At 36.0% G+C, this 72,089-nt stretch overlaps 3 protein-coding genes and 1 long non-coding RNA gene across 7 annotated transcripts in view; 1 reads left to right on the forward strand and 3 right to left on the reverse strand.

Moving 5' to 3' along the window:
* Positions 1–10,589: 10,589 nt before the first annotated feature.
* On the reverse strand, positions 10,590–12,139 carry LOC130590262 (uncharacterized). The gene is made up of 2 exons (XR_008967848.1): positions 11,963–12,139; positions 10,590–11,148 (listed from the first exon to the last, which is right to left on the reverse strand). It is a non-coding gene; the product is annotated as an uncharacterized LOC130590262 (long non-coding RNA).
* A 53-nt stretch (positions 12,140–12,192) lies between these two features.
* On the reverse strand, positions 12,193–14,042 carry LOC104908054 (ACT domain-containing protein ACR4). Its single transcript, XM_057392326.1, has 5 exons — positions 13,902–14,042; positions 13,210–13,260; positions 12,910–13,021; positions 12,697–12,791; positions 12,193–12,620 (listed from the first exon to the last, which is right to left on the reverse strand). The coding sequence occupies exons 1-4, from the start codon at positions 13,908–13,910 to the stop codon at positions 12,715–12,717; spliced, it is 249 nt and encodes an 82-aa protein (XP_057248309.1). The 5' UTR covers positions 13,911–14,042; the 3' UTR covers positions 12,193–12,620; positions 12,697–12,714.
* Positions 14,043–14,150: 108 nt separating this feature from the next.
* LOC130590261 (transcription factor TCP20-like) lies at positions 14,151–15,331 on the reverse strand. The gene has a single exon (XM_057392325.1). The coding sequence runs from the start codon at positions 15,147–15,149 to the stop codon at positions 14,265–14,267; it is 885 nt and encodes a 294-aa protein (XP_057248308.1). The 5' UTR covers positions 15,150–15,331; the 3' UTR covers positions 14,151–14,264.
* Positions 15,332–59,803: 44,472 nt separating this feature from the next.
* LOC104908057 (recQ-mediated genome instability protein 1) overlaps positions 59,804–72,089 on the forward strand; it is a 15,249-nt gene continuing 2,963 nt past the window's right edge. For 3 of the 4 annotated variants that reach the window (XM_010697111.3, XM_010697110.3, XM_010697112.3), the window contains exons 1-5: positions 59,804–60,475; positions 66,674–66,844; positions 67,909–68,054; positions 68,787–68,956; positions 69,785–70,290. In XM_010697111.3, the coding sequence (XP_010695413.1) occupies positions 59,909–60,475; positions 66,674–66,844; positions 67,909–68,054; positions 68,787–68,956; positions 69,785–70,290 (1,560 nt within the window). In that variant the 5' untranslated portion in view covers positions 59,804–59,908. The remainder of the gene's footprint in view (positions 60,476–66,673; positions 66,845–67,908; positions 68,055–68,786; positions 68,957–69,784; positions 70,291–72,089) is intronic. The other variant, XM_010697113.3, reaches the window with a different exon arrangement.

The following is a 72,089-nucleotide window of genomic DNA, read 5'->3' on the forward strand; positions in this document are numbered from 1 at the left end:
ACTGATCCAATTAATTATGAATGCCGATGATGTCAGGCCACACCAGGCTCTGCTTTTTTGAGCGAGGGAGAGGTCTATCAGTAAGGAATTATATACCACATATGTCTTTGGTGAACTTACACATCCTAGGAAACGTAAGGGATAGCACTAATGCTCTATTCCCACCATCGCTCTTCTAAAAGCATCGACAAGATGGATCAATTATTCTACTAGTTAGTGAAAGGTTTCAGAAAGCTTGAAGTTCTCTATTGATGATTGACTGTATTTATACATCTTAGTAGCTAAGACCACGTACATGAAAATAGATAGAAGTTACAGAAGATAAGTACAGAGAGAATAAAGGAAGATTACAGATTATAGAGGGAATAAAGGAACGATAAACGTTGACTAACAACATGTATAACAAACTTATCATATAGGATAGCTATTATACAATATATGAGATAATGAGATAATGTTAGACCAAGTCTAACTCTTATCTCTAATATTCCCCCGCAAGACGGGCATTCGTTCGACAAGTCCGATCTTGGACAAGAGGATATCGAGCCGTGGTCAAGACAATGGTTTGGTTAGAAAGTCTACAAGTTGATCCCCAGTTGGCACGTGTGTCACTCTTCCGGTGTCATTTTGTAAATGCTTATGAATAAAGTGATAAGAAATAGCTAGGTGTTCCATCTTTGAGTGAAAGATAGGATTAGCACTTAGATGTGTGGCACTCAAGTTATCAAAATACACCACGGGACAGTGAGACGGAACGAACCCAAGTTCACCCATCAAAATTTGAATGTCAAGTAGTTCACCAGTGGTGGAGGCAACAACTCGATACTCGGCTTTGGTGGATGATTGAGCGATGGATTTTTGTTTCTTTGAGCACTAAGTGATAGCTATTTGACCAAGGAACAATATGTGGCCCATACTTGACATATAGTCATCCTTGTCACCGGCCCAATCCGAGTCGGAAAAGGCATGGAGTCGAAGAGGAGAGTCACGGTATATGGCAATTCCTTTGTCGAGCGTACCACACAAATAACGCATGAGACTTTTCAATGCGGACCAATGATCAGATGTAGGGGCTGCACATATTGAGACAATTGGTTGACGGAGTATGCGACATCTGGGTGAGTGAGTGTGAGGTACTGGAGACCCCCAACAACAGCTCTATAGTCTTTAGAAACTAGTAGAGGGGTGCCCGAAGAAGCCACAAGAGGGGAAGCAACACTCATGGGTGTTTGGGCAGGCTTTGCATCCGACATACTCATGCGGTCTAGCAAGTCTAAAATGTACTTGCCTTGAGTCAGAAATAGACCAATGGAGTTGGGTACAACTTCAACGCCTACAAAAATAAGATAATGTGCCGAGGTCTTTGAGAGTAAACCAGGTGGCCAAGTTATGAATAAATGAGTTGAGTGTGGGCGAATGAGGGCCGGTGATGATGATGTCGTCCACGTACACAACCAGATAAATGGGGTGAGCTTTGTTGGGAAGCATAAACAATGAAGTGTTTGAGATAGCACGTTTGAAACCTAACCCGAGTAAGAAATTGGTTAGTGCAGTATACCATGCCCCCCGGTGCCTATTTAAGGCAATAGATTGCTTTGCTTAGCTTGCAAATATGTTTGGGAAGAGTTGAATTAATAAAACCCGATGATTGAGACATATAGACTTCATCATGTAACGTTCCTTGCAGAAAAGCGTTGTTAATATCCAGTTGACGGAGATGCCAACCATGGGTAACAACAATACTTAATAAAGTTCGAATGGTTGTCGGCCGAACCACAGGACTTAAAGTGTCCGTGTAATCAATGTCGAGACGTTGTTGAAATCCTTTTGCCGCTAGTCGAGCTTTGTACCTTTCAATAGGACCATCAGGATTATCTTTAATGTGAAAAATCCACTTGCAAGTGATAAGGTTATGACTTATGAGAGTGATCAGGGGAGGATAAGTTCCAAGTGCCAAGATTACATAACGTTGTGATTTCGACCTCCATGGCCCTTTCCCGAAGTGGATCTTTGAGGGCCTGTTTGATAGTTTTAGGTTTAAAGTGTTGGGGTTGAGTGTTGGTGAGGTTGACGTATCTGGGGTTGGGTTTACGTATGTTGTTCATGGATCGAGTGGGGGATGTGGGGGTGGGGTGGGGGGGGTGGGGTGGGGTTGGTAGATGGCGGGGGAGAGGAGGGGGGTGAGTGTCGACTCGTGGAGGGGAAAGGATGTAGTAGGTAAGTTTGGAGGGGTGAGGATAAGCTCGGGAATGGGGGGCAGGGAGACGGGAGTGTGCGGGAGAGGTAAGGGGCTAGGAGAAGGGACAACAGCATGTGATACGTGAGGAGTGGGGGAGGGGGTGAATGCAAGAGTGATGCGGGGGGGCAGTAGGCGTGAGGTGGGTTGGGATGCTGGGTAGGAGGAATATTATGCGGGGATGAGGGAGTGTGAGACATGAGTAAGGAGAGAGAGACGGGACACCAGTGGTCGAGTGAGGGAGTGGGCGGAAGCATGGATAGTTGGATGAGTCGAGTGTATGGATAATCATGTTCGACAGAACGAATGTGTCGCGGTGACCAGCAATGGGATTTAAGCAATGATATGCACTTTGAGATTTTGAATATCCAATGAACACGCATGGAGTGGAATTGGAGTCTAGTATATGATATGTGTATGGTTTAAGCCATGGGTAACATAGACACTTAAAAGTGCGGAGTTTGAGATAATTTGGGAAATAGCCAAATAGACAGTGAAATGGGGACTTTCCTTGGAGAGTGGGGGTGGGTAGGCGATTTATGAGATATGTGGCGGTGGTGAAAGCATATGGCCCTAGTTACGAAGGAAGGTGAGCATGAGAGAGAAGAGAGAGACTGTTTCAACTATGTGACGATGACAATGTTCTGGAAAACCGTTATGTTCTGGAGTGTGGGGAGGAGAAGTGAGATGAGAAACTCCATTGATGGTGAGAAAGGTGAAGAGAGCATCATATTCTCCCCCATTATCAGGATATAATATTTTAAGAGATTTGTCAAAATATTTTTCAACAAGTGCTTTGTGTCTAATGAAGACATCTTTAGTGTCGGATTTCTTTTTGAGAGGATAGAACCATATGTATTTTGTAAAATGATCAACAAAGATGACATAATATTTGAACCCATCTTTAGAGTAAAGACATGATATCCATAAATCAGTGTAGACAAATTCAAGTGGAGAATTAGATACTAGAGTAGATTGACTAAAAGGAAGTTTGTGTCTCTTATGACATTGACAAGCATTGCAAATTAAAAGAAAAGAACTAGAGACATTAAGTTCAAACTGAGGCACTAATTGTTTTAAAATAGCTAATGAAGGATGACCAACCCGATGGTGCCAGTCAATGGCTTGGGATTTGATGGAGGAGTGAGCCACAATATGAGTGATATTTATGAGTTCATAGATCATGCGTTTAGCTTGACCCTGGAAGAGAGGATTCCCCAGACGATCCTTCATAACAAAAGAATCAAAAGAAAATTCAATTAGGATATTATTGTCACTGGCATAATTGAGACATAAAAATAAGATTGCGGTGCATGTTAGAGGCACATAAAACATTAGAAAGAGTTAACATAGTAGAGTGAGTGGATAGAGTGGTAGTGCCTATATGCGAACTGGAATACCCATACCATGGCCTATTATAATCTCTTCGAATCTGCGTCAATGACAGGGGTGAAGGCGGGGTCTTGTAAGCCATCACAGACCCACTCAATAAGGTCTTTCGGGATTATAGGTTCACCAATAATGCCTAGGTGATATGCACATATGCTAATATCATTCCTGTATTCGGGAATCGTGGGAGCCCTTGGTGATATTCCGGAACTTGGCTTTGAGTAACTTGGCATGCCTGTGAGAGTTACGAGCGAAGGTATGGGCTAGAACGTCCCACGCTTCTTTGGCCATGGAAGCACGAGAAACGAGAGGGACAATGGTGGGGCCGAGCGTCCCAATGAGGGCTCCAAACAAGAGGTTGTCTTGACGCACCCAAGTGGTGTGCACTGGGTTCGGGGTAGGTTAGTCCGAGGAGTCAGATTTGGGTGGGATGTGAGTGGGTGTCGGGGAGTGAGATCCATCAAGGAATCGAAAAAGGCCATTGCCTAGGACAGTGGCTTGAAGTTGAAGCCTCCGAGAGAGATACTTGGTGTTGGTGAGTGATAATATTGGTTAAGGTAACAATGACTAGAGGTTTCTAAGGTTCAACATCATTAGGAATGGTGTTGGTTGCCATGAGGGAAGATGGGGGCGCCAGAAAAAAAATTGTAGGTCTAGGATATTATTCCTGCTCTAATAACATGAAAGGTTTCCCTCAAAAAAAAAAAAAATAACATGCATGAAAGGTTTGAGGAAGCTTGAGTTCGCTATTGATGATTGAATGTATTTATACATCTTAGTAGCTAAGATTACGTACATGAAAATAGATAGAAGTTACAAAAGATAAGTACAGAGAGAATAAAGGAAGATTACAGAATGAGTAAAGGAAAAGATAAACGTTGACTAACAACATGTATAACAAACTTATCATATAGGATAGCTACTGTACAACAGTATAATGTATGAGATGATGAGATAATGTTAGACCAAGTCTAACTCTTAGATCTCTAATAGTTAGTCTATAACTGCGAGCAAATATCCTCAGCTTCATCATGTAATTATTCAGTGATTGCTTTACTAAAGGCCGATTTGCGAAAATTTTAAAGATAGCTTATACTTCACAAAAGCCCTTTTTCAGAAACTCTCTATAGAAAAATTATGGAAAATGATTTGTTACCATATATTACAGGTATTTTTTTTTATATTATGACGGTTTCTACGCAAAAAAAAATACTTCCTCCTTTTTTTTTAATTATTACAATTTCCTAAAACGGAATAGTGCAAAATACATGTTACACTTTTTTTCTTTCCCAAATTGGTAAGTTTTGCCCTATAAAATGACCAACTTACCCTTACTTACTACAATTAACAAAAACAAAACCCACTTAATCTATCCTATTTAAACAAAACCTAATATAATCAGATGTTAACTATTCCCACCAAATTATAAACCCCTCAACCTTTCATCCAACACATCAGTAAATGAAACCCCCCACCCCCAACTATATTTCACTCATTCAACCCCCCATCATTAATGTTCTTCAATTTCCAGAACCCTAAAACTACGGAATCATCTCCCCTCCCTTCAAACATTCATCTTCTCTATCCTCACCTTCATTTTCTCTCTTCTCACTTCCACTTTCTCTCTCCTGACCTCAATTTTCTCTCTCTTAATTTCATCTATTTCTCCTGAAATTGCCTCTACAAAGTTCGCTTTCTCCATTCATCACTTGAATTCATCACTTCTGCCTTCGAGATCATCTTCAATATCTCAAAAAACCCTAGATCTGGTTTTATTTGTCCCTAAAAACCCTAATTTCGCTAGAAAATGTATGTTCCAAATCTTCAACCCCTTGTTGATGTGCTCTTTCAAACCAACGATGATGATGAGTAGGATACCATCAGAGAGTTGATGCATGCATTTGAAGCTAATTCCCCTTGGCCCAAAGGCATTACGACAGCGGATATGCGAAAAATTTGCTTTGCCTTTATGCCTTGAAGGCTTTGGGTGTTGTAGTTGATGAATTTTACAAGAAAACTAGTATTCGAAGGGAGTTCCTTCCCTGCTCTTCCATTCCACAACTTAGGAGTTCCCCCAAATAGAAGATCTTGGGCAACCAACCAATTGCAAAGAGGTTGAGGCCTAGATCCAGTAAGGTTGAGGTTGTGATTGATGTGAAGGAAGGTGGGGAAATGGGTGATGGGAAAAAAAAGGTAAGGGTGTTTTGAGGTCTGCCCATGAGATAGTTTGCGCACTTAGGGCTCCTAAATTTTATTATTTCTCGAAGAAAGGTAAGGTTATTGAGGTGAAAAGGAATGAGATAGAAGTCAGGGGGGCTAAGAAAGCGGTGAAGGTGGCTGAGGATGAGGTGCAGGGGAAGGGGAAAGAGGTTAAGGGGAATTGTAGTTGTTTGGGATGCACCACTACTGCCTTCAACGTGTATCATGATGAGAGGAACACATATGCGATGTATGATGAGAGTCAAAATATTTGATGTGGTTGAAGACATTATAAGCTTGATGTCCCTATGAGCCCATATACTAGCTCAAAACTGGACCCAAATTTGCATTGCTTCCTACTAAGGCGTAAAGCCAAAAACTTGAGTCCCTGAGGTTCTATCATCCTAAGTCAGTTTAATTTCCTTTTACTTTTAATGTGCATGTTTATGCCTTTGCATATGAGTCCCCTTGAATGTCCCTATGAGCCCATATACTAGCTCAAAACTGGACCCAAATTCGCATTGCTTCCTACTAAGGCATAAAGCCAAAAACTTGAGTCCCTGAGATTCTATCATCCTAAGTCAGTTTAATTTCCTTTTACTTTTAATGTGCATGTTTATGCCTTTGCATATGAGTCCCCTTGAATGTTGTTGTTGCCTAATTGGTTTTTGTTGCATCATTGGTTTGGTTGCCTTATTGGTTTTGGTTGCCTATTCTGTTTTATTTCCTATGGTTGCCTTATTGATTTTGGTTGCCCTATTGGTTTTGGTTGCCTATTCTATTTTATTTCCTGTGGTTGCCTTATTGGTTTCGGTTGCCCTACTGGTTTTGGTTGCCTATTCTGGTTGTATTTGTTGTGGTTGCCTTATTGGTTTTGGTTGCCTATTCTAGTTTTATTTGGATTGGAGGTTGTATTAAATTGGTTTGATGTTGATTGGAGGTTGGATTAGGATTGGAGGTTGGATTTGGATTGGAGGTTGTATAAATGGCTAATGATGTCACTATGGTTTAATGTAACCAAATGGTGTGCTTGGTTTGCTGAGTTATTTGAGTCTGTCTTTGCTAAGTTAATTCAGTCCCTTGTATGAATAACTTGAGTCCCTTTTTTATGATGCTTACATATAATTTAGATGATGAAGGGACTCATGCTTGTGGCTTGAGGAGCAATAGATGATTTACTCGTTATTGGTGTAAAACCAGGATTTAAATCATCCATTGTTTCCTTAATGAGCTATGCAATTATCCCTAGTTGATTTATATAAACACAACTCCCATCAACTTGTTGACATGCAGAATTTTAACATAAAGATAAATTATTTTCATCATTAATTATTGCATCATTGCTTATACAAACCAATACTTGACCATGTAGATTACACATAAAAAACAAAACATAAAACCTACCCCCAAAAACTTTCTAGTTTGATTAGAAGTGTTGGTGCATCTTCTCCATAAGCTTATACAGAAGTGTTGTAACTTCTATACCTGTGTATATGTCTTCTTATATACTTCTTATATACCAATAAGTTGCCCTTGTTTCTTCTCCTTCATACACATCATAAATTTGTGCAAAAAAGTAGCCTCATCTTCTCCCCATTAAAGGGTTGTGGTGCATCTAAGTAGTCAAAAGATTCACCTATATTTATGAACCTTTCATTTAGATAAGCACTCGCCTCATATATTACTGATTGCTCAACTTCCGCAATGTCAAGAAGTAATCCTTGTCTCTCTACCTTTCTTTTGCCATGGTGTAGGTTCATGTAATTGTTCCATCCTTTGTAATTAAGTATCTCTACCATGACATATTGCAATTGCAACCAAGTGTACTTCAATACTTCTTGGTCAAAGAAATCATAATAGTCCTGCACTTTTAAAATCTTATCATCTAGATTCTTAGGAAAAGATTGATATTATAGTGCTTGATTGCTCTAAAATATCCCAAGTCCAGCACATTTAAGTCAGGTGCTGAGGTGGTTGATTGATTAGTTGAATAATGAAGCCATTTTGGGTTGCTGCTACCCTAAATGCTGGGTCATCTGCATGAAAGTGAGGTCTTGCATTGTCTTGCTGTATGTAAATATCCTTTGTCACACCCTCTGTCCAATTCCTCATGATGGCAGGGATGACAGTGTTAATTATCATGTCTCTCATAACTCCTAGGTTCACTCTTTCAATTGCCTTTGTCGACCAAGTTCCTGCGCTTTTGTTCTTAGTTGAATATTTGGCTCTCCCATACTCAACAAAAGGATGCATACCAAATTTTACATCATGTATCATCTTCCCTTCATTGTCCTTAATAGGTCTAGGTGTTGCTCACATGAAAATAGCTTTAATCTTATACCTCTTAGATTGACAATTATAAGGGTCATCTTTAGCAGGGAGCAAGTAGAATCTCCTCATGTCTGGACTCAAATAAAACCACTTTTCATCTATGTGAACAACATTATGCATGTCAACAAATGTTGTTGGTTGTATCCTTGTTGCTGGTAATATGTGCTGCAACACCCACTTCATTCTTTGAAACGTGTGATCATTTGTCATTTTTGGGTGAGTGTTGCTTGTGTGACTTCTAAGCTTCCCCTATTTCAGCAGTCTATACACAGTGGATGAGGGGACTTTAAGATAACCAGCAAATGTCCTAATATTTGTCCTTAGATGAAGTGGGACTAACTGAAGCTATTTTTCATCATAAACTCTAAGTTTCCTACCACATTTGCCTATTTTTTGCTTCTCACATCTATGGACTACCCACTTTCTCTCTGTTTTTTTTGCATCTTTCCATATTCCATCTAATGTCATCCTACTTATGCCATATTTTCTTGCTAATTGTCTTTTTAAACCCCATGTAAGTTTACCTTATGTTTCTGAGGTAAGAAGTTCATCAACCAGCATTCTCTTTTTTTTTCTAAACTTAACAATGGTTTTTTTTCTTGTTGAACTTACGTTGTTTTCTGTTTGTGTATGTGGTTGGTGGTGGTCAACTTGTTGTTGTTGTAGCTCTGCTTCATTTTGGTGCTCCTTCATCATCATCCGTGTATTTGTCATCATCATCATCGTCATCATCATCCGTGTATTTGTCATCATCACTATCATAATGCTCTCCCACTTTTTCTGACCTGACCGATGTGAATGGCGGCGCCGGTTCCCCTAACAACTAATCCATGGCCTTACGGGAAACTTTTGGCTGGATCGAATCTGCCTCGTTATTTCGTATGAGCTTTCGAGAGCCCGGTCCGGATCTAAACGATTTGTTATCTATGTCTCATGTCTTTCTTGCAGCAGCAACTCATCCTCCATGCCTTCAATTTCCAGTAACTCTTAAAGGCCAAAGAACCCTGCATCTCCCTGATCTGCTGACCCCATTTTGGTTGATTGCAAGAGAAGTAGAGGACTGAAGTTTGATGTTTTTTTTTTGTGAGAAACTTCAGTCTGCAATTTTTTGGATGATTAATTTAAATATTAATGTGCAGTGTGTGCAGTGAACCAGTAGCTTAAATTAATTAACTCGTAATGATACTAAACCACGGTAGTTGATGACATTTTCTCTCTCTCTCTCTCTCTCTCTCTCTCTCTCTCTCTCTCTCTCTCCATTTTGTGAAAAAAAAATCATCATTTATTGTTGGGGGTTTATATAGAAAAGAAAGGTTGTAGAGGATAGCCTTCAACTTATTTGAAGAAGGCGAAAATTTGAATTTTATGAAAATTTGAAGTTTATGAAAATGTTAGAGGGAAATGAACTTGGTGCCAAAAAAATTGGCTTTGCTAATTTTTTCCCACTTGGGCGTGCAAAATAAGGAGGGAAATTTGGATGTGGTCCCTCTTTTCTCTCTCCTCCCTTCCCTTCCCTTTAACCCCCATGTGCAATGACACCCATTACTTTAATCCCCCACCCTTAATTTTACTTAATTCTCTATTAAATTTTTGCCTAGGTAACCGCAATTTTCAAAAGTGTAACATATAAAAAAAACAGAGGAAGTAGTATAAATTTAGAGAAATTTGTTTCATAATTACTTATGGAAAAATAACGAAATATTTTTGTTCAAGTGAGCTATATAATTGTTACTTTATTGTTTAAATACATTGAAAAAAATACAAAATTTTAATAATTAATCAACTTATGCAACTAATTCTGCCAAACAATAAAACTAATCAGCTACCTTATCAATTTCAGCACCTTCTCAGTTTCAGATATACTTCATCAATTTCAACTAGCTTATCAATTTCAACTAAACTTCATGTGGTATTGTCAAACAGAGTCAGTATAATCCATTACAATCACTTAATACTCCCTCCGTCCCATAATATAGTGCCTATTTCATTTTTGATGGGTCAAACTTTAAAATCTTTGACCAAATATTCTCATTTGTATATATAAAAAAAACATATTCATGTGGGATCTTGTTAGATTCGTCTTAATGTGTAGTTTAATAATATCAACTTTTTATATTTTTTTATTAATACGGAATTGAAGATATTAAAGGTCAAAGTTACGTCTTGAAGACCGTGTAAAAAAGAAACAAGCACTATATTATGGGACGGAGGGAGTAGATAGTAGACAGTTTCAAGAATAATAAGAAGCAAATAATTGAATTAAAGACTTTTTGTTTAAGGGCATGTTTGGCAAAACTAGCGGTTCTAGTAGCTGTTAGCGGTAGCTGTTGGGGTAGCTGCTAGCGGTCTACTAGTAGCTGTCAGCGGTCAGCGATTGAATTAGGTGTTTAATTAGAAGTGTTTGGCAAAAGTAGCTGTTGGAATTGTAAAAGATAAAAAAAATTAGTTAATAATTCTACCTTATGCTAATATATAGAGTTTATTTGCTAGACCGCTACCTCTAAATCTCAAACGTTACTTGTAGTAACGTTCCACAACCGCTACTCATAATCTACTCCAACTGCTACTCGCTATTACAACCACTACCTTACCAAATACTCATAATTTTCTTAAGTAGCGTTTCAATCTTATCCAACCGCTAACCGCTACCTCAAACGCTAGTGCCAAACAGGGCCTAAGTGACACATGGTAACACCACATTGCTGATGCTACTGATACAAATAAAAAATTGGAACAAATCTGTCACCCCCCAAAATAGTTAGATGGGAATAATAATAATTTGTAGATTAGCTTTAGTTGGAACGCCATTGGTCAGCAATCCAGCTTTTTCTTCAGTGGTGGCATCTTTTCTCTAATTTCTTCTTGTATCGAATCCATGATCCTCTAATCAACAGCTTTATCATTTATTTTTGTCATCCAATCGTATGTTTATCCTTCAGTTTAACAGTACACATATATACTTTTGCACTACGTCTCTAACAATCATATTTCCCCTGGCAAATGGGTAGACATGTTAGAATGTTTAAAGATGTAGAGGTGACTTGTCTGTTGAGAAATGGTTTTAGTACCCCAATTTCTAGTCTTCTACTTGTGAAACAAGCATTGATAAAATCATTAGTCTAAGGGCATGCTTGAATAGTGTCCCTCATGAATATGCCAGATGTATTCCTGCCTTGAAGGAATAAAACTATAAAAGTATCTTTCTAATGACCTTTCTATGATGGTAGAAATTTGCAAACGACAATTATTTGGTCCAAACTACTTCTTGACATGACTCATGAGCCGGTGTTACCCAACGTAAGAGTATTTAGTTTGGCAGATGACATTCTTTAAGAAAAGTGGTTTCTCATATACATTTGTTCGGTTTGTAAAGGATGAGAAATCATGACTAAATAATTTTTTATGGAAAAAACGATTCCTAGGGGAAAATTTAATGTAGATTAAAATTTGCTTCATCTGTTTTTTTTTTTTTTTTTTTAATGAGAAGTTAGATAGAAGAAAGAATGAAATGGAAAGGAGAGGTTGGATGGTTGGAAAGTAAGACATTAGGGGAAGGGGGATGATGAATTGGATATGTTTTCCCTTGGAAAATGTTATTTAATGGACAAATTATCAGCTGAACTTGAATATGTTTCCCATCCAACCAAACAGATCCCTACCGAAAGACGGAAAGAAGCTAGATATCATGAGACTGGGAGGACTAACAGAGTACAAACACCTTAGAATAGACGTCATGGAAATTGAATTTGGCAAGATTGCAATACAAGACTAGTAGTATAAAGTGTATAGTTTAAATTATACATGTACCTGCCTCCTGGTAAGTACCCATCTTTCCCATTGTCGGCCTCCATGAAACATACATATCGCATAGCGATCAGAGCACTTATAGTATCGAGCAGGAGATTTACTTCGTCATTAGACCATACTTCTATGAGCATATAGTATAAAATCGTACAGTCCGACACAGTAGCATGGGCCATTGAAATCCTCCCTTCAACCTTTACAATCTCCACAATTTCGTCATCAAGTAGTTTCATATGATCGAGTTTACCAGTTTTGGGTTTTAGTCTTGGTAAACGGGGCCTTGATGGTCTAGTTACATAGACCAGAACTTTCTTGATACTGGATATCTCTTAGTATCTTTAAATCCCAACCCAGTAAATTCATCTTTCATATAATTGATGCAGCATGATGCCTTACGAGTCCATCTAGAAAAATCAATTGCAGAAGTGGCGGATCCATGATACTAGGGCCATGGTGTTTCAAAACTGATAATTTGGAATTCCAGAATCAACATTGAACAGTCAACACAACTTCTACTTGTATTCCTTAATGGCCCAATGGAGCCATGGAGGGTATTGAATAATGCTTCTTCCATATTTGGGGTGTCAATGGACACCCTTCACCTCAATGTAGGTCCTCCATTTGTTTTGCAAAGTTTGAAAGATCTTTTAGCTGCAAGACGCTGTAGATATTGATTCAAATGCCATAATAGAAAGCATTGATCTAGAGGAATGAGCTCGTAGATAGTTTAAATTTACCCTGAGAATTGCAATAGGTTAGCAGAACTTCAATGATAAGAAGCTTGCCTTGTATAGATGGTCAAAAATACCGTCTTTATCTTCTGCCCTACAGCCTATAGGCCCATGATTTGAAAGACTTATAGTTTATAAACCAATAAGTAGGATCAAAAGACCACCATAAACCTCGAAAAATGAAGTAAATTTTTAGTTACGCAAGTAAGATTTACTTACCACACATGAACCATCCGCCCTTACAAGAAACATAAGCTTTAGTTACAATGAGACTTAAATGGGTGAGGGCTCGAATTCTTTCAAAAAGAATCTCATGCCTAGCACTGCTAATCTGAATATAAGTGAAACACAAACATCAGATACGAGTATAACAAATTCTCAAACTACACCAAACTACATATTTTGATCAAGTGTGGATTTTTGGCATGTGCTAATAAGGAGATGTTAAAGTACTAAGCTAACCCTACAAATCAAGCCCTATAAAGATGAAATAAATTAAGGAAAAGTCATCATATTCACCTGTATTATAGTGGCTCTCTCAGAAGTATCATCGTCAATTATTAGATTACCCTGCATAGAAACCACAAGGCAAATCATGTGAGTATAGCATAAAACAACTGCAGGTTAAGTAGGAAAGACAAAACCCAGAAGATTTAAACACTTTTTTTATACAAAAGATTCCCATGAAGACAGCATAAGGCCAACAACCTATATTTAATAAAAGGAATGGGAATCCAAAAGGATCAAATACCAAAAACATATCAGACAGAATTCTAATCAAAGAGGGGATGGGAGATTTCATGGAATAAGCAAAAAAGAAAAGAAAACACTAGTGTTATTTGAATAAGAACAGATGCACACCATTTTCTTTAATCTTGTGAATTTTGCATTTTTAGTCTTCCAAAATTCATAAGATTTTAGTGAATTACTTAGCTAGATTTGGTATTACCCACAAATCCAGCTTAATGTCATTTTCTGTGCAAGATAAGAAAATAGCTGACCTTGAAGAATGTTTTCATACTTATCAACATTTCCATAATCAATTACTATTATAACCACATTATATCAAACCTTGAAAATGAAGTCAGTGCAAGTTTTTGTTGCTTTGCAGGATAAGTTTAAATAGACAATTTAAAAAATAGAAACTTGATTAGTAAAAACAATAAAATAAAAAAGAGAAGGTAAGATGACGAAAAAAAAAAAAACAGTACCTTAAGCATATAAGTTAGGACAGTCTGATGATCCCCATGAAGCTGTAAAAGGGGGCAAACACAACATCCAAGAAACAAAAACCCAAGAAAAATAAATGAAATATTTTTTTAAAAAATATATATATATACAAGAATTAAATGCAACCTTTTTTTCCCCACTTTTTTCTTTTTTTTCCTTTTCCAAATATGATGTTCTTAAGTTTTAACCAAATTCAGAAACATTCCTCAACAATCCCTCAATTTCCACAATTCTGAAAATACTTACAAATATGTATATAAAAACCAAAAATGGGAAGAAAAGTAAATCAAAACCCAAAGAAACAGTAGTAGTTGACAGGATATAAAAGAAAGCAATATCTGAATTCATTGCTCTCTTGAATTGTCATTAGAATGAGACTGCAAGTGTTGCTGATGTTGGTGCACAGGCTCAACATTAGCAGCACCTGAATCACTTTGTTCATGGGATTGATGTGGATGATGTTGTTGTTGCTGCTGCTGCTGCTGATATATTTGGCCAATAACACCGCCATGGCCGTCTTGCGAAAGGCCGAGTTGCAGGCCTGGAAGCTGAGCACCCCTGGCTAAAATCGGCGTAAAACTAAGAAGACCCATGTTAGCAGTGGGTAATCCAACTCCTTGGAGCTGAAAATTGGTGACATAACCTGAACTTTGACTAACCAAATTGGAGGCAGTATCAAAAACTTGAGCATACCCACTTCCAATTGAAGGCCAAATTGATTGAGATCTTCCCAAATTATCCCCAAAATTACCCCAAGTAGCTCGATTAGCCACCTCTACACCTGCTCTCAAGTCGTTAATCTTAGAATGTAATCCTAAGGAAACTGATGCCCCCTGCTGCGAAACAGAGGAAGCCCCGGAAGCGGAGGCGGCGAGAAATGATGCTGGAATTGTTCCACTTCCGGTTGCGGCTAAAATCGCTGGTTCAGCTTGTTGGAGGAGCCACTGGATGGTTTCTCCATCAGTTTTATGGCCTAATTCTCTGGTTAGTTGGAAAACTCTTGCAGCACAAAGTGCAGGCATTCTAATTCTTCTGCTTCTTCCATCAACTTTTGTGTGTCTATCTTTGTTGGAACTTCTTTTTGGTGCTAATTGTTGCTGTATTTGCTGCTTTTTTTGGAGGTCTTCTTTGCTGCATGATGAATTGCTGGTTGGTGTGCTTGTGCTGGTGGTAGTGGTGGTGGTGATGCTAACTAGGTGTTTTTCTTCTGGGTTTCTGTTGTCATTCATGTTTGCTTGTGTGGATGTGGGGGTGAGTGTGTGTATAGAGAGATGAGAGAGAGTGATAGAAAACAATTTTGTTGTGGTTGCTATGTTTGGGTGAAGGTTTTTGGTGTACTTTTGGAAAAGATAGAGGACCCTTCTAGAGTTTAGAGAGGCTACTTGACAAAATTTTGCCTTTACTACATTTTCTAACTTTTATCCAAAAAAAAAATGGAGAATGAAAAAACAAACATTACAAGAATAAATGAATGATCCTGGTGTTGGATATTATTGGATGTATAAGATCTTCAACCAAAATAATCCTTGTGATTTGAAAAATTTAAAAAAATTAAAAATTGAAACGAGAAAATGATAACAAATATATCGTCATTATTGATTTTTGTTTTCTCCTTCCTTCACTTACTTTAACTTATCATACCCTAATACCTCATCATTTGATATTCTAAACAAGTCTATGTAGTTGGTATTATGGTATAGTAACTCATAGTTATAATTATTAGTACTATTAGATTATTATTTGTAGGCGAAGTTTTTTCATTAATTGTCATTTTTTTCTAGTTAGATATACAAAAAACTCTATAAGCATGGGAGCCTACAAAACATCAACCTTTTTTAACAAAACATGGTACTTTCTTGTAATTGATAGATTTTAGAGTTGATTTGATCTTTTAGTGTAAAGTTTTGGTGAATAATGTTATCAAATTTATATATAATAATATAAGATATTAACGTTTGTTCACTATTTCATATGTTCTTGTTTGGATCCTCTAAAGTTCTAAATGAACTGTACAAGGTAGAATTTGAACAATATCATCAATTGAATAAAAAAGAACATCAAAGGCTCATATATTATAATTTCACAATCTCCTCTACTCTTTATCATCAAATCCACCCTCAATTTTCTCCTTACTAATATGAGCCCTTGATTTGAAAATGTGTGGTTCAAATACAACTCTACCTTGTAGAGTTTTATTAAAACTCTAGAAGATCTGGGTAGTGATCTTGTTGGTTAAGCTCGATAATATTTTTCTTCATTAATTGACATTTTTTAATAAGTTATCATCATCAACACTCAATTTTTTGTGGTTTCCCTTAATAAAGTTTGGAGGATGTCACAAAGTGAGTTTGTTAATGTGTGAAAACTTGATATTTTAAAGATGCAAAATAAAATAAATCTATCAACTTGATAATTTTTTCCTCTACATGTTTGCAAAAATGTCCACAAATCTGAGACATATAGTTAATTTGTTATTATTGTTGAATATTGACATTCTAACAGCAAATTGATCAACATATACGATTTGAGACATAGGAAATTTTGTCAGTATTGTTGAACTTTTGTCATATATCCACTGAAGGTGTTTTTTTCCCCCATTGTGCTAGAGTTTTCCCTTGATTGGTAAAGGTAAGATTGGGGGCTAATGAGATGTTTAGAGTCATTTTGGAGGTTTGACTTGTTAAATTCCTAGTGTGAGTGTTTGATGGATAGAGCCATAGAGGTTCATAAGAGAAGACTAATACGGTAAGATTCTATTCTTATGGACTGAATAAGTATAAACTAAAATGAATTGATCTGAACTGAACTGAATTGAAATATATTAGGCTGAATCGGATTTGTCCGAACTGATCTGAATTGAACTGAACTGAAATGAATTTGTTGTATTATCACCTTCGTTTCCAATAAATTTACATGGTATACTGTGGGGAAGAACTAAAAAAATTTGCAAGAAAATGAGAGATGGTGTTCAAAAGTATGAAAGAGAGTGTCTAAAAGTTGGAAACTGTAAAAATACATAAAATATTAGAGAATATTGAGTAAATGAGTGTAGAGATGCGTGTTGAAAAGGTGGAGAAAAATGGTAGATTTACCATTTTTAGATAAAGTGAAAGTGTGTAAAAAAAAAAGTGTGTAGATAAAGAAAACGGAGGTAATAACAATTTTCCAAAGAATTTTCATACTTAGTGAAATATGCTACTTGATCATTTGTCCTCTAAAACGCTTGTATCATTCTTGAGTCGGACTCCGCCAATGCAGTGACATGGTGCACAAGTGAAAGCGGAGGGCCATGGAATATGAACTTCTATCTGAACTTCATTCGAGGAGCCAGAAAAAGGGGGCTGAATATCTCAATAATTCACAAAGGAAGAGCATCCAACCATGTTGCCGACGCGCTTGCAAAGCAGGGATTACATCGTCATTCAGAGTTTATAGCATGGATGTAGAAAGCAAGTCTCATGGTTCTGATACTATTTTATGCTGCATTGAGAATAAGAAGAAGATGGATGTGCGTAGGGTCTATATATGTCAGAAGGAATTTATTGTAATGGTCTGTAAGTGAAGCACCAAAGTGCTGTACACTCCTATGAATGGGTCTCAGTAGGTTTTTGTTCTTTCTTTATGGTAGTTCCTTTGTAATGCGCATGGCTCGTGTGGAGGAAACATTGTAATGTGGCATATGTGTAATTGATCAAGGATGGAAGCCTCCTCTCCTCTGGGTGTGAGTAATCACTATAAAAGTTTTCTCCTTCTGAGGAGGAATACCTAGGTTGAGTTTTGAGGCTTCTTATCCTTTATATGATGGAATAAAAGTCTATCCCAAATTATCAAAAAAAAAAAACAATTCAATAACATTCATATTTGAAACTTTTAATAGAATCGATTTTTTTGTGTAAAATATGGTTTTGATTATTCAATAATTGTAAGTCATATTTCCAGCACACTCACCACACTCCACACTATTAACAAAGTTACGACTAATAAATTGCGGTAGTATTCTTAATAGTCATTTTACAAATTAGCTTCAACTATCTTTGGAATACTTTTACACAAACAACTACAATAATGATTTTAATACATCAACCCAACCAATGCAATTGATTAATAAATATCAACTAAATGCAACAAATTATCAATTATCTACTAATTGTTAAAAAGGGTATTTGTAATTTCACCTTAAGACTTCTTCTATTTCCTTTTATTTGCTCACAACTTTTTTAAAGATGTCCGACATGTCCCTAAATGATCTTCCTATATATCTCTATATAACTTTCCTATATCTCTAGATAATTTTCCCACATCTCTAAATGATTCATAATTGTAGGGCTCCCCACATTACATTATCATTCATAATTAACAAATTAAAAAATAGCAATACTCAACTTGGACAAACAAATAGGAGTAGATACGTGCAGTAATCCGTAACATCATGGCCTCATGGGTTACAGAGGCGGACCGAGAATGGGACATGGGGGTACAAGTGTATCCCCATTTTTAAGAAAAGCTTTGATAAAAAAAAATGAGGAGGGAAGCAGCAAGGTAAGAGAAAGCGAGTGAAAGTGTCAAACCATGGTGGTACTGATGGAGATTTGTTGCTCCAGTAGAGTATAATAGAGGTATTAGATGAATTCATGAAAGAACAACCACTTCCAATTTTCTTTCTCTTCAATCTCACCTAAAATTTGTGTTTTTTTTTTTCTTCTATCATTGGATGAGAAGGATAGAACATATATTCCAAACATTTCATTCAGTAGTGAAGAGGGTTTATATTTTATATGTTTTCTCCCGACCTTTTAATTTCATCCGGTTCTATTTTCACCTTGTGTGTGTTCGGATGCATGTCTGTTGCTTGTCTTGAATCTGCTTGATATGTTGTTGAAAGTGGATCTCAATGCAAACCTTATCTCTACCATCTTCACCCACCGTTATTCCATCTGAGTCCATCACAAATTTGTCTCTCCAAACCACCTCTGTTTTGGGGAAAATACAACTAATTGCAAGACAACTTTCATTACCAAAATTCTTCAAAAGTTTAAAGTTTGAACCTCAATTTGTTGTAAATGGTGGAAATCTCAAGTAATATCATGAAATCTTTGTTTTTTCTCTCTCCTCTGCTTCTGCATTTGTTTTCAGCTTTGCATGGAAAATGCTACTTTCTCTTTCTGATTCACTGTTGTACAATAAGTTATAAGTTTCTTGTTTTATTGTTTTAAATTTTGTTTTTCATTTTTAATGATTATTTTGCTTAATTAATTGATTGTTTTACACTTTTATACTTAAATATGTTAGTTATATCTATATCTATATAAATATATTAAAAGACGTTCTTAAACACAAAACCTAAACCTTAAACGGTTAAACCATAAACCCTGAGGACTCGTAGGATGCAAATCTAATCTAAACCATATGATTATTTTTATTTTGGATTGTATAAATATACATATTTTGGTTATGTTAACACTTAGTATTAAACAATTTATGCACTTTTTTCCCTACTATTAGCGTTTGTTTTACGTCCGTATCCCCAAATTAAAATTTCTGGGTCCGCCACTGATGGGTTATATGGGTTGTAGAATGCAGAGTAAGTGAGAACTAAAGTCTTGTTTGATCTTTTAACACATGATTTTTCACTTCCAACAAAAAATTTAACGAGATACCATACACCCATTTTTCCATGATTGTAGCAGCAATGATTGGCTCTCCAATAAAGACCCAACTGTGAATTAGAGAGACACACATGTCAGATGTCACCCTTATCATTGATTCTGTTTGGTGGTGTACTACTCATGGACCATCCTTTCCAACTCTAGCATGGAGTATAAGGTAGGACGTTTTTTAAAAACTTTTTTTTTTTTTTTTTTTGTGAAGAGAGGAGTTCATTTATAAGACTTATTGCTTGCAAAGCCTAATAGAATCCATATCCATAATGTTATCACTTTCTCCGTTCTAAATTAGATGTGACACTTTTCTTACTAGCTGGCGCGTGATACGCGTCGTCCCCCAAGCTGGCAAATTTCGAAAATCAAAAAATGTGTTGTGATATTCAGAGTAAACTTTGGCAAATCGAGTAATGATAAACAAAAGCATCTAAACTTGATATTGGATGGTGCATACAAGGACATAGTTATATCAAGATGCGTATTAGTGGTTGTTCGATATTAACAATACCTTTTAAATGTATACACGTCATGTGGCACATCTGTTACTTCACTAGAATTGTCCAATGTGTACACAAGTGACAAGTCATGTCAATGACAAAAGTAAAATTATCTTGCAACAAGATTCGAACCCATTATCTCTTGCAATTATATATGATATAATTACCATCCAACCAACTTTTAATCATGTTTTAAGTGTCCACATTATTATATTTGTACCTTTTAAATGTTGAGTTTTCCTTAATAAATTTTAATTGGAATAAGAAAAAATGTATATCAAGTTTGTAAAACAGTACCAACCCGGAGCAAAGCCCGGTCCCAAATACTAGTTGCGCCTATAAAAAGATGAGAACTTGCTAGCAATGCAAGTTGAAGGGGTGTCCCATAAGAACAATGTATTCTATCAATACTACAAAAAGGTTGGTGTTACCACAAGCCCACTAGTTTTCCGAATAAGGGTGGTTTACAACCGGATGCATCGAGCCAACCAAATTGACTTTTGAACCCAACTGAGAACTTTGTTTCTTGCAAGGGAAAGGTGCGGGACAAATCTACATCATAAAATGGTTTCAAGGTCTTCAAAGTCAAATGTTCCCTACAATGAAGTAATAGGGATTCAGATGGATCGAAGTTAAGGTCATGGCTTGGGCATGGAGAACGCCATGTCGTTGTACAATTATCTTTAGAGATCTTAAAAATCTAGGTGCACCAGAACAACCTATATAACCTTACAAATTACAAACTTGATGTATAAACAAAACATGTTCCTTGAGTATGCCATCGTCATTTATGCAGCGAGAGATTGCTTGAGTAGATGTTTGTAATTTTAATTACCAAAAAGAGGTAGAATACCATATAATTAAAGAAAGTAAATCTTACAAGTCAAAATACCATCATCAGAAAAGACTTTTACAACCTTTATAGATTAATTACATATTGAAGTTTGTACAAAGGTTATACAAATAAGCATTATTGAACCAAAAATACTGTGAATTTTACTAGTGGAAAAAAGTCCATCCGATGCGGTCAAAATCAGACTTAGTGATTCGGTTTTGGTCCGCATCGAGCGGACTCGCAGCAGATCACAAATTTACTGATTCGATCCAAAATTGGATCAGTAAATTACCTATTGATCCGGTCCAAAATCAGACCGGTAAATTATTTACTGATTCGGTCCAAAATCGAATAAGTAAATTATTTGTTGATCCATATCTAAGCTAAGATCACATCAGTTTGTTGAAATTTATGTCAAAAAAGGGTGCAGACCTGCAGGTTGCAGGTCTACACTATCTTTCAAATCTCACTCTCACCTTTAACAATAAAGGTACATATATATACAAAAAAACAGATTTCATCATAAGAACGAAAAATTACAACAATACAAAATTAAAAAATATACGACTTACAAGATTACAAAATTCAGCCAAATTCAACTGTAAACGTTGAAAGTGCAAAAGAAACTAAAACTTATACCCAACGAAACCAATGAAATTCAACTAAAAATCCTAATTAGAACACGAAATTTATCCAAAACTACAACCAAAGAAACCAACAAAATTTAAAATCATAATAACCCAATCCAATGAAATTAAAAAAATATATTAAACGGAATCCAAAATTACGACAAACGAAATAAAAAATTACAACAAACGAAATCAAAAATTACAACAAATGAAATTAGAACACTTGAATTACAAAATACGAAATAGAAATGAAAGAAAAAAATTGCAGCCAAAAAGTGATAATAAAATCAAACAAAACCCTAATAACACAAAAAATTCGAATAGCAAAAATGAAACTGAATCGAAACCCTAAATACAAAAATGAAAATAAAATAACCTAATTACAAAACGAACTTGATGTGGGGTTTTGGTTTCACCTTCCTCGATAAATATGACGCCAGTGAGTTGACGTTTCTCCTTGTTTGACGAACGCAAAGACGAGAGCGAAAACGACGACGAAGGCAATGAGTTCAGATCTGGAAAGTTGAGTTAGCGTTGTTGGTAGGGTTCTCTTCAACTGTCGTTGCGGTTCGTGGTTGGTGCACTTAGTCTTCGATTCAGATTTGAAATGTTCGTTGTTGTTGTGTTACAAGTGTTAAACAATGGAGTGTCTTCGAGCCAGAGTGGGAGAGTTGAGAAAAAGGTGCTTGGTTCGTTGCAAGTGTTCGTCGCTGAGTTTGGAGGAGGGAGGAGGGAGGAGGAAGAGAGGTGGGGGTGTTGTAATAGCCCACACTTTTCAGCAGCATTAATTAAGGATTAATTATATTTTAATTGATTCTAATTATGTGATAATGTTATTATGAAAATACTTTGAGAATTTTGAATTTCTTATGAAATCATTTTTCCAAGTACAAATTTGAAATTAGTTAGTTCCATTGAAGTAAGATAACTTGAATTGAGTATTTTAAAATAAGTCATTCCTTCCTCCCTTCCTCGTGTCAATTGTTGTCACAGACAACACATCCTCATCTTTTCTCATCGTGTCAAAAGGAGCAAAGCTTCCAATCGGAGTTGTCAAATTTCATGTAATCTCCACCATTGAGATGTAATCTCCTCAGTTTTTCTAATTTTGGACGAAGCTAAGAACCCCAATTCTTCATTCTCGTATCTCCTATCTCTCGCTCACTTGGGATTTCTGTTGATTCTCAGTCGGTGGTCTTTGCCGGCTTTCTGTCGTTGCTCTAGTGTTACGCGTTGTGACTGTTGCTGCTAGTCCTCGCTCCTCTTCTCTCCTTCGTGGGTCTCGTTCCATTGTTGTGGCACTGCTCCTTTGTTGTTTTCTCTTTCCTCTGCTTCTGTGTTGATGTTGTTGGTGTTCAGTTGGTGTTTCGGCGCCATCGTTGCTGTTATACATCAGTGTCGTTGTCGTTGTCGTTGTTGAGCTTTACTTGGTTGTGAATTCCTTTGGCAAGGTATAAAGTTTGTGTTTAAGTTGTGACTCTTATTTCATCAATTGCAATCTAATTTACTATTAATAGTTAATGATTTTCACAAGTCTAGCTAAACTTGATATTGATTTCCAAAATCAGGTGAGATAATAGTTTGTTGAACTCAAAGATTGAATCTTTTATCTTTATTCAATGGATTGGATTGAGGTTTATAATTTATATTGATATGTCTTAAGTTAGTTTATCAAATCAGATTTCAATAATTTATGTTGTTGAATATATTCTCTATAAATTAGAACAGAGAATTAAAGTTATCATGTGAGATAGAAAATGTGATTTAGGTACGTAGTAAAATAGTTTGTATATAAAGGGTTGTGGTTAGTTCAATAAAAGAGTTTAGAATGTACAAGCAAGTCAATTCATTTATCAGAATTAGAGTAGGAATGATTGTTAATTATTGTTATTATTGTTGTGAGGTGATTATTGGAGATTAATCATGAATTTGGAGTGTTGGGCTCTTGAAGATTATTATGGAATTGAGCGTTATTTGGAGAATGAAAGAGGTACACACATGTTCTTCTACTATTCAAACTTGGAATTGGTCATTCATATGATTATATGAATTCTATGGGTTGAGTTCAACATGCTTTTATGTATTATAAATATAAATTGTTTTACAACGAGATTTCCGATTAATGAACCTCGGAAGTAAGAATTCGATATCTTTTATGAGCTCGATTTTGATCAAAATTACAGTTGTATTCGAATTGGAGCAAACAAAGGTATTTTGGTCAAAGCATGTTTGACTTACGATTCTGATGTATAACAATAGACAAATAATTTGCGACATGAGTTTTATATAGAAATTATGAAGTATATGAATAAAAGTGTATCTATGGTACGATATTTTGATTATATATAGTCAATTAAAGTAAACTACGACTTTGGGTTATGAGAAAATATGGATTTGTGAAATTATTGATTATGATGGGGGAAGAAACTGCAACAGTAGTAATGAATACATCGTGGTATGTATGTTATGAAATGATGGGACATATGTCATGGCAATAAGTCTTGCAAGTTGTAGAAATATTGGTGGGGGAGACGTCCCCATGAGTTTAGAGATGGTGTAGTCCCTCTCTGTTCGTATAATTTTCTCCGATTATTCTAGTAAACCGTTTAAAGGTGAAACTATAAAGGATTCTTGAGGAAACTAATAATAGTTATTTTCGCAAAAGTTTTGGTCTGCTGCAACGACTTAAGGGTTTATGTAGAATTTCTGATATATTGTAAAAAAGGATTTTATACTAAGAGATATGCTCTCAATAATGTTTTCTGAAATACTGGTTACGTAGTCGGATTTAGTAAAATGTCGAAGGAATTATGTATGAGATAGGTAACGAAGAACGAACTGTTTTACGGAATTGAAATAGAAAGTTGTCTATTTCATTTTGGAAGATTTGTGGCGTTGTTAAAGTAGTATATATATTCATCTGATCTTAATTATTTTCTAATGTGTATGTTTTGCTATATCGATATTGAGCTATTTGAATACATTGAGTAATCTTATGAAAATTGATTAATGATACAAGTATATTTTAAGCCACTAAAATGGATTTCTGGTTGGATGGTGTGTACTTAGGTTTTTTATGATTTTTGTTCTTGGAACCTGTCCTGGTGGGGGCAGAGTTTATTGTTAGATATTTTACAGGTGTAGTATCGAGGACTTGGAATATGTTATATGAGCGGAAGATGCTTACGTTGTAAATGGTAGACTAAAGTTATAGTTAGATGTTTATGAATTATATTTTTCTGATATTTGGTTGTATTATAACTTTGAGGTTCCGGTCAAAGTAGCTATGTATGAAAGATTTCTTCTAAAAGAATGATGTGTTGCAGTCCCTGACCCACATGTCCAGGATTGAGTTGGGGAAAAGGTGGTTGGTTCGTTGCGAGTGTTCGTCGCTGAGTTGGGAGGATGGAGAAGGAAGGAGAGAGGAGGATAGAGGATGTCGGATTAAGCAGGGTTAGAGAAACAGCGTTGAGAGAGATGGATGCAATGTAGGTTTAGATGGGATATGAGGGACATGAAAGGAAAATAGCGTGTGCGATGAGAGGTGGGGGCATGTGTTGGGCCTTGCGTGCTGTAATGAGACTAGGCTTTGCGTGTTGTAATAAAAATGCGGGTTTTTGCTTGGGAAAAAATAACAGAAAATCTGATCCGGTCCACTAAATGACCGGATCGAATTTTCCGCCCAGTTTTCCCTCTCATTTTTTTTTTTTTTGATGATTTTCAGATTCGGTTTTGTAAAAGCTGAATCCATTACTAAGTAGCAGATAAGGTTTTTCCCATTGGTGTTTGTACTTATTTGCGAGGAACACAAAGATTGACATTAAAAATCGAAAACGGGAACATGATTAGAGTAGTATGTAGGAACACAAATCTTAGCAAAAGAAAAGGTTATGTGTTCCAAATAGAAGCCCAAATGCAAAAAAGAAGTGTTACAATCATCAACATCCAAAACTAAATGAAAAGCGATCTTCTCAAACTCTCTTAAGAGATTTTTCTTTATAACATACTTTCAATCACTCTCCATAATCACTTTTATGTACGCATGCTCAAAAGCCAGAAAAGCCCACGTAAGATCACGTTTGCCTTTGTAACTCACTAATCATTGAATTGGCTGGTAGTGCCTTCACAATGCTAACCTCTATTATCCTGCAGGAGGGACGACCCTTAGCTTTTCCTATTAGGTTGCTCCATCACCTTCTTGGCAGTAGCGGATTCTTGAATCGACCTAAATTATCAAATTAACTTCACTAATCTCACATAATTAAAAAGCTGAAAAGCACATTTTTCAAACGAAGTAACAACAAGATAACAATGACTTTTCAAAAGAAGCTAGGTAATTCAATGGGAAAAGAATCAAGTTTATTCTAAGAAAAAACCGGCATGGAGCTTAGTATGATGGCAATGAGCTGAAAAGATGAAGCTTACAATTAGATTTAAGTTCCCTAGGTGTCGTAGTGTAGGCGTGTTTTTATTCGCCTACGCGGTGTGAGTGCATATTATATTTGACTACCCCGTTGTTAAGGATTTATTGAAAATTGTTTTCAAAGAAGTCGACAACAATTCTTTAAAGGAAGAATCATAAACCTAATTGGATATTGAGAAACCTTAGGGACAAATTCGGGACTTATTCTATGTAGATTTTCCCGTCATGACTCCATATATGGTCAGGAACCAAAAATTGAGTTCGAGGATGATGGTACAATATAGTCAGGAACTATATTGCCCATTGTTGGCCTTTACTAAATAATCGATTCATTAAAAAATTTATGCCAAAGAATAATCATACAATTCAACCCTAAAAATATTTAGTCTAGACTGGTTCAGGAAACGCATAAAAAGACTAATTCTTAATGACAAGTTATTATCCAATTAATATTATAGGGAACCTAATATGTTGTCCAAATTAATCTGATTAATATTAGATCAATTCTTTAGGTCTTTGATTAGCAAAAATAACTTATGGGTGATAAAACCAATGAAGCAGGATAATCATATAATATTCATAGAATGATCAAGCAAGCATATAATATACAAAGGCATGCATAATAATAATATAAAATAAAAAATAGAAAAGGGATTAGAATATACAGTAGGGCGATTCTATATTAAAGATCTACATCATGAAATAAACAGATAGTAACTTCAATATAAAAATAGAGAATATATTTAAAGATCCTCAAGATTAAACCCATGCGGTTTAGATTGAAGAGTACAATGATCTTTAGGCGGAGCAATCGTGGAACCAAGAACGTAATGTGATCAATAATTGATTGAAAGTATTTGAGATTTTGAGTATTTTGAGAGAATTTGCGTTCGTAAGTATTCGTAAAAATAATAATGAAAAATTGTTCTTCATTTAGGGAAATCAGGAGTATTTATAGGCAGAACGACACTACGCCTCACGCTCCAGCTGCGCCTGTCGGAGCTGACATGTCAAGCGCATGACATGGCATGCCCAATAAAAAGCGTACACGTGGCACACATTTTGAAGAAGATAAGAAAGAAACTCCACGTCTCACGCAGAGACCTGCACTTGACGCAGGACTTTAAATGAGTCCGAAATCCGCGTGTCGAGTGCTGATTAGTGCACCTGGCACAGATGGAGAGACGTGCGCCTAACACACAGACCTGCGCCACCAGCCTGCCTCCTGACATGCCATTGCCAGCTTTATTCAAAATGCGTTTAAAAGATTTCTTTTATCCTTTAATTACGGATATGTGATTTTATGGGATAAAATCTGATTTTAACTTATAAAAAAATATCTTTAGAAAATATTTATTAATTAAATACATAAATTAATTATCAATTAATTGAGCTTTCCAAAGAATTAGGCTCAAATACAATTAATTATCATGAATACCTAATTTGGCTTTAGAATATCATTTCGAAACACAATTTTGGAGTGGTTCTTTAGATTGCTCTTCCGTTGGTCGTGCCAACTAATACCTCGGTATGTTTCATCCTTGGATCCTTAAATAGGGAGACACGATTATGTGTCTACAGAAGCCCCCGCTTTGAATGAGTTTCAGGAAACCGAAAGTCAAAGTATACGGTGTCGGGACAATAACTATAAGCAATTTGATTACTTGCAGGGAAATATGTTAGCAGATAGGTGCAAACAATTCAGACAAAGAAAATAATGATGCAATAATGCAAAGTTAGACTCTCTAAGGATGCATGAGACACTATGCAAGGATTAAGTTTATGCAAAGCTAAGGGTTGAACGTCATGCAACGTCAAGGTTAGCAAGACTAGAATATATGAATTAAATGCAAGGTCAGGATTTTGCTAGACTACAATGCAAGGTCAGGATTTTGCAAGGCTAGAAGATGTGGAGAATGATAGAATGATCAACATTGAATAGAATGATTTTCGGAAATTGTTATTAATAATAACTGGAGTCCGCAAATGAGGTTCTCGGATTACGACTTTTTGGGAGTTTGATTCGACATGGAGGCACCACCATATATATAGGAAGCTAGGTTCAGACTCGAGTCTATGTCAGGATCTAGAAAGGATATGCTCCAAAACTCTAGAAAATCAAATCATTAGAACTTAATAATTTTATTGTATTGAACCGATCGGACCTCGAGATGAGGATTCCTATGCATCCTTGTGGAACCAGACCACTCGTAGTTCTAGATTAGAGGTGATCATTTTGGCTCGGCCCGGCCCGTTTTTGGGCCGGGTTTTGGGCAGAATTTTTCGGCCCACGGGCCGGCCCCGGCCCGGCCCGTCCATATTTTTTTGGCTTTGGGTAAGCCAAAAACGACTTTTTAGTCTATTTTTTGGCCCGACCCGTTTTGGCCCGCAAAAGCCTGCTAATTTAGGCCCAAAATAGCGGGCTTTGGACATAAAAATTCGGCCCGAATTTAGGCCCGGCCCGACCAATGGGCAAATTTTTTTTGGCCGCGGCCCGACCCGTGATCACCTCTATTCTGGATTCGATTTCTTTTTTTTATTATATGTTTTGATTGTGCCCTAACTTTTGCCTAGGCCGCCATTTCGGGTTTTCAACCTAGCGGGCTTGGACATACCTTGAAAAAGGAGTTTGGGTTGACGAAAGGTTAAAAGGTTTAAGGCTTGGATGAAGGTTGAATTGGTTAGGATAAGGTAAGGATTGTGGATTTGAATTATAGGGCTTAAGGTTTGATGGATTGAAGGAAATGAATGAGGGGTAGAACTTGTGTGCAAGCCCCCTAGCTTGATTTTTTTTCCTTTGCCTTTGGCTTTTTCTGTTTTGCATCCTTTTTTTTTCTTTTGTCATGTGCGTTTCTTTTGCTTTTGCTTTTTTTCGCACTTTGAATTTTTTTTCATTATTTCATTTTTGCTTGACATTGATCTTTTTTTTATTTTTTATGTAGTAAGGCTTGCATACGTTTTTTTTTTATGGTTTTGGGTATTGGAAAGTTTTGAAGGATTTTTTTGGAGCTTTGATTTGGCTAATGGAAATTATGGTCTATGGATTTTGGAGGAAAGAGGGGAATAACTCCTGATCCAAAGGATGTCCATTTTTTATTTTTCTTTATTTCAGATCTCCTCTTATTATTATTATTCGTCAAATTCATTAGGTGATTTAAGTTTCATCATTGGATTAGAAACATAAATAAAATGATGGCACAATGAAAATGAAAAGAAAATGCAGTTATTTTATTAATTAAAAAATAAATAGAACAAGACTGATAAACATTATAGTCCTAGAGGACATAGACTCGACGAGAAAGAAAATGAAGGAGCTAGGGGAGGGACTCTCCGACTCAACCTACAAAACTTGCGTTAAATGACTATGCCCCGACATTATTTAGGCACTTCCCAAGGGGTTGCCGCTATTGCCGATTTTTGCTACAAGCAAAACTGGCAATCTACCGTCTTTAACCATATCCTGTAGATGATGCTTCAAAGTCCAGTATTGTGATGTTGTATGCCCATTCCCTTGATGGTACTTGTAGTAGGCATTAGGATTCCATTTGCTAGATCTTTTCTCAGAAGAAGGGTCCAGAGTAGGGCCGATAGGCTGAAGTGCTCCTTTTGCATGAAGCCTAGTGAAAGCTTCTTCAAGAGTCATGCCCAATCGAGTGAATATCCTTTGAGGTCATTTATAACCTCTCTTTTCAGTGGTTAGGGCATTGACATTAGAGCTAGAAGGGTTATTGTTACTCTTCTTGAAAGAGTTGTTGTTGTTGGAACCCTTGTTCTTGTTGGCTTGTACCTTTTCTCAATCAACAAGCCTACCTTATAGAGGAGCTTCGTGAAAGACTCTATGGGTTGGAATTCAATATGATCAACACACTTGGGATATAGGTTACGCACTAATCGGACTTGATCCTCGTGGGATGGCCTGTCAGTCATTTGTGCAGCTTTTTTCCCCTCCATCTGTTAAGGAAGGTGACAAAATCTCCGTTGGAGTTTTGTTTAGTCAATTCCAATTCACGAAGGCCAATGGGAAACCGAGTATTGTATATGTATTGTTCATGGAACTCTTCTCTGATATAGTCCCAATTATTCAGCTTAGCTTTGTTAAGTGATCTGAACCATTTGGATGGATGTGCATCCAAGGTTAAAGGAAAAACATAAGCAAAAGGTCCTTGCTCATGCCGTTGAGAGGCATAGAGATGGAGAAAGCTCTGAAGTGGTCATCTGGGTCTTCGACTCCCTTGAATTTCGGGAGGTCACCCAATGTTACCTTTTTAAGGAGTCTTTCCCTTAGTTCAGGATCAATAACGTCATGGCCATGAGTTTGAACCTCGAGCGCAGGGATTGACTGGATCAATTGCTCGAGTTTCTTAAGCCTCAGTTCTGTCTCGATCTTATCAAGAGGTGGTGGTGGCGGAGGAGTGTCATCTTGCGCTTCCTTCTCAGTCAGTTTCTCTCTCAATGCCTTAATCACTTTGTCTTGTTCTGCAAGACGAGAGTTCATTTTGAAGTTGGGCCATAATGGCACTGAATTTCTCATTAGTGTCTCCCATTTCTGATGATGATTCAGAAGAGCTAGAGGATTTGTCTGAGAATGTGAGAATGCGTTTAACGAGTCTGGGACTAGGTTGACCTTGTATCCTCTTTGTCGAGCGTTCCCAAGTTATAATCTCATGATCCAACCTGAACATAAATTGAATGGACCTCCTAAATTTAAGAAATGCTGCTTTCGATATGAGACATGGAAATGAGGGATGGAGAGATGGGAATGGAGATGGGAATGGAGATGGGAAATGAGAAAGGAAAAATGAGAGATGAGAAATGAGAATGCAGGTGGACAAGGTAACGGGAAATAATTAGAAATGGGTATGATTATGGTTATGATGGCGACATAGGCCGAACTATATGCATATGCAGATGTGAACTAGACTGGACTGGACTATGCAAGCAAAATGGACGGAATAATTGGGGTTTTATGCTAGTTTCACTAGACTTAATGGATTACCTTTATGGACTTATGGGTGATTGGCTTCACCACACTCGATGATTTTGGGCCACTACGGACTTAGGGTAGGCTAGCTTCGCTAGACTCAAGGATTTGGACTGTTATAGATGTAAGATATGACTTTGCCTTTATGGACTTATGGGTGATTGGCTTCACCACACTCGATGATTTTGGGCCATTATGGACTTAGGGTAGGCTAGCTTCGCTAGACTCAAGGATTTGGACTGCTATAGATGTAAGATATGACTAGCTTCGCTAAACTCATAGGGTGCATTTATGGTCTTGGAGATAACTAGCTTCGCTAAGTCAAGGTGTCATTATGGTCTTATAGGGTGCCGTTATGGACTTAAAGGATGTCATTATGGACTTAGAGGGTGTTGTTATGGTCTTATAGGGTGTCGTTATGGACTTAAAGGGTGTCCTTGTGGACTTAAAGGGTGTCGTTATGGACTTAAAGGGTGCCACTATGGTCTTAAGGGTGACTAGCTTCGCCAAGTCAAGGTGATGTTACGGACTTAAAGGTGACTAGCTTAGCTAAGTCAAGGAATGCCATTATGATCTTAAGGGGATGCTAGCTTCGCTAGGCTTAATGGTTTGGAATTGGACTGGATGACTTTGGAAATGAGTTATGCCTCATATGGACCTAATTTTGGACTTAGTCCTACATTGGTTTGAAGTTATACTTGAAATGCACATGGGCTTGACATTGAATTGGAATAGACTTGGACTGAGCTTGACATTGAATTAGAATAGACTTGACATAGACTAGGGCTCACCTAGAATAATTAGACTGATATGGGCCTAAGATGGACTATGATGCTAGCGGGCCTAATATGAATGCATGGACTCAAATTAGATGGACCTAATATGAGTGCACAATGGACTATTATGCGTATGGGCCTAAAATTGAATACAAAGCAGACTCTAATATAGATGGGCCTAAATGCATGCAAGTGAACTGGATTGGGTTGATTAGATTGAATTAAAGGTGTTTAGAATAGGTTTAGAATTTTTGAAATTTGTTTTTGAAAAGACCCCCTTGTTTTTATCTTTTATTTAGGAAAACATGATGGATTAATTTTGAATATATATATTTTTGCAATTGTCGTGTATGATGATGTTTAGTATATATATAAAAAAAAAAAGAGTATAATAGAAGGGTGTAGGATTGATTTTGAAAAAGAAAGTTTTTGAAATTGATTGAATATGGTAAGGTAAGATTGATATGAAAGATTAATTGAACAGCAGGGAGACAGTGGGAAGAGGTAGACATGCATGACAACTCTAACTCTACAATGACCACTTTAGATGCACTTTTTAAGACACATTCGACCTTGCATGAAAAGACTGATTTATTGAATTAGGTGAGATTTCTAAAATGACATGCATTGACGCGAATGCAGACAGACAAACATAGGACCGCACATAGGATCGATCGCCACAACGAATTAATCAAAGAAAAGCATGCAATGCACAGACTGCGTGTCGCGCAGCATTGCTGCACGTGGCGCAAAGTCGTGCGTCTGGCGTTGGAGTGGTGCGCCAGGCGCAACTTAATGTGCTTGGCGCACTACTCCCCCGACATATTTTTCGGGATTTCGGCGAAGTTTTGGTCGATTGATGATTTTTTTGAGACACGAGTTTTAGGAACGACATATAGTAACGAAAATTTGACAGTATAATTACAAGCAAAAATTGCAAGCAGAAGCAAATTTCATATAACATGGATGCAAAGCTCAACCCTAAAGTCGAGTTCTATGTTTGAAACTATTGGTCAGGTTTAGGTTCAGTCTGAAAAGGGACCATGACTAAGAGATTGATCCCACACTTCGTACCCCTGCTTAAAGAGGTGGCCACGTGTAAGACGCACTCCAGTTCTCAAGTCAGGAACAAGATAACAATGCCATGGTTGGGCAGGTTTGCTTATAACTAAGATCCAACACTATCGCTCAGGAAGCTTCTGGAAGGACAAAGCGCAAACCCCCCGGGGTGACCTCACACATAAAACATGTGCTAATGAGGCAAGGTAGATTATCCTTATGATGGCTAATCAAAAGCCATGCGCATGCAAAATTGTATATTATTCAAAGGCATAAAATAAGAATGAATCGTATTTTTCAAGTTTCACCTACTCATTTTAAAAAAAATATTTTTTTTAAATCCTCCATAGTGAAGTCGCGAAATTGTAGGCGTGTTATTATTTCGCCTATGCGGTGACCGCGTATTATATATGACTACCCCGTTGTTAAGGTTTTATTGAAAATTATTTTTGAAAGAAGTCACCAACAATTCTCTCAAGGAAGAATCATAAGCCTAATTGGATATTGGGAAAACGTAGGGACAAATTAGAGACTTATCCAATGGAGATGGCTGGCAGGGGAGGGGAGGGTCTGTGCAAGGAAGGGATGGGTCTTTGTTGGAGAGGGGAGGGGAGTGGTGAGCAGGGGGTTAGGGAGGGGTGTGCACGGGGTCTCCCCACCCCTCCCCTCCCTTCCCCTGCATAGACCCCTATCACCCCTGCCAGTCCTCTTCCTGCCCAGACCACCCTCCCTTGCCCATCCCTCCCTGCCCAACCCCTCCCTTTCCCACCCTCCCTGCCCAACCCCTCCCTTTCCCTACACAGTCCCCTCCCTTCCACTCCCCGGCCCACCGTCTCCCCTGCACAGACCCCCCCTTCACACCCCTCCACAACCCCCTGCACACCCCTCCCCTTCCTTGCTCACCCCTCCCTGCCCAACCCCTCCCTTTTTTTTGTTTTCTTGAGCTTTATATATTAATACATATACTTGTATAACTTGAAGGAGATGACAAATATGCATACGAATAAGAGCATGAGTAGTAAACACACTATCGTGGATGAGTCATATGATGAGAGAAAGGAACGGGATAAAGGTGATCTCGAGGATTGGGATCTTCAGATTCAGTTCATTACTAGGCTTGAGAACATAGTGGATGTATATGCTCTCATGGGAAAGGATTATGTGCAAGACCGACCTCGCCGTGAAGAATTAAATGCACAAAGTTCAAGAGTTTCAAAAGCACCACAAATTGGTAAGAAATCATTGGCGACGAAAAAAAGAAAAGGAAGGGGACCTACAAAGTTACTAGGGAAACACACAACTATGACTTTGGAGTACAATAATATGGGTCAACCTTGTGAACAGACGCGTCATAAGTATGGCATGCAAATTGGCCTTTGCATGTGAAAACTCTCCATTGTGCACTCATGAAAATAGGTGCCCGAGGGGTTGAAGAAATATCTATAGGATGATACTATGGTTAGGTTCACATATAATAACGTTTACTTTCTTAATCATTTAGTTAAATATAAGTGTAATATTAATGATAGCGTCTAAATTACAACAATTGCGGAAACTAATTTGTGAAATGTGTTTTGTTGTTGAATATTTTCAATATCAAAGATGATGAAGTCAAGAAGAATGTATTCCTATACGCGGTTGCCGAGATATTCAGAGATTTCAAGGCTAAGTTAATGTCAGGGTGGAGCACTAAGCGGAGGAAAGTAGTAGGTACAAAGAAGAAGAAAATCTACGGCGGAGAAACGCCATCCGATTCTTAGGCTTCACTGGAAACATCATCTGAACCCTCCAAATTACCATTTCAGATATGAAAAAGTATCAGACCTGAAGAGTGGGAAGCATTTGTTGCCAAAAACACTACTCACAAGCTATTGTAAGAATATTTTATTATTTAATACACTTAGCTCCAGTATTGTATAACACCGTACCAAACCTTTGTTTGTAACTGTGTGTTTTAGGCAAGACGTGATAAAAGTAGCGCGAGTGCAAAAGTTAGGAAGTATTGTCATCATTTGGGTACTCATTTGTACAATGGGGCGAGAGAGAAGTAGATGTTCGCCCATTACCCCCCAACGGGGTCGACAACGGCAATGGGGACTAGCTCTACGACCAAAGTTACACAGGCTCGGCAACCAGATAGAGTCCTCGACTGGTGGTGTTCGATGCATGGGGTTGATGCAAAGGGAAAAAGAGTCTTGCCTGATCCTGGTACAGATTAGATAGCCAACGTCATTGTAAGTACACAAAAAATATTCTTTTGCTTGTATTCCAAGTGATGTAACCATAATTTTGTGTTGAATATGATAATATGAGGTAGAATGTAATATTTACAATAATCATGTCCCCTACTTCATATTATATTGAATTTCGGGAACATAAATGTCATTTTAGGCCTATTTTGACCATTTCGCGTCCAATTCTTTAATTTTGAGTCATTTAGCCCCAATTCTTTTTGAACATGACTATATAAGGTATAATATGCATAGTGTGTATATTTTTTAGACTTTAATTTATTGTTAGTTGAATTTCAGGAACGTAAATGTCATTTTAGGCCTATTTTGGCCATTTCGCGTCCAATTGTTAGATTTTGAGTCATTTAACCCCAATTTCTTTTTAAATATGACTATATAAGGTATAATATAAGTTGTGTGTAAATTTTAAGGCTTCAATTTATTGTTGGTTGAATTTCGGGTATGTAAATGTCATTTTAAGCCTATTTGGCCACTCAGAGTCCAATTATTAGATTTTGAGTCATTTAACCCCAATTTCTTTTTGATTATAGCTATATAAGATATAATATAACTTTTGCATTCACGAAAATTTCTCTCGTTTACTTATGTAGATTGGCTTGAAGGATCACTCCCAAAGCACACATCGATGCATTGCACGAAACTTTAGGAAAGGACCACAATGGACGCGTGAGGGGCGTAAAAGGTGTCTGCCTTGGTTTGAGAAAGGTATATGGTGATCAATACACTACAACGACAAAATTAAGTGCAAGTAGTGTGAATTCGGCGGCTTTAGATGTGGAGTCTATCAAGGCTGCAATTCGGGAGGAGATGACACATAACTTCAACGTCATATTGGAGCAAATGGATTTGCCGACTTTTGCATTGAAGAAGGGTAGTAATATTATTCCACAGTCGGTCGGTTATCCACAAGCATCCGATGATCAAAGGATACTTTTAACTGATCCACCTCCAGTACCCGAGTTGAAGGTAATCACTTAATCCCCATGCTTTGTTAAACAACTATTAATTGTTCTTAGATGCATGGAGTTATTACTATAATAATGTTGTATCATATACTAACTATAAATGGAGTTGTTTTTAAGGAGGGGTTGCATGCGAACTATTAGCTCGAGGGATGGTTATGGTAGTTTCATTCTAGTAGCTTATGGCCATGCACAACCCCTAGTGACTGAGTACGATTGCATAACCAGATAGTGGACGATAATCACTATGTGGTCACCCTCAATGAAATTGTATCTGGTTTTGAAGAATTACATCTTCCGCTGTTGAAGCCGAAAGTTGATCTACATTTACTGAGTGACACTAGTAGAAAAAAGGCTACTTGCTGCGGTGAAAAAGTGCCATATTGCTGCGGAATAGGGCATGCAACAATTAAGGACGCAACAATTGGTATTAATAATATTGCTGCGGTTTTAAATCGCAGCAATATAACGTAATATTGCTGCGGTTTTAATGACCAAACCGCAGCAATATTAGGAATTGTGGTGAAATAAGGTGGCCCAGAAAGGTAATATTGCTGCGGTTCCTGGCCCAAAACAGCAGCAATATTACTTTTTTAAAAAAAAAAATTTTTTTTGTTTTATATTAGTGAAGAGGAAGCTATATATGCAACCTTGATGAAGCTATGCAGCAATATGCTAATAAATTTTCTGCATAAATTTCGGCAGAGCTCCGTTTGTAAATTGGATAAACCCATAATAGGGACTTAATTAACCTGTACAACAACCAATAACATCTCCGAATCCACCATCCAAGCAAATCCAAAATCCATCAAACAACCACCATGATCTCCAACATACATCATCCAATATTCAAGCCAACAAACCAACATCATATTCAACCCAACCAACATTATAAATACAATTCCATAATAATCCAACAAAAATAATTAGCGGAATCCAACATATATATATATATATATTATATTATAATTATATATATATATATATATATAATATATAATATATATATATATAATATATATATATATATATATATATATATATATATATATATATATATATATATATATATATCATGATAATCCATCACTACAAAGTTGGTTGTACAAGTTGCAATAATGTATATGTTCGTCTAAAGTTAGAACAAAAAAAAGAATATTAACATAAACTAACTAACCTATGCAATGCACTCATCAACAAAGTATCTTGCCCACTTATTCTTCACCTCATTGATTTGATCCTCCGTATAAGGATCTTTGGTAAAGGTTTGAGCAACCTGAAAATAATTTACCAAAGTTAGCATCAAATAGTTAAAATATATTAAATATGAAATGAATAATTATATAAACTTACTTTGTCCATATCCAACGAACCAAAATATGAAGCGAGTACGTCAAAAAAGTACCGCATCACAAAAAAACCGCACTCCGTGCCTCCTTGTTGTTGCGGGCACTTTATCGAAAGTTATAAGAAAATGAGAAAAATTACCACATAATGAGAATAAAGTAAGCTTTAAATTGAATCAAGCAATTCGATCAATACATACCTCAACATATTTCCACAAAAGCTTCTCTCGACGAACTCTGTGGCCGCTCATCCGAAACCTCCTAAAAGCAGTAGATATAGACATGTTTCCCACAATGTGGCAAATGTGTAGCCTCCATGCCATTCTCACAAATGGGACATGCCTTTTTCCCTTTGACCTTATACCCTGATAAATTCCCATAAGCAGGATAATCATTTATAGTACAGAATAGCATAGCACGAAGCCTGAAATCTTCGTTAGAATACGCATCAAACACCATAACACCTTCGTCCACATCTTTTTGAGATCTTCGATGAGAGGTGCAAGATATATGTCTATATCATTTCCCGGCTGCTTAGGCCCAGAAATTAAAAGAGACAACATAATATACTTCCGCTTCATGCACAACCATGGAGGAAGATTGTATATCACTAAAAGAACAGGCCAAGTGCTATGTTGACTACTCAAAGTACCGTAAGGATTCATTCCGTCCGTACACAATGCAAGTCTCAAGTTCCTAGCTTCCTGACCAAAGTCTCTATATCTGGAATCGATAGCTTTCCATTGAGGAGAATCTGCTGGATGCCTAAGCATCCCATCTTTCTTTCTGCGATCAGCATGCCATCTTAGGTTTTGTGCATCTTCTTTGATAGAAAAGAGCCTCCTAAACCTTGGCACAACTGGAAGATACCACAACATTTCGCAGAAGGCCCAGTATTGCCCGGTCCGGGCACAACCCCATCCGGCAATTTGTAGCGGGACTTACCACACCTCGGACATTCATAAAGGTCCGCATACTCATTTCGATACAACATGCAATCATTTGGACATGCATCGATGTGCTCATATTCCAAACCCAAAGGACACATTAATTTTTTGGCATAATAGGTAGATTTTGGTAACAAATTACCCTCAGGAAACATATCATGTAAAGCTTCTAAGAGTTTTGTGAAGCCTACATCAGTCAAATTATGTTTCGCTTTTATGTTGAAAAGAGTTAAAATCCCACTCAATTGAGTGTATTTTGTACACCCTGGATAAAGGGGTTTCCCAGCAGCTTCAGACAAACTGTCAAACACTCGTGGCCGCTCATTAAAATGGTCACGAGCCCCTTCCAACATCTCACCTATTCGATCACCAAACTCTTCATCCTCAGTGTCACTATTATCTCCGTTGTCATTTTCATCACCTACTACATCATCACCTTCAATCCCAACATGATCTTCTATCACAACTTCATTCTCAACCCCGACATTCGACATATCAATTTCTAATGAATTACTAGTGCCAACATCAACATTAACCCTATCCTGAGTATATTTTCCCTGCTCACCATGCCATAACCAAATATAATACTCAGCCCTAAATCCACGACGGATAAGATGATCCCTTATGGTCCTAATATCAGAAATCATATTCACATTGTAGCAATCAACACATGGACAATAAATCTCAGCCTCGCAAGTAAGTTGTTGATGTTCTACAGCACGTTTACAAAACTCATTCACACCTTCTACGAACTCCAACGTATTCCGCTTTCCATACATCCAACTTCGATCCATTTCTAAAAACCCCAACACATACATATATACAAATTATTATCAATTTAAAATTCACATAACTCCAACACATACAACAAACTAATATTCAATGCATGCTTCCATTGGGTCCTTATCACTCCAACCTAACCCATCCTTAAACGTCCAATCCCACTAGTGAATGCATGTATCATCTTTGATTCTAAGTGAAATTCGGCAGCATTTCCCTTCAGTTCTCCAAGTACACGATAAAGATAATTGTGTTATCTTATATGTACCCGGAGAACAAATTAGGGAAATGACTAACCGTATTTCACTTAGAATCAAAGAATCAACACACATTCACCACCTAAGTGACATGTGACGTTTAAGAACAGTCCCAAAACGGGGACTATTCAAGACTTACTCCTAATGAGTAAGTCTTGAACGGGTATCTAGGCAATATGATGTACATAAAAACAATCGCATTCAAGCGATTCCAAATATTCACCAAACAATAATCGCATTCAAGCGATTTCAAGTTATCATCAAACAACAAATACCAAACCATTCCTTAGATTTCCCTTCCCCTCCCATTGGTAAGTCTATCAATATAAAGGCATTGCATTCATATCAATTTAAACAAAGAATTACAAAAACAATTCCCGTATAACATATTAGGGCATACAAAAACTAAAGCAAAATTATCACAAAATCAGTTTTTAATACTCAAATCTTATAACTAAGCATATATATACTTTATACTAATCATTTTAAACTACAATTTAAGCCAAAAATTTATTAAAACACTAATTAAGAAAAATTTACAAAAAAACTAACCTAAGATGACAAAACGGCGAGGAACAAGGTTGAATGCACCGGAAATTCTGAGGAGAGGCGCCGGAGGAGAAGTGTCGGAGGAGAAGCACCGGAAAAATTGAAGTGGCGCCGGTGAAAACCAAGCACTGAATACCGGAGTCGATTCGCTGTAGCGAAGGAGAGATTTTGTTGCGAAAACTGAATACCGAGGACCGAAACGCCGGAAAACGAAGGGGGGACGCCGGAATGTTGTTGCGAAATCGCCGGAAGACCGAACGTGTCGCCGGAGGAGAGAGAGAGTGTGTAAGGGGGTCGAAAGTTTGAGAGACTGTGAGAGAGTTTGAGAGATTGTGAGAGAGTGAACAATTCGACAAAACCCGCGTCCCTTTTTTTTTTTGGATTGCCAGCGAATATTGCTGCGGTTTCCACGTGGAAACCGCAGCAATATTCGCTGCTAAGGGCCCACATGTTTTTCAAAATTTGCCCGTTGAATAATATTGCCGCGGTTTTTGGCGGGAAACCGCAACAATATTGTAATTTTCAATTTTTTTTTCTTTTTGTGTGTTATATTGCTGCGTACAGGTAATACCGCAGCAATATCAGTGCAGCAAATAGCATTTACTCTACTAGTGTGATGTCGTTGGCAGTTATATTCTATGGCCGCGTGCATAGGTGCGGTTTTCAGATGACGTATAATGATTAACATACATACATATGCGTCTTTTGTTTTCTATTTCCTATAATAGTTAGTAATATCTTTACTTTTAACTAAATACTAGGTTTCGAGGAAGGCCGGTTCACATGACAGGCAGGCAAAGAAGGCATGTTCACCTAAGAAGAAGGCAAGTTTACGTGATGAAGGTGAATGAAATGTGTTAAGGCAAATGCCTCGTGTGCAAAGAATCCACTTATTCGCGAGCCAGATGTGCTTCGAGGCCTTATTATTCCATATTTTGGTTACATGAGTGCGCTAGCGATTTACCTTATGATAGTACAATAGAGGTTCCTTTGGGGGTGCAATAATTCCACTACTTTGAGGAGTCATCGACATTCATTTCTAAGGTCGATATCAAAGAATTCTTATATGGAGTAGAGTTGAATGTTTCCATGGTACACACTTTCATGAGGTAATACATAATAAGTATACATATGTTTAATTTGTTTTCAATTCAACTTCCATAATAATCAAGTATACTTTTGATCAATATGATTTCTCGGGTTATTATACAATGAATTGCTTGGAACATCAAGTGAGTCAATAATGTTTGGTTGGTTATGTCCAAACATACTACGAGATGACAATTGCTTAAAAAACAAAGTCGAAGTGAAACAGTACATCGATATGAGTTTCAAAGCATCACCTCGTCTAGGAGTTCATTAGATCATCCTTATCCCGTATATTGAAAAGTATGTTTGTTAATCTCGCTTTACCTCTATTATATATATATATATATATATGTATGTATATATATATATATATATATATATATATATATATATATATATGTATGTATGTATAGATATATATGTATGTATGTATAGATATATATGTATACATACATATATATATATATATATATATATATATATATATATATATATATATTATATATATATATATATATATATATATATATATATATATATTATAATATATATATATATATATATATATATATATATATATGTACATATATATCTTATAATGATGTATTGATGTAGTGTGATGAAGCATAATAGTGGACGAACACTTGGAGTACCAAAAGCTCATGTTTGGATATCAGTCGAGGTAATATGACTGATTTGCATGTCCTTATGTAGAAACCTTTTTCGCTACATACTTATACACATCTAACATGAATATCGTTGGATGCATGTTTTGGTGAATTTTAGTGTCCGCAACAAGATAATGGAGTTGCATGTGGCTATTACGTGCTGAGGTACATGTTCGATATCGTCAACCATTGCACTAACAACGATGATCTTCAAAAGGTATGTAACTTATTAGTATATGTTAGTTTAGATTAGATCGACGGGTGATAGTTAATTAGTTTAGAAACCAAAGTAGCACATATTCGCAAAAAATTACCACATTCTACCCTAAAATATGGTACTTCGATGCATTTCATATAAATATGAGGTAATTAAACTAGTGGGTAGATTTTTAGCCTTGCATTTGTTGTTGGTTTAATTTCGGGAACAAAAAGGTCATTGAATGCCTATTTTCGTCTTTTCCCGTTCAATTATTAGATTTTGACTCATTTAACTCCAAATTATTTTTGAATATGACAATATAAGGTATAATATAACTAGTGAGTAGATTTTTAGCCTTGCATTTGTTGTTGGTTGAATTTCGGGAACAAAAAGGTCATTTTAGGCCTATTTTCGCCTTTTCGCGTCCAATTATTAGATTTTGAGTCATTCAACTCCAAATTCTTTTTCAGTAGGACAATATAAGGTATAATATAACTAGTGTGTAGATTTTTAGGCTTGCATTTGTTGTTGGTTGAATTTCGGGAACGAAAAGGTCATTTTAGGCCTATTTTCGTCTTTTCGCGTCCAATTATTAGATTTTGAGTCATTCAACTCCAAATTCTTTTTCAGTAGGACAATATAAGGTATAATATAACTAGTGTGTAGATTTTTAGTCTTGCATTTGTTGTTGGTTGAATTTCGGGAACGAAAAGGTCATTTCAGGCCTATCTTTGCCTTTTCGCGTTCAATTGTTAGATTTTGAGTCATTTGACTCCAAATTATTTTTGAATATGAAAATATAAGGTATAATATAGCTAGTGTGTAGTTGTTGGTGGTTCAATTTCGGGAACGAGAAGGTCATTTTAGGCCTATTTTCGCCTTTTCACGTCCAATTATTAGATTTTGAGTCATATAACTCCAAATTATTTTTGAATATGACAATATAAGGTATAATATAACTAGTATGTTGATTTTTAGGCTTGCATTTGTTGTTGGTTGAATTTCAAGAAGGTATATGTAATTTTTAGAACTATTAACTACGGTAAATGATTGAATTCTTATATTATGTGTTTTACTCCTTGGTTGTTTTGCAAGGTTTATGTGAATAACACACCAAGTTTGAAGGCCTTCACCATGGAGGAATTACATGAAGTTCGGGATAAGTTGGCGACCTACCTTTGTGACGATTGCTTATGATACATTTTTGGAGGATTTTGCGATATAATTAGCTAGATCTAGTTGGTATATTCCTTTGTTTTATAGTTTTTAGCTAATTAATATGTTGGAATTTTATCAATTCTATGTACACTTTATACATTATAAAATATATTTAAAGTTAATTACGTTGAAAAACTTGTGATATATATATATATATTATAATTATATATATATATATATATATATTGCATTTCGTTTTTTTTTTGTGCAAGGGAGGTGTTGGGCTAGGGGGTGCTATTGCCAGCAGGGGGTGCAGGGGCTGATAGGGGGTTTGCTGGGGTGGGGTCGGGGTGGCATGGGCTGGGATGGAGTGAGGGGTGGTTGGCGAAGGGGTGTTGGGCTGGCAGGGGTCGGGGGGTATTGGGCTGCTAGTAGGGGCTGACCGGCTTTTTTTTTAAAAAAAAATTACGAAAGCAAAAGGGCTTCGTCTTTGGGTCTAGACCGCAGTCCTTCCATATTGGAAGGGTTGCGATCTAGGCCCAAAACCGCAGCCCTTGTACAACGAAGGGCTGCGATTTTGGCTCCAAACTACAGCCCTTCGTTGTGAAGGGTTGCGGCCTAAAATTGTAGTCCTTTATTTTTGCCGAAGGACTGCTGGCAAAAAACGCAGCCCTTAGGTCTGTTTTGACCGCAGTCCTTGCGTTTTTTTCCACTAGTGTCAGTTTTTAATGGATATGGATTTGGCATATTTCGAATTACATGTGACACTTTTATTTCCACCCAAAATGGAAAGTTTGGCTATGATTTTACCAATTCACCCTTGTTAATAATATTTAACCAACTTTAATCCTACTTAATCTAACCTCATTAAACCTAATCTAATTAAAGAACTCCCACCAAAAAATCAACCCCAACTACCTTTCATCAATTGAATCAGAAATTAAAACCCCAACCACATGTTCATTAATTGAACCCCCTAACCACATATTCATCTCAGCCTTCATCCTCATTTCGCCTGTTCATTTTCTCTCACCTGAATTCAACTTTTTCTCTCTACAATTCAACTATCTCTCTCCTTAAATAACCACTCTCTCACTTGAATTTCTCACTCTCTCAATTCGATTTTCTAACTCCCTCTTCGATTTCTCACTCTCTCAAATCTTGTTCGTCTTCATCATCCACAATTTTTTCAAATCTAGTTCTTTGAGTCCCCAAAAAACCCCTAAGTTTTTACGAAAATGTATGTGCCAGATTTGTCTCCGTTCACTGGCACACTTTTTTTAAAACGGATGATTGTGATGGATGAGTTTGATGTTATTAAGGACATGATGAAAGCCTTCATACATGGTTCCCCTTGGTCCAAGAGATTGTACGATAGGGGTGATGCTCAACAATTGCTTCGACCTTACACTTCAAAGCTTTAAGGGAGGTTGTTCATGAATTTTACTTAACCACTGGTCTTCCAAGGGAGTTTGTTCCCTCATCACCAGACCCACAACCCTAAGTCCCCAAAAAGCCCAGATCTTGGCACAACCACCACCTAAGGCCGAAGTTACCAATTGAGGCTCAGATCCGATCCTGTTTTCCGGCTAAGGGTAAAGTATTTTTTGGAGGAAAAGGTGAGGGAATGCTTGATGGGCGGAAATGTGAGCTGAAGATGCATTGAGTACTACAAGTTAGATCATATGTGGTCTGAGGATGCCAAAGCATATGGTTCTATTTCGGTTCAAAAAGGGGTGTCAAATAGAGGAAATGGAAAAAAGGATAAAGAGGTGAAAGGGAAGGAGAAGACTAAGACTGCTAATTGTGATTTTCTCGCAGTTTATGATGATAAGGGGAAGAAATATAGCATGTATGTTGAGAAGGATGGTGGTGGTATGTGTTTGATGTGTATGAGGATGTTCACTCTTCTAAGGATGATGACCAATCCCTCCTTGATGTGCCAATAAGCCCCTGTACGACCTCTGAATGGGATCCTGACTACCATGCTTTCCTATTTAGGCGTAAAGCAAAAAAAAAAATGAGTCATTGAGGTTTGATCATCTTCACTACGATTTATTTGCTATTGATATGTGTCTTTTTGTTTATTTGATGAGTACCTTGAATTTTTTTATGATTGATTTACACAAATTGTTGGTTTGCTGTTTTGATGATTATGTATTATTGGTTATTTGGTGTTTTTATGACTCTGAGTTGTTGGTTATTTGTTGGTTTTATGACTCTCAGTTGTTTGTTATTTGTTGGTTTGATGATTGTGGTTTGTTAGATTGGTTACTTTGATTAGTTGGTTTCATGACTCTGAGTTGTTGGTTTGGTGCTTATGGGTAAAGTCTGCTAAAATACTTTGAGTCCCACTTTCTATGATGAGGTATATGGCTAATGATGTGATACGGGTATACTAAAACCGAATTGTTTAGGGGTAATATGTTGAATTATTTGAGTCCTTATTATGTGTTTGATGTTGGAAGTTGAATGAGTCCTCTTTCTACATTGTCATAATGAGTAATCTAAGTAATGAAGGGACTCATATTTGTTGCGAGAAGAATAAGAGTTGATTTTCTCCACATTGAAACATATTCATTGTGTTGAGGATTTAAATCAACCAACTTTTTTCTTCTATGAACCATTACATTCTCCCTGATGGATTTAGAGAAGCCCCGAATGACACTCATTTGTTGATATATATGCTTCAGATATGTTCCAAAGCTGAACATAGGACTAGAATTAAAATGTAACACATAAACCATAATTCATTTCATATTGATTAAGATACAGACCACTCCTTACTCTTCATTTTAACATACAAAAATCTTTATACTAATATTAAACAAAGGTATACCCATATTAACAAAAAATATGCCCTTAACTTTGACATGTTCTCATCCAATCGTGTCTCCATATATAGTCCAGACCTATTATGGGTTGCTTAGAAGTATTGTTGCATTACATTTTCATTCTTGCATCTGTATATCCCAATAATAACCTACTTCCTCTGTTTCATATTACTCGCTACACTTCTCAATTCACGGACTCCTAGGCAATTTTTTGGAGAAGAGAGAGGTAGAGAGTAAAAAGAAAAGGAATCCATGTGAGAGGAGAGAGATAGAGAGAATTTATTGCCCAAAAAGGAAGTGTAGCAAGTAATGTGAAACTTCCTACAATGAAAAGTGTAGTGAGTATTATGAAACGGAGGAAGTACTTATTTACCAAAAAATTTGTTGTTGCACTAATCTTGTTCAAAATGTCGCCTTCTTACTCTTCTTGTTCTCTTTCAAACACTAGCTTGACATTTTATCAATGTATTCAAATGCTTCACCAATATTAATGAACCTCTCATTCAGGTAAGCAACTGCTTTACTAATGAATGACTTATTGTAATACCCCCAAATTACTCACTTTAAAATAAATAACATAATAAATAATATTTGAGTAATTTAGTAGTATTACCGCCAGTGACTATCACTCTTTCGACAGCCAACTACTAACTAACCAAATAACTTGCAGTGGAATACTTTAACCAAAATAATAACAACTCTTTATTATTAAAAGTAATTATTGTCTCAAACTCTAAAATAAATAAAACACCCTATTTGAGGTGAAGATCCCCTTCCTAATATCCTCCCATACATGCACATATTAAATTTATTTGCAAAACTGCTTACCAAATAGGTAAACAGGGCGCAAAAAAGGAAAAAGGAAATACGCGTCAATATAAAACTGAGTACGAAATGGACTAGATAGTAACACATTTGCTAGTTCGTAACAGTTTATATTTCGAAAACTCCATCACTAATAATTCTAAAATAAGAATAAATTATTTCCAACACTTTAATAATAATCCAAAAATAAGAGCAAATTAAACTCTTTCCAAATAACTTGGATTAACAGTAATACTGAAGACAATTCCTCTTCTTATCTCCCCTTCATTTTCCTAAGTATGTGCATCCCCCAAGTTAGTCATCCCATCACTGATGTATACCAAGTAGACCTGGCAATCAGACCCATCTGGACTGATTTTTTATAAAGTTACATTCGAACTGCGATCGGATCAGACTGGACCGTTTCGGATTCAGACATCGTTTGCATTTCAGGCTGGATCAAGTTTCGGATCGGATCGGATTATGGTTTCAGATCATCATCATCGAATTTCGGATTGGATAAGAAAGATTTTGAGCTTTTTTTAGTAGGGTTTTTCTGTGTAAATAAATTTTATCTATGTGCAATTAGTATACTGATCATTTGAGTTATTAATTATTCTATTATTAGCCATTGTCTTGTATATTAATGATGTAGTAGTTAGTACTCCCTGTATTTTTTAAAAAGTTTATTCCGTCTAGCTATTTGAGTATACGTTACATATACTTACATGAAATTCTTTCATAGTTTTGTTTATTTATTCTTAGAAACATTGTAATATAAATTATAAGATTTTTAAAATATGAAGGAAAAATAAAATTTCAAGCCAAGTCATTCGAGTCATTCGGATCAGATTGATTTTGGATCGGGCAAGATCATGTCGGATCATTTGAATTTTGGATGAGTTTCATATCTAGATTATTTAGGATCGGATCGTTTCGGATTCAGCTCAAGGTTCAGCCCAGATCGGACTACATATCAAATATTTCGGACCTGATTTTCGGATGAGGACCGACTTTGCAAGGTCTAATGTAACAACCCATAATTTCGCTCCTAGTTTTTCCTAAAACTATTATTTTCTCTAAATCAATGATTTTTATTTTTATAAATATTGGGAGTCGAATTATTATTTTTAATATATGGCGTGCTAATGTGTGTATTTTTAATTTTATTTATAATATAGTTTATTAGAATTATTTTTTATTATGAAGTATTTTCAAAGTTTAGGCGCGATTTAGGAAGTTATCGATTTATCGCGTGACAGACCTTTGACGTATGGATCTTTGATAATTTGGGCCGAAATTATTTGGTGTGGTTGGGCTTTGGGTCAGCCGACCATGTGGAGGGAAAAGGAAAAGTTTTTCTTCTTTTATTTTTTTTATGACTCTTTGTATTTTGTAACCTTCATAACCCCCTCATCATTTCTCCTAATAAATATATTTTATTTATTATTTTAAGCACTCCAAAATCTGATTATAAATCAGAACTTCATTGCTGCCATTTTCTTAAAATTTTAGATATCATCATCTTTATCATTCTCTCTCAAATTCTTCCATTTTTACTCTTCATCAATTGTTCGTGACTTGTTCTATCTGCCTCTTTCTTGTACGTGGTGCTTTGGGGTTTGAAGAAGGAGAAGGGTGCACGCATATAATGGGTTTTCCAGTAATTTTCAGCTCGCCTCCGATAATCCAGTAATTAGTAGTCATCTTAGAATGATAGAATTAGTGTTTTTCAGTATTAGATTATTAGCTAGGAAATTATTTTAAAAATACTTTTTTGAATGAAATAATTATTGAACTTTGATGTAAAAATACTTGATGTATGCTGTGTGAATATTTTATGTAGAAAAATAATTTTCGTCTGAGTTTTTGTATTTATCAGATTTATTTGGTAATTTATGCGTTTATGGTTTATTTGCAAAATAATTATTGAACGAATTTTATAAATGCTGAAATTATTTTTAGTGAAGCATGTTATGTGTGTAGTATGTATTTAATGCCTTGGAATAATTTTTGTCTACTGCTTATGAGTTTATTTAATTTATTTATCTATTTTTGCATTTTCATGTTTACTAGTATTTAAATTGTGAATATTATATTTGGAGGCCAAAAAATCTATTTATTTGCATAATATGTATTGCCGTGAGTTTATGCATGTTATGTAAATTTTTGGTAATTTTTGGGCGTTTAATTATATTTTGAACTATTATATTGGCTTATTGAGTACTCCCTCCGTTTCCTGAAGATCTTCCCTCTTTCCGTTTAAGTGCGTTTCCAAAAAATCTTCCCTCTTTTACTTCATTCCTTATTTGGAATTTTTTTTTCCTCCTTTTTACCCTCTCATGTCTCTATCATATGGTCCACCATTACATTATTAATTCAATTTTACTCCTTTTCTCTCTCCTACTTTAACTTCTTTTTATTTGTTTATTTATCTTAACCCCTTTCTCTCTCCTACTTTACCCACCCCCACACCCCACACAAATTAATTCTCATTGGTATCTGTAGTAACAGTAACAAGGAAGATCTTTAGGAAACGGAGGTAGTATTATGTAAATTAACGTTTAAAATTACTTTTAGAGGCCGAAAATTAGAAATAAAATTTGTAGCATGTCCGTAGAGTCATAATAGTCGTATGATAATTTATGATAATTTACATATCATTTTAATTTGTTTAATAAATTTTATTGTGTTTTTGGTATGAGTTTGAGGATATTCCTTTTAATTATTAAGGGTTTATTAACCAGAAATAATTTATGACCTTTTATGTTCTTGGAAGCTGATGATTTGTAGGTTACTATGGTTATTATTGAGTATCATTATGCTTACGTTTGGTTTATGTAAAAATGATTAGTTGTGTACGTTTTACTGATTCAATAAGCTTTGGAGTTAATTGGTGGTGACGTCAGATGCACGTTGATGTGTCAGACACAGAGTGTAGCGTTAAGCGCAAGCTCATGCGCCGAGCGCACAGTTTTGTGTAGTCTAATTTTTTGTATGATCTTGTACGTATGATGTACTTGTAGTTGGTGATCTTATTTGATGTGATGTATATCTCATTGATACTGTTAGTGCTGTAAAAACTATTTCATTATCATTGTTGATGCTTAGTGATGTTCAAAGTATTGTGGTTGGAGATTTTTGTTGTAAGTTACTACTTTGAGGATTTTTGAAGAATTAGTTTTATGAATTATGGTATAAGGCCGGGTGTCCCTTCTCTTTTTGACGAATGGTTTTGAGTTAGATGATACTTTATGATTTTTATTTATTTTGAGATAAGAACATCCGGTGGGATAGATGTAGTCCTCGGTGAAGAACATGCCAACCACTTGGTTTGCGAACTAGGGGTACACCCGGGTTAATTGTTGTCGTCCGAGAGGTCAGGGAGTTCTGCGTGTTATACCCTACATCGGGATTTTTGGCCATTCTTAGACACAGACAGTGGGGAACGTAAGCCCATAGACTGACCTTGAGATTGCGAAAGTGAATTGTGATTCAGTGGGCGTTCAGTTTATGACTCAATAACTTGTTGTGCCTTTGCTTTTATTATGATTTGAGTACTCTTGATATGATTCATTCATTTTATCCTAGTACTCTTGATATGATTCATTCATTTTATCCTATTTACTTGATATTTACTATCACTTGTATTACTTGTGAGCTTTATGGTTTTGAATGCATGTTATAGTTGTCTTGATTGTATGCTTTCGTTTATTATTAATTTATGTCTGAATCATGCTTTGATTTCTTTTATTCTGGGAGAACTTGCAGATGGAAATGACTGCTATACTTGTGACTTCTTAGGCTAGCAGAGTGTGGGTCGGTAGTGAGAGAAAACTGTTTGTAGTCTTTTTGGTAGATGAGTTCTATGCAGACAATAGGGAGTCCTATGTTATGCTAGGTCTCAACGACATTTAGTTTTATTTGAGATGTTATGGGAGACTTGCATGTCTCGTAGTTTTGGATGATGTTATGTTCTATTATGTTTTGGGATGTCCCTTTTTATTAAAATTATAATGTTTGAGATATCTCATCTGAAAGCTATGAAAGTTTAGTTTGAGGTTGTCATTATTTATTGTTTTAGAGTAGCATGACTGTCCTGACGTTGTTTCTGCTAACGTCTTTTAGTCAATCTAGAGTAGATATTGTTTAGTATCTTAGCAGTAGAAGGACGGGTTGTTACATCTAATATCAAGGCACTAGTGGAAAAAAACTTATATGTCACTTAGTAACTGATGCGGTTTTGTACAAAACCGCATCAGAAAATCAAATAAAAAAATGGGAAGGAGGGTGGGAGAAAAATTTGATGCAGTTCTCTTGTAGACCGCATCAGATTAAAAAACTGATGCGGTTTTATTGAAATCTGATGCGGTTCCTAGAACCACGTCATATTTTTCTCATTTTTCTTAAAAAAAACTGGAGCTCGTGGCCCATTTCTTTCCTTGAAACCCCGGATTTCCCTTATGCGCCCTCTTAAACCCTAATCCCTCTCTTTCTCTCCTCTCCTCACTCAACCCTAATCCCTCCTCCCTCTCAAACCACGGCGCCCTCCTCTCTCTCTCCTCACTCAACACTCACCCTAATCCCTCCTCTCTTTCCTCTTCAGATCTGCTCTTCCCTCCTCCCTCTCAAACCCATGACACCCTCAACGAACACCACATCAACGCACCAACTTCATCGCCTTCTCGTTGAATTCATCGTTGTTCTCGTCGTTCATCGTCGAAAGGACAAACTACGAACGTCGAATTCATCGTCAAATTGAAGACATCATCCTCACCAGATATTTTCATTTCCATTTTTTTTGATTTTTTATTTCGTTTATTCCTCTATATAATTCGTATATAGTGTAATGAAATTCGTTTTTAATTTGTATAATCTAATTTATTTTTTGTTTGTATAATATTTGTTCTTTAATTTAATTTACAAATCTGGTTTTTTTCTATCTTTAATTTATTTTATTAATGTTTAATTGTTGTAAATTCGTCCTTTTTTATTGATTAATTCGTCCTTCAATAAATTCGTCTCAAGGTTTTGGTTGTTTTCTGCACAATTGTTGTTGTTGATATGTCCTTGTTGATTGTCGCTGTTTATTTTTTAAAAACCCTTCCCATACTTTCTGATGCGATCTTGTTCAAAACCGCATTAGTATCTAACAAATCTGATGCGGTTTTGGATCACATCAGATTATTTCTCATAGCTGCTGCGAGCCCAACTGATGCGGATCAAAACCGCATCAGTAAGCCCGATTTTGACAGCATCAGATGGGCTTTTTTCCACTAGTGAGGGGTAATAATAATTGCCAACAAGTGGACTTTGAAGCATAAATCCTTCTTGATGTTAATTAAGTGGTAATAAGAATAATATGACTTGTAAGTCATAAATAAACCTTTTTTGATGTTAATCAAGCGGCAATAATAGTGATATGACTTGTAAGTCATGAAATAATCATCTTTTCTCATAAAAACTTTTTGAATATTCAAAGTTCGTAAATATCAATCAAACCATTCCTTGTAATAATAATTTAAATTTCAAAAAAGGATAAAAAAACTTTAATAAAATTATTGATAAAAATCATTCCTTGTTTTCACTTTCAAGAGTGAATAATAAAATATTGTAACCTTTTACAACCAAATTTCTAAATCCATTCAACAATTTAATCAATAATTGTTTTTAACACATTTAAAAAGATCTAGCTACATAACGCACCTTGATCTTGCACAAAGAGTAAATTAGTAACTCCACTTATTCTTATGCTTGAACTTTCTTCTAACCAACCAATAAATAAATTATCACAAGAACTTAATTATGAATTTAAACATGAATAATCTATCATGAGCATAATGTTTTTGAGTAAGAAATATGAAAATCTTTTTCTTAAAGCAAAGAAAATTGGAGCTGAATGAGAAATATGAAACTATAGTATAGATTAAGAAGAGAAGGAAGAACCTTGAAATAATAGAGTTTGGATTCTTCAAAGTTTTTGTGTGGAAAAGAAATATGGGGTATTTAAAGTAATATTTTAAGTATAACCCTTTGAAAAGGCCAATTAATTATTTAATGAAAATAAATTGTTTTATTTAAATACAATAAATATTTTCAAAGATCTTTTTATAATTGTAATCGGATTTTACCTCGTAAAATCAAACTTTCAAATTCAAAGGATAAATTAAAATCGTTCAAAACACATTTTATAAAAAAGATGTCAAGGCGTGTCAGACGCAAGGCGGTGCACTTGACGCACCACGTGCGCCTAGCGCACAGGTGGCTTCGCATCAGGCACAACAATCTACGCCTGACACGTTACTCTGTGCGTCACAAATAGATATGCGCCTAGTGCACTCCCAGCGTGGCACGCAATTTACTTTCCTCTTGTTCTCCAATTTTATTTTCCTATAAATACGTCATGACTTTCCAGATCTAAAGACACTTCGAGACTTCGAATATACACTTTAATGCACCTTACGAATTCTTCTAAAATTCTCAGACTTTCATGTCTACATGCATTGACAAACCTACAAACACATACATTCAAATACACACACACACATACATACTTTCTTCAGGCTTCACGATTTCTCCTCCCGAAGATTGTCACTCTCTTACCTAAGCCGCATAGGTATACTCCTTAGGGTACTTGAATAAATCTTTTATTTCTATATTGAAGTTAATAACTATTTCTTTCCTCATGTAGATCTTTAATATAAAAATCGTCCTTTTGTGCATTCTGATCTTTCCTTTTTTTCTTTTATTCATTTTTCGTACATATACATGTTACATGATTGTCCTGTTTAATGGTTTCATCACCTCACATGTTATTGCTAATCAAGACCTAAAGAATTGTTCTAATATTTATCAGATTATTTGAACAACCAGTTAGGTGTCCTGTAACATGTCACTAAAAAAATAGTCTTTTAAGTGTTTCATAAACCAACCTAGACTAATCTATTTTTAGGGTTTATGAAAATATTTTTTGGTTATCCTTTTGTATGAAACTTGACATGAATTGATATTAACTTGTGGCCAACAATGGGCGAATGTGGTTCCGGACCGCGTTCGTATTCTCACCTCCGAACTCAATTTATGGTTCATTGATCATTTATGGAGTCAAGTCGGAGAAATCTACATTGGGTAAGTCCCAAAGTTGTTCCAAGGTTTCCCAATATCCAATTAGATTAAGGAGTCTTTCTTTAAAGACTTGTTGGCGACTTCAAAACATTTTCAATACAAAACCTTTACAATGAGTTAGTCAAAAAGTGTTCATCCCGCGTAAATGAATAAAAATACGCTTACAATAACATACAATCCAAAACATGAATTCCTAATAATCGAACCTTTTTCCTAAAACTATCACAATTTGTAGCGTTCTAAGATAACTACTAGTTACCTGAAACGTCGGGTGAAGTAAGAACTATGGTACTAGGCGTTTTCTCCTTGTGAGTGATGTTCGTCCTCCAATTCATTTCCTAGTTCACTAAAAATTTCAATTAGTAGGAGAACTAGAGTGGTAGAATTAACAAGGATCAAATGTAACAAGTTTATGGTTGATGAAAGATGAGAATTTTCTCCCACTTAGGATCAAAATGTCATGCAAGTGTAAGGCAAAGGTTACTGAATTTTCTAATATAAGATCAAATTTTCACAAGAAAAATAAAGGGTTTAAGAATGTTTAATGAAATGATTAATTGGGGGGTTACAAAGAACTTAAAGTTTTACTTAGAGAGCATCAAACTCTTCAACCTCCATGCCACCAAAGCTGATTTTCGGCAGCTACGCATGCAACAAGTGATGGCTTAATTCAGCACTTGTGACGGTCTAACCGATTAATAAAAACATTACGCGATAAATTGCATTCTAATTTTAGCGCTTAAATACTTAAAGAAACTAATATAATCCTTAAATAAATAACTTACAACTATCAATGAAATTAACAATTACTATAACACAACATACAAAATATTATAATAATTTATTAATTAAAATATTTAGTTTTTATTGAGAAAAAACTAATTTAGTATATATAAACGTGAACAATTAGGAGTAAAAATATGGGGTGTTACAAGGAATCCCTCCTTGCATTGGATGAGACTTGATTCCATGATCTCTAGGATCAAAGTTAATGCTAACACTACTAGGCTATCACATGTTGCTCGTACAAGTCTATACATGACATATAATAGGTTTTGTAACTAGTTTTAAGGCCCGAACTACGGCTCCGGATAATTGTATCACTTAATTTAATGGTTAGGACTTTAATTTATATGCTTATGATCACGGGGGTCGAGTTAGTACAGATATGGGGTACAAAATCAGTTCAATTCGAGTTTCGATCTATAATTTCACTCTAGTCATCTCGTCCAGTTTCAGTTTTGCTATTTGAAGCCCTAAAATTTCTTTTTTTTTTTTTTGGTAAAATGTAAGAAAATATATTACCAAAATCAGTGAAAATCACCCTGCAACATACATCCTAAGCCAACTAGAACATGCTCTAGGAAGCAAACTCTATTACATCACATCCAAAGCAACAGCATCAATCCCCCCTTTAACTACAGATAATGTTAAACCAATTTTTTACAGCTTCTGGCCAATTGTCTTTCAATACCAATTTGACTCTGCCAATAACCTCCTGTTTTATACATTGAGTTACTCTATCAGGGTTAAGCACATCATTCTCCCACAAGGAATGGTTCCTTGCTCTCCATATGTGGTATACTGTAGCTGCCAACGCACGGTAACAAATTTGTTGTTGTTTTTTGCTTCTGTATATTCTCCCCCACTTCTTCCAAGCAGAATATATACACTCAAGCTGCCCCACATGTATCTGCAGCTAGTTCATTATATTAACACATACTGTTCTGCTAAAGTAACATCTAAAAAATAGATGCATACAGCTGTCAGTGCCATTGGTACATAGTAAACATGCCTCTTCTTGACACACTCCAGCAGCCTTCAATCTCTCCTTTGTCTTGATTTTCCTTAGAGCTACAAGCTAGCTTATAAATGCATGTTTTGGGACATTGAAACCACTCCACACCCAATGATGCCAACCTACAGTCTCATACTGGCCTTTCAGCCAGTTATACCCCTCCTTAGCAGTATATTTCTTAATGCCAGTACCCCAATTGTTATTGTGGTAGCCATCCTTCAGTATCTCTTTTGATGTACACACACCTTTCCATATCCAACTCGCACTTGGAGGAGCTTTATACTCCCACCACACTTGATCCTTAATATATACACTGTGAACCCATTTAATCCAGAGCACGTCCTCCTTTTGAGCTATTTGCCATACTAGTTTACCCACAGCAGCCATATTCCAAGTAATGCAATCTCTGATGCCTAGACCACCATTTTTCTTTGGAAGACACACCCAAGACCATGCAACAGGGGGAGGTTTAGCTAAATACACCTTCCCATCCCAGAGATAAGCCCTGCATATTTGAGTGATCTTATATAAGACACTCTTAGGTAGAAGGAATATTTGTGCCCAATAGGTACCTGGATTACCTCCTCCTCTCCCCCTTTGTTCTCATCTATTGTAGGCAATCTAGCAACTGTGTTAGCAGCATTAGTCCTCCCATCTACCCTACCATCACTTGCTTGCTTTTTTGCAACCCACACCTGCCTTGGTTGTATCTTCTTTTGAGCTATCTCATACCTTTTTTGCCTGCACTGTTCTACAGAATGACCAATTCCATGGCAATCAGTGCAGAAGATTGGTTTGCATTCATAAACCACTTTCTGGGATTGCATCTGGCCCTTCTCATCTTTAAATGATATGACTTCCGAAAACGTTTGATCCAATTTCACCTCTACCAACAATCTAGCATATGAAAGTATATCTTTCTGAGCTGTAGCTTTATCAGTTCTAAGAGGCACACCAATCAACGAGGCCAACTTATGCAAAACCCTCTGCCCCCAATACTTCAGAGGTAACCCTGGTAGCTGAATCCATGTGGGCACTACTTGAATATTCTAAGCAAAAATATCCAGATCAGGTGTCCATCTCTTCATATAAACTGGTTTCTGATCATAGAGTATGTGCCCTGCCTCTAATGCCCTATCTCTATCATCCACAGTCCTAAATCTCACCATAAATACCCCCTTGTCAAGCATAACCACTTTATGCACTCCATACATTCTCCATACCCTGCGTATAAACCCATCCACTATACGAAATGGAGGTTTCATCCCTAAAACGTAACACACCACCGCAAACCCCCAGTAATCAAGTTCAGGTTGCACATCCTCCATAGTAATTTGCACCCCTTCCCCTTCCTTACTACTCCCATCATACCCCTGTTCATCATTTACATTTTCTGCTATCCTGCTACTTGAAATATCCAACCCCTCCTCTGTGATATTATGAAATAATGACTGACGCCAACTAGTGTTACCTGGATTGCTTTCCAACTGCCTCATAGGGTAAGGAGAAGGATGTATTGGTGCTACTTGCGGAGTCCTAATCGAAGCCACCCAAGAAGATGTGAGACTCCTAGCTGCTTCAAATGCTGCTGCATCCTGCCTCGACGCCACCTGATCAATCTCATGCTCTTCCTGATCATCCTTTTCCTCTAACGTCCAACTTAAAGGAGCAACCTCCTGCAACTCATTAATATCCTTGGATTTCCTCGCATCAGCTGTTTGAGGACCCTCCCCAAAAATTTCCTTCGTAATATTAACCTTCTGTTTCTGCTTCTGGTTATTCTTCTGACCTCCATGATTTTTTTTAGCTCCTTTTGCCATAGCATTCAGTAATCTGAGAAGCCAAAAAAGGAAGGAAATCAATCTCGAAAACCGCAAAACTCTAGAGAGAAGGCAGACATTCTCTCTCTAGATTTAGGTTCTTCTTGGTTATGGCGCTAAAATTTCTTACTAAAGCATTAAATATGGTATTTTCATACTCTATATGTATAACTCCATTTCTTTGCTTTCTTTCTCCTATTCCCTCACTTCTCCTTCCCCTTATTCTTCTACACCACCACCGGTGTCGTCGCCGCTATACTACCACCACCATCACCATACTTTGGGGCATTTATGTAATATTTCTCCTAAGGTTTATTCTTCTTCTGATTTTTTTATAAAATGGTGAAATGTCCACCATGAACGAACCACCACACGCACATGCATCCATGGTGGGGAACCTGCACCTGTGGTGGAGCCTTCCATGGTGGACGCCTCACCATTTCTTTTAAAAAATTACAATCTTGGGTTGTCGGCGATAATATCAAGCTTGCCGGAAAGTTGGTGATGGTGTTGGTTCCAGTGGTGCAATTCATAGTGATGGTTAAAGAAGAAGGGAAAATGGAAGTGAGGGAAAGAGTTGGAAGATGATATACAATATTGTGTAAAATACGTATTGACGGTGTCAATAAGAAATTTAGGACGACATTTAGCAACTGAGTTTACCAATTAAAGCTTGGTTTATGGTAAGGTTTGACAACACTTAGATGGTGAATATGCTAGTACATAGAGCATGGTGCCATACATTGATAACAAGCCAAATGAACATTGATAACTATATTATGTATATGGATACCTAGCCAAATGAACATATGTACATCTTTATTCGTATATGTTCATCGGTATTGGTCTTTGTGTTTATAATCTAATCTTTCATATTTAGCGTATGTATGGTTCTCATCATACGTACGTGTGTATGTACTAATTTGCAAAGGTTTAGGCTTATGTTTGTTAAAAAAATTAGGAAAATTCCACTTGGTACCACTGTAGTTTGGACTTATTCTCTACCGTAACATTATGTTAAACAAATCATTAGTTTGGGGGTTAAATAAGGTTAGGGGTTTGTCTAATTTTACGTAATTATGATTTTAAGAGCCATTTTTGTCTTTAATGACCAAATTTAAGGTCCAATTAGGTAAAAGAAAAAAAGTAGGCATTTTTGATGGGAAAACGAGGTTCTAGTCATTTTTCTCCAGTTCCGACTTCGATTTTGACCCATAAAAGGCAAAATGACTCGCAAACCTTACATGAACTATTCTCGATATAGAAAACATATAGCGAGGCAAACTACTAACCTTATTTAACCCAAATCTAATGTTTTTTTAACGGAATGTTACGATAGAGAATAAGTCCAACTACAGTTGTACCATATAGAATCCAAAAAAATTTGGGTACCAAATAAAATAGCCAAAAGTACAATGATACCAAACGGAATTTTCCAAAAAATTAAAGAACTTTAGGACTCTTTGATTATCGTTTTTGGTTTTTAATTATCAGTTTTTTTTTTTTTTTGAAAACCAAAAATAAAAATATAGAAACCAGAAAAAGTAGTTTTTAGTTTTTAGTTGTCAATTTTTAAAATTGACATGTTTAGTATAAGGACTAATTTTAGTGATCGTTTGGTTTACATTAGAAGTCAAAATTCGTATGAGCTATGACATTATAATTCATAGGAAATAAATTACTTGGAAAAATTCATGGAAAATTGGTTAAATTGTTTGGTTGACGATGGAGAATTGAATTCCAATGAGAATTTCTACTTACTTATAGGGACCTAGGTAAGTAACTTCCTCCATTTTGTGAAAACTCAAAATTCCTAGAAATTTCTAATTCTTTCATTTTGCTGTTTTGTTGTCAACCAAACAACTTACCAAATTTTCAATTCATAGGAATTTCTATTTCCCATGTTTTCTCCTGTCAACCAAATGACCACTTAAATTTATTACCCCTTATATCATATAACTTTTATATTAATAAAACAAAAGCTGGAAACTTAGTGCGTGTTCTTTTCACCTTATTGGACCTGAACTTATCTGAACTGAACTTATTGGACGTGAACTAAACTTATTAGACTTGAACTACACTTATTGGAACTTATTGGACCTAATTGAACCTTATTGAAACTTATTGGACCTGATTGAAACTTATTGACCTGATTGGAACTTATTAGACCTTATTGGATTTGATTGAAACTATTAGACCTTTAACTAACTTTAAGCAATTGGAACTTATTAGACCTTATTAGATCTGATTGAAACTTATTAGACCCAATTGGAACTTATTATTCTATAATAATTGAACGTGATTAAAACTTATCTAAATTATCTAAACTATCTAAACTTATTGGACCTAAAACTTAATTTAGTAAGGTGAAGAGATCGCAACTCACATTGACGTCGAAAGGCCCTTAACAAATTAGTAGAGTTTTTATATCGTCGTCAACTCGTCACTGTGTCTTTGGAGGGAAATATTTTGCTTCTTTCACTTCTCTCTCCACACACACTCTCTCTCTCTCTCTTCACTGCACTTTAAAGTTTAAACCAATGTCGAGAAGGCGTCTTCGTACAATCTACACCTCCTCCTCTGAAGACGAAGAAGTCCCGCAGCAACCACAACAACAAGAACAACAGCAACAAGAAGATGAGCAACATGTCGTCTTTGACGAACCAATGTATGAAGAAATCGAAGAAGAAATTGATATTCCATCTCCAAACCAAATCCCTAACATCAGTTCCGTAACCCTAAATTCCTCTCATTCCACCACAGTCGCCGAACCTCCTTCCGTCGAACTTTCCGACGAAGATTTCATCGACGTTTCTGAGCATCTCTCTCCTCCCTCTCCTATTCCGGCCAGGGTATTATCTGATTGTCCAGTGAATGATCATTTAAGGAAATTAGGTTTGAATTTGAAGAGGGAGTGGCTTGATTCTTGTAAATTAGGGCTTCACAACACTGTCCCTGGATTCAACAATTTTGACGTTGAAGCTAAAGCTAAGCTTTGTTTTGCTCAGTTTTTGTGCTCAGATTTCAACTATAGTGGTGCTGGTGTTCTTCCTCCAAATGTGCACCAGTTACATCTTGTTGATCTTGCTGGCCCTTTTGTTTTACAGGTTAGTATTCACTTCATATTGGTATCAAATTTGTTATAAATTCTAGCCTATCTTCAGATGTTTGTGATGATCTTGCTATCTTTTGATTTAGGGATGTTTTGAGATTATTACTAGAAGTTTGAAATATTCTGATTCTGATTAGCTTGTAACTTTGAAACTGGTATTGCGGAGTCATGATTTTAGCACTCCAGAAGTTAATACACGCTCCTTGTATGTTTCTTTTTGTTGGGGGTAAGCAAGTGGCAGTGGCATTTAGATGAAAGGAGAGCTAAAACTTTAACAAGTTTGTGAATTTTGTTTATCCTTCTAAATTTTTAATGCTAAGGACACTATGATTTATTACTGTTCTTTTATACCAACAATTTTCATATCTGATGCTTCCTCTGTTTCATATTATTTGAAATGTTTCTCCTGACATGCTTGCAGATGTGTAACTTCGTAAAAATTATAAAAAAATGATATTTTCAAACTAGATGTGGAGGTGAATTTAGCTGTATTTCACATTAGTATATTTTTTCTTTTGTAAAATTCACAAAATACAGTCAAAGATAATGTGTAAAAGTCAAAATGTTTCAAGTATTTTGAAACGGAGGAAGTATGTGAAAACAAGAATAAGATGGATGATGAAATTGTTCATCTGATAATATGAACACAGTAGAATTCCTTTGAATGTTGCATCAATGTGCTAACAGAAAATACATCAAGAATGTTTGAGAGAATAAAACTCTCTGAATTTTAGAGAGAGAATTATTTGTATTATGAATTATTGACTGCAATTATTACATCCTTAGCTATATATACACAACAATGTAAGCTAAAGGAAGAAACAAACTAAAATAACTAACTCAAGATGAGCTGTACAAGTTTGTTATTTGCAAGTAACAGAAAATGCTGAGGTGGCAAAGTTTGTTAGAGCTAAAAGAGCTGCTGGCTTCTGTAGTATTGCTGATGCTTTGTCTGTAGCTTCAGTAACTTTAGTAACTTCAACACCCCCCCCCTCAAACTAGGGGATGGTGAAGTAGGAACCAAACCTAGTTTGAAGAGAAGAGTTTTATGTTGTGGAACAGGAAGAATTTTAGTAAAAACATCAGCCAGTTGATTTTGAGTAGGGAGATAACTGAGTTGGAGAAGACCTTTAAGAATCTTGTCTCTAGTGAAGTGACAATCCACTTCTATGTGCTTGGTACGCTCATGGAAGACTGGATTGTGAGCAATGTGTAGAGCTGACATATTATCACAATGTAGAGTGACAGGGGTGAGATTAGAAACTCCCAATTCTGTAAGCAGCCTAATCCTTAAGATGTGTAGTAGGTTTAGAGATTCTTAAGGATTTTCTTGGAATAGGAATAGAAGGTGTAGGAACAAGTGAAGGTTCAGTATTTAAAGTAGATGATGATGAGTCAGTGGAGTTAAGAGAATTAGGAAAATGTACTGAACTAGTATCACTAAGGTCAGTGACTGTTGGAAGAAAAATTTGTAGAGGATAAATTTGTGAAAGAGGTTTGTTTGTGGTTGAAGAATAGTGAAAAGGGAAGTGTTTTTCAAAGAAAACGATGTCTCTAGAAATCACAATCTTATGTGTAACCAAATCTAGAACCTTATAAGCTTTCTGTGCAGGAGGATATCCAAGAAATACAAATACACAAGGATTAGCTTTAGGGTCTAGTTTAGTTATGTGGATAGGTCTGGTGTTAACATAACATAAACACCCAAAAATTCTTAAATGTGTAAGAATAGGTTTGTATTTGAAAAGTTTCTCAAATGGGGTTGCATTTTGAATGCTCTTGAGTGGCATTCTGTTAATTAAATAGGTAGCAGTTAATATGCAATCACCCCAATATTTTGTAGGAATTCTGGATTGCAAGAAAAGAGATCTTGCTGTTTTAAGCAAATGTCTGTGTTTGCGCTCCACTACACCATTTTGCTGTGGTGTACCACTACAGCTTTTCTGGTTTTCAATGCCTCTGGTAACAAAAAGCTGCTTCATATCACCCTCTATAAGATCAGGAGCATTGTCTGTTCTTACACTTTGAACCTGAGTGTAGGGGTGAAAGTTCGGTGTGCGGTTTGGATTAGTGCCTAATCCAATCCGATCCGAATAAAATTTGGATTTCAATTTTTCAATCCGAATCCAAACCAATTAAGGTTTGAATCCGATCCAATCCAATCCAAATTATCATACTCTAGATTGGATCCGATCCGAAAATCCGATTTTTCAAAACTCTAGTTTTTCGATGAAATGAATTAAGCTCAACAACAACCTAGTAAAATTAGAAAATGATGAATTAAGTGCAGGTGGTGTTTTAGGAGAAGGGTTGAAGTGCTATGTATATTGGGCTATGGAGTAGTTTTTTTATTAAAAAACTCAGTTAAGCACATAAGCCCAATCCAAATACATAATACAAGACATAATACTATTTGGGTATATTGGATTTTTGGATCCAATTACCCTCAATCCGATCCGAAAATCCAATTTTTCAAAAAATGTCAATCCGAATCCAATCCGAACACAGCTCGAATCCGATCCGAATTACTAATTCGGATTGGATTGGATTGGATTGGATTGGATTGGATTGGATTGGATTGGATTTTGGATTTTATCCGAATAGATTTCACCCCTACCTGAGTAGCAACAAAGTTTTAAAATTGAGTCATTAGAGCAACAGAATCAGACTTGCTTTTCATTAGATGAGTCCATGTAACTCTTGTAAAATCATCAACAATGGTTAGAAACATAGTGTGACCAGAATAAGTACAGGTTTTGTAAGGCCCCCAGACATCTACATGGAGTAACTGAAAAGCAAATGTGGACTTTATTGAACTAGTAGGAAAAGAACTTCTAGGTTGCTTTGCTAATGGACATATTTGACAAAAGTTTTCAGCTAAACAACCATTAACATATACAGATTGGTTTAAACCTGCTAAAAGGGATGTGTCCTAATCTCATATGCCACAATTTGGCATTTTCTACAGCAGTAAAACATGTAGAGATATTTGCAGTAGACACATCAACAACTTTTTTATTTATATCAGCAGTAGTAGAAGTTGTAGAGGAAAGAACTTCTTCACTTAGTTTGTATAAGCCATGCTCCAGTTCACCAAGAACCATGTATTGGTTCATCAAAGGGCCCTGAATTAAACACTTATCAGAAGTGAATTTGATTGTGTAAGAAGCATCTTGACATATCTTTGGAATAGAAATAAGATTAAAATGAAAATTGGGAACATGTAAAACATTTTTAAGTTCTAAGTAAGAACCTAGTTTAATGTCTCCAACATGTCTTGAACTTTACTTCCATCTGGTATGGTTATGAAGTAATTTGTACCATATACTTCATGATAATTGGTAAACAAATTCAAGTTTGAACACATATGATCAGTGGCACCACTATCAATGATCCAATTTTGATTTAAAATAGAATTCAAGCAAAAGGTACCTGCTAGTTGAGCACTAGCTGCCAGACCAAGAGAACCAGAACCTCCAGCATGATGTTTATCTTGGTCTGCAGTGGTATGTTGACTAAGAACATCCATTAATTTCACATATTGCTCCTTAGTGAATGATGCTTGAATTATCTCACTGTTTTCATCCTCAGCCAGATCACCATGAGCAGCTGTTGCTACCTTTTTGCCTTTGGCAAACTTGTGATTGGCTGGATAGCCATGTATTTTCCAACATCAGAATGACCTCCCATTTTGCAGTGGTCACAATAAAAGATTGATGATCTCTTGTTGCCAGTGAGAATCTTGCCAGGATTAGACCCTGAGTTGTTACTGGTATTGAAAGTAACTCTTGTAGCTTGCTGTTGTTGCTGCTTATAAGGTCTTTGATCAAATTTTCTTGCTGCAAAAGCTACAACCTCACTGTTATTTTTAGCGGAATCTGCAATGCCTCTATGACTTTCTTCTTGACAGAGAAGTCTATATATTTGGCAGTGGTTGCATCATGAGTATAGTACTCTTTACCAGTGCATACTTCTGGTTTGCTTTCATCAAGAAATTCAGTAACCTAGTGTTCTGTTGTGACTTCAGCATGAGTTTAGTTAGATTGCAATTGCAACCAGTGCACACACAAGCAGGAATTGGATCAAGACCATCAATCATATCCCATAGAGATTTGATTCTTGTAAAATACTCTGAAATATTTTCATCTTCCTCTTGAATTATATCATTCAGTTGCTGTTGTAGGCTATACAATTCAGTTTCAGAAAAATTTCCAAAACGTTCTTCAAGATTAAGCCATATTTCTCTTGCTGTTTTGAAATATAATATAGATCTAGCAATTACTTGATCTAATGAAGCAAGAAACCATGATATGACTAGATCATTACATCTAGTCCAAATTCTCAGTAAACTTGCATTTCCAGATGGTTTTGATAAACCATCGACAAATCCTAGCTTATTTCTAGCTGATAATGCAATTATCATAGATCTTTTCCAATCAGCAAAACCAGAACCAGAGAAAACAATAGGAACTAATTTTGTTGTGTTTAGATCAGATGAACTAAGAAAATACACATTATTAGGATCTTGTGCAGATTCAAGATTTGATTGAGTTTCATTTGTGTTTGTATTTGTGTTTGAATTTCTAGGTGCCATTCTTGATGCAATTTTAAAGAATTTTGACAGAAGAAATACCTCGATTTCTTTTGATTTTCAGCAAGGAAAAGTTTGAATAAAACTTACAGAAAAATTGACTTGCTTTCAGTCTTCACATCAGAGATTAAGAATTTGTTGCGGAATTTAGATTGAAATTCAGAACTTACTGCTTTGATACGATGATGAAAATGTTCATCTGATAATGTGAACACAGTAGAATTACTTTGAATGTTGCATCAATGTGCTAACAGAAAATACATCAAGAATGTTTGAGAGAATATAACTCTCTGAATTTTAGAGAGAGAATTATTTGTATTATGAATTATTGACTGCAATTATTACATCCTTAGCTATATATACACAACAATGTAAGCTAAAGGAAGAAACAAACTAAAATAACTAACTCAAGATGAGCTGTACAAGTTTGTAAATTGCAAGTAACAGAAAATGCTGAGGTGGCAAAGTTTGTTAGAGCTAAAAGAGCTGCTGGCTTCTATAGTATTGCTGATGCTTTGTCTGTAGCTTCAGTAACTTCAGTAACTTCAACAATGGACAAATTATCGAACTAATGTAATTGGGTATCCTTCTCCTACAATGGATTGTGAGGGGGTTCTATCGTACTTATAGTTACGAGAGATCTTTTGGGCTATCAGATTGTCTTCCTTGCGAGACTTGGTTTATATTTATATTTTAGACTTGCTAGTCAGGGTTTCCTTTCTTTTAGTTAACTGATTATTTGGATCATGATCCAACATAATTTATTGATAAATAAATAATTTGTTTGATGAGATGATCAAATTAACTTATTTAAGCTTCAATGATCTTAACATAAAGCAACATGATGACAACTATTTGACTTTTATGCCATAGCACGTGGAAAAGTTTGTGCCCAATTTTCATTTAAGTGCAAATATTTGATCTTAGGAGGAAAATGTCTTTTTCTGTTTCTAGAATATGTGTTAAAAGGATGCAAATTTATTCTTTTCACCATAGGTTTTGTTATCAATTGTTAATAAACCATGGAAGAAGTTATCTTATCCTTTTTGAATAAGATCTATTCCTTGACTAAGTTAGATCACAATCGGTTAAGAGGATACCAGTTAAAAGGTTTAAAGAAGCGTAGGCATTAAACTTGATAGTTAATAGCCCAAATTTTTTGAAAATGCTTGAGTTTTTGCCTTGGGAGGTTTGTAAATAGCCTTTCTTTAAAAATAAGCCTTTTCTTGTTTGGTTGGGTGTGTGTGTGCACGAGAGAGAGAGAGAGAGGGTGCGGAGGTGTAAGAGTTATTTGTTTTCGTGACACCAAAGCATGCAATAACCAGCCATCTTGTCGTCTTTAAAGTATTTGACTAGAGCTATTTGTTTTTTTAGTGTTTGTCTTTCTTTGAATTTTTGCTCACAAGCTTAGAAATGCAATTGTTGAAATTTTATTAGAACTCATATGTGCACTTTGGAAGCTTAAAATAGCTGCCAACGCTTTTAAACTCTTAAGATTTTCATGTGATTTTGAAGGGGTATTTGGAGTGAGTTTATCATTATTGTCATTAGTTTTATGTTACTTTAAATTTTTTGCACTCCTTTTCATTCGCTTTTCCTCAGGTTGATGAAGTAATTAATATTAGTTGTCCTTTGAGGGAGAGGTACAAGAACGCAGCTCCGGGGCTTAAAAGATGCCTCAAGCTCTCCATGACAGATGGTGTCCAACATGTATTTGGTATGGAGTATAGGCCAATCAAATGTCTTGAAGCCCTTGCACCTGCTGGGTTTAAGGTTTACTCAACGAGATCTGATAACTCATTACATTCATTATTTTTTGAATGATTCGTTTTCATTACTTCATAATTGTGTGTTAGTATCGCTTTCAGATTTGATAACAAACCTCTATTTTGTATTATTTTTCCCATTTAAGTTAACATTGGTTGTGAGTTTCATCCACATGGATGCCACGTAACTGATGCTGACTTCAAAATTCTCCCTTGCTTTCCACTAGAATGGTTCTTTGTCTTTTTATGAGAAGACAATAACGTAGTAAAAATGACACTGATGAAATTCCTTGGTTTGTTTTAAGACACCGGTTTGAAGCATTATGAGAAGTTTGTGTGCCTTGGCATGCATCCTGAAAGTGTTCTATCTGTTAGGGTTATCAAGTAAATTTGGTAAAGTTGGTAATACTTATTAGTTAGGGTTTTGCTTTGTTTTTAGTTCTTAGGTTGTGGTTTTGTTTTATCATTTTTGAAGTTCTAAATTCATCTAGTTTGACGATGTGTTGGCTTCGAGGATTTGCCTGTGCTATGAGATTGCAACCCTTTTTCTACTTCTAGCTTGGCTGTTAGTCTTTTGTTTTAGGATTTTTAACGAAGTTTACTTTAAATTGGGTCCCAGTATTAGGCTGGAATAGATCTTGGGTTTCCTTGTGCTTCTTGTCTCTTTTTTGTTGTTGTCCTGAATCCCTCATACCTCATCTGTATGGGTAATTCAAGTTGTCAGCTTGGTTGTCTATCCTTATCAAAAAATAAAACAAAATTTCATGTAAATTTTGTGTTTATGGGTTTAGGGTGACTTTTTTTTTTTTATATATGTCCATGAACCATTAAAAATTGTCATAGAAGTCCCGGCTATGAAAACAAATGCCCATTGCTGTTTATTCTTCATTATATAGCTCAATGTAATTTCTAGATTATGGTGTGTTTAATTGGATTGATTGATGGTTTTTGTTTAATTTATGTCATAAATCTTTTTTCTCCACTTCCTGAACTCATGGTTATCTTGGCCACATGAACTGTTTATTGTGTTCCCTTAATTAAATTCTGAAACCAGTCGGTGTTCTTGTGTAGGTTGTCATACGGAATGTAAATATACGGCGTGGACTTCTGATGTTGGTTCCTGAAGTATTGGAAATACTTGGTGGCTCTGTTGAAGAGCTTGAAGCAGCTAGACAAAGGCTTGTTCATGAAGTTAATAAGCCACCAAGAGGCAAAAGGTATCAACAAATGGCTGTTCTTGTTATTCACTTATTCTGTAAATGAAGAGATTTAGAGATCTGTGCCTGGCTTTTTTTAACTTTTTGGGTTTCAGTGAGGCTTATTTTTCTATCTTGAACTTCACATTATGCATTATTCGTTAATGAATAGCTAAATAAACATGATTTTTTCTTGTTCTGTTACAAATTGGGATTTGGGACTAATTGCAATCAAGTACAAAGGCCTATTGTACCGTAAGATAAGATGTGCTGAATTAGAATGTTAAATGGGTGTCTCAGTACTGAATTATCTAAGAATAGTACTTTAAAGCTTATCAGTGTAATTTTATATTAGGCTGATATTTGACTCATGTCTTCACCAGGTATTAAGTTTCTCAAATTTCTTTTAATGTTAGGTTGTATATCCTCTAATACTTGCAAGACTACTATCACAGGAATGAATGTCTCCATTAATTTTGTATGATAGTAAAGAAGGTAATGGAAAAGAAAAGTTTAAAAGCATGAAACTGTTTCCACATATGCAAATAGTTCACACTTTTTTTTATCAAATGTGCTTGTCAGGAACTCCAGTATCTTTTCTTTTCTTCACTTTAAAATGGTCTCATTCTCCCACTCCATGCTGAAGAGGGCAAGTTATTCTTGTTATTTGTTGGTAATGTGAGGTGTCTGAAATTTGATATAGAGGCCTACTTATTTATCGCGTCTTCCATTTTGCTTTATAAATTTATTCAGAACAAGAAGTGGTATTGTTCCTCCATTATCAACAAGAGCTACCCTTGCTGCTTGGGCTCAAAATGGTGTTAATAATGATTCTACATCAGTGAATGATGCTAATCATGTTCCTGGCAACACCAGGAACTCTATGCTACATGCTGCGACTCAGTTCCGTGAATATACCTTGGGTGAGCTTTAGCTTCTCTTTTTGATGATTTTAAGTGGAGAGTTAATCTTTCCATTCTCTTTGATAAATATTATTCTACTTCCAATACAGGGGTGTGTGTGTGTGCGCGTGTGTGCGCGTGTGTGCTTTTTTTTACGGTAACATTATTTTTCTAGTGTCACTGTCGGCCTTGTGAAGCACACCAAACTAATTATGGGAAGTCTTGTATTCCTAGAAAGTTCATTATTCACAGAATGATAACTACTAATTCAGCGACATGATTGACATAACAAATGAAGACTTAATTCCATTCGCTTCCACAAGGTATTGGAATGAAAATTTGATTCCTGACCTTATCATATATTTAGTGAAGAGTTGAAGACTTCATCCATGACTTCATAAACCATATTGTTTCTCTTGTCATGCCTTTTATTTTGGGCTTGGATTGAGATGTGATTATTTACTATAAAAATGTATCACTTTTAGCCTTAAAATAGATTGAAGTATTGCTTAAATTAGAGCTATAAACAGTATACTGGAAAGTGAGTTTCAAAGAATTAAACAGGTTTGGCAAAAAGAGGATCTCCATTTAAGTCTTATTGAGTAATCCTTAAAAGGCGCAAATCCGTTGGGGCATTATGCAATCTTTTTCTGAGTTTCATGACATATCTGTGAATCTATAGTATGCCTATTTGTGAGGAAAACCATAGTACTTCAAAAAGATGTCAGAGTTGTTTGGTAGGTTCTCTTTTGTTCTTTGCCTTCTCTGTTTATTGGTATTATTTGTTCTTATTATTTGAAGTGAAAATTTGTTGCTCTTATAATTTTTTTTTTTGCTTCCCTGTGGCAGGTGGTGATCCAATCAGTAGGATTAGGCAAGCCCCTCATGCTGGCAGAGTAATTACTGAACTCTCTTCTTCAGGAAGAACTGATCAGCATTCTTTAAGCAGTGTGTCTGCTCAAAATAATACTAGTAGAGGAAGTGCTCAACTTTATAGCAGTTTAGAAGCTCGTGTGCTTCCTGTGGGTACTGATGCTACTGAGCCACTTCATGGTAAAGAATCTGCCGAGCATTCTACTAGACGAGAGACTGCTCAGACTTCTGTTGGTGTAGATGCTCATGAGTTTCCTACGAGTAACAGAGCTCCTGAGCAAGCACCTGCTGGAGAGCATACTGAGCTCAATCTGCCCTCTGCCACCGTCACTGAAAATGAAGATGCTCATATGGTGGATTATATGGAGCACCCATTTATACTTAGTGGAGAAAGGGAGTTGCCTTTCATATATCTGGCAAGTTTGTCAGCAATATGGGATGCAGTGCAGTTTAACAAGCCTTTTATTAAAGGGAAGATCAAGGTATATGCAACTGTTTTATCATCTTCATATTTGTCTATATGCTTCAAGAGTCATTGACATTTGACAGTACAACATATTGCAAAGAAATCATATGAATTTAGTAATAGAGAATAAGATTTTTGCATTGGGTGGATCAATGTTGAACCATGCATTGACATTCCTAGTAGATACTCCCTTTAAAAAATATATATATAAAGTTGTTTTAGCCATTTATTTTGCTTCTAAATACTACCTCCGTTTTTTGATAGTTTTAACTTTTGACCCTATTCACATTCTCTACTTTAAACGTCTTCTATTATGTATACATAAAGAAAAATATATTCACATGGGATCTTGTTAAATTCTTCTTAATATGCATGTTTATAGAATACACTTTTTACAATTTTAACTTACGCATAATTAAAGATTAATGATCAAAGTTGTACATTAGCAAACATGCCAAGTCCTTTGGGTACAACTAAAACATACGGAGTAATAGGTCATTCTCTATTTCAATGCAACTTTTATTTTTACTTCATATTATCAATATAAATCTAGGTGATCGTAACATGCTACTTTAACAATGTTACAGGCTGTTTGTTTATGGGGATAGAGAGGTGGGATAGGGATAACAAAACCCAACTTATCCTTGTTACTTGTTTGTAGGGATTATGATATTCCCTTGGGATAGCGATTAAATTCATGTTATCCCACCAACTTTATACCTAAGGGGTGGGGTATGAGGAGGGGTAAGGAGGAGAGAAAGTACATTTTTGCACTTAATGAAAAAGGAGGAGAAGAGATTTAGTAAGGTTGTTTTAGTATATAGGCTATCTATATCCAACATCTTCCCCTTACAGACTAAACAAAGGATTTGATATCTTATCCTTATCCTCATTAGTTTCCTATCCTTATTCCACCCTCTAATCCCCATATTTTTTATCCCACATATCAAATGCCCCATAAATGTATCTGTACTCTTGCTGCTCATCTGATTAGTGGTTATAAATGGTGGTAATGATGATTCATTGTAATATAAATTTGTAAAAAAAAAATCCCATGTCATTACCTCATCCCCAAATGTCCATTTCTTCCTGAAATTTGGTGTTGGATGTTAATGGGAATTTATGAAGGAAAAGTTGTGTTTCTGATGGAATTTCATCACCATGGATATTGATATTATAATTTTTCTTTTTATAAATTTGGACTAAATTACATTACTATTACTACAATTATGAATACTAACCAAACAGTCCATAGATGTGTACAAGTGGCTTAGAGGGTGTCGATGTTAGAAATGTCCATATCACATGAAGAATACAAAGCTCTTGCTAGCATCTCTAAATCCATCTATACAGTAGGCTGCGTTACCATATTTAAGATGGGATTCCATTGGCATAGAGTTTCCAGTTCTGGTACCATGTTCATCCTGTAGTTGCCTCGTGAATCGTGAAATGTACATGGATAAAAAAAATTATTTTTCAATTATTTTTTATCCTTGCTATAAAATAAGTATGTAAATTGCCTTGAATATGTAATTATTTGCAGCGTGTGCTGGTTATTTGACATGTGATATCTGCAAAATGCAAAACCTGTATGGTTGAGTAAGTTATTGGATTTCATAGTTATGCAACTTGCCTTGTTATGATACTGTAATGTATATTTTTTAGGCTGAGGTTTGCTTGATATTTAGCTTGATTCTCATGCGATTTTTTTATCTAAGCTCTTCAAATATATTTCTGATACTCTTGATATACATATGTACCTTTATCCTTTTCCTTGATATTAGTATGTTCTGTTTACAAAGACAAATATGTATT

The sequence above is a fragment of the Beta vulgaris genome (genome assembly GCF_026745355.1).
Source record: "Beta vulgaris subsp. vulgaris cultivar EL10 chromosome 5 unlocalized genomic scaffold, EL10.2 EL10_2_Chr5_s1, whole genome shotgun sequence".
Lineage (NCBI taxonomy): Eukaryota > Viridiplantae > Streptophyta > Magnoliopsida > Caryophyllales > Amaranthaceae > Beta > Beta vulgaris.

Excerpts from the sequence above, each read along its gene's own strand:
- LOC104908054 (XM_057392326.1), bottom strand. Across the intron at positions 13,022-13,209 it reads AGAGAGCCACTATAATACAG|ATTAGCAGTGCTAGGCATGA; the intron begins GTGAATATGATG and ends ACTTATATTCAG. Across the intron at positions 12,792-12,909 it reads GGGCGGATGGTTCATGTGTG|GCTGTAGGGCAGAAGATAAA; the intron begins GTAAGTAAATCT and ends ATGGGCCTATAG.
- LOC130590261 (XM_057392325.1), bottom strand. The coding sequence starts at position 15,149 with ATGAATGACAACAGAAACCCAGAAGAAAAACACCTAGTTAGCATCACC.